The sequence below is a fragment of the Lycium ferocissimum genome, chromosome 10 (genome assembly GCF_029784015.1).
Source record: "Lycium ferocissimum isolate CSIRO_LF1 chromosome 10, AGI_CSIRO_Lferr_CH_V1, whole genome shotgun sequence".
Lineage (NCBI taxonomy): Eukaryota > Viridiplantae > Streptophyta > Magnoliopsida > Solanales > Solanaceae > Lycium > Lycium ferocissimum.
The window spans coordinates 33,771,433-33,842,875 of NC_081351.1; the positions used below are offsets into that span (position 1 = coordinate 33,771,433).

Consider the following 71,443-nt stretch of genomic DNA (forward strand, 5'->3'; position numbering starts at 1 on the left):
CTTCTGGACATTGTTGCACGCATAATAGACCTACTTGGATTGACCTTAAAACTTGAGAAAAATGGCAAGAAACGGCTAGTTGATCATCAATTAGTTCCAAGGACCTATCTTCTTTGTAAAGCTTCCATGCCTGTTTGAGTTTACATCTTATTAATCAGGACAAATTCTATTATTGTAAAGAAAAAAAATGAGTTGTGTGTGTAATACAAATTATTTAGTGCTTACATGACCGAGAAGGTTAAGGTTGTGATCTTGATGGACATATCCTCTATTTTTCTTGCCACTCACAATCTCTAACACCAAGACGCCAAAGCTAAATACATCTGATTTTATAGAGAAGTTCCCACCTACTGCATATTCTGGGGACATGTAGCCACTGCGCTAGGAAAAAAAAAAAACACCAATAAAATTGAAGAAGCAAGATGTTATATGAAAGCAATTTGTTTGATATTAGAGATTCTTACTGTGTCCCAACCACATGGCTGGTGTTTGCTCCCATCTCATTCCCTGCAACACTTCTAGCCAGGCCAAAGTCTGATATCTTTGGATTCATTTCTATATCTAGCAAAACATTGCTTGCTTTAAGGTCTCTATGGATAATCCTTAGTCGAGAATCTTGATGGAGATACAATAAGCCACGAGCAATTCCGTTTATGATGTTGAAACGCTTTGGCCAATCAAGTAATTTGCTCTTTGTTTCATCTACAAAATAAGCTTTCTAATGAATTAGTTGTTTTTTTGAACATGGTTTTGCCTAGGTCTAGATCTACATGTTATAACTAATATAACAAAGTTAAATATTAGGTGAGAAATCCAAACCAAATATGTATGAGTCCAGGCTTTTGTTAGGCATGTATTCATAGATCAACATCTTTTCTTCTCCTTGAATGCAGCAACCCAAAAGTCTCACAAGATTTCGATGCTGAAGCTTGGCAATGTAGATAACTTCGTTCTTCAATTCATCAAATCCTTGCATGGAAGTCCTTGATAGTCTCTTCACGGCTATTTCTTGTCCCTCTTCCAGCACTCCCTACAAATGGCAACAGTATATCAAGAACACATATTTTACGAACACAAGAATATTGTAGAATGAAGATCATCTCTGATACACTAATCTAAGCAAAATTAGGTAACTGTTCCAACAAATTTCAGTGTATACCTTGTAAACTGGTCCAAATCCACCCTCTCCAATCTTGTTGTTCACCGAAAAGTTATTTGTGGCTCTTGTTATTGTCGACAATTGGAACAGTGGAAGCTCAAATTCTTCTTTAAGTTTTTGTTTCTTCTTTTTCTGTCTGTACATCAACAGAATAAGGCCTAGCAGAATCATTGCCATCAATAGTGAGAAACTCACTGCGAGTATCGTTTCCTTCTTTCCATTCGAACCTGCCTTAGATACTACAGCAATTTTTTATTCTATCAGCCACGACAATTCAAGACAGGCCACTATTGTTTCATTGTATGGTCTCCGTGCATTGAAAATCTAAATTTAAAAACACATCATTGGAAAATTCTTAAACATAAGTTGTTACCTAGTTCTGAAGAATCCATCTTGATGTAGATGTCCTGCCCCCCAGGCATCTTTTTGATGTCAATCAACTCCCCAAACCAAAACAAGCAACCTTTGCCTCCATTTCTTATATCTAGGCTCGAATAAGCCTTGCAAGAGCAATTGCTCGAGCATACTTGCCTACATCTGTCGAGTGTCATGGTCTTATTGTACTGAGAGTACTTGGTAGCTGGCAACTTAATTCCGGAATATTTTAGAAATGCATGTTCCTTGTTGCAATCGAAAGGTTTCCTTCGAACACACCCTTTTGACCAATCTCCCTTTTCCCATTGTTGTGGATATTTAGCGACAAACTTTTCCAAACATCCACAAACAGGGGAATTTTCTATGTCACAGCTCCCATAGGCACCACATAAGCTATATGTATCACATGTATTAGGAGGTAAAGTAAGGTGAAGCCAACTCTTGGTCTGATCCACCCACATGAGGCCTAGCATATAACCATTGTTAGTCAGGACTAACCTTGATAATACCAAGCTGTTAATGAAATAATAACTATAGTAAACCTCCTCCTTATTGAAACCAAACTGAATTTTATAAATGCTGCTTTGGTTTGGTGGTGGTGCGCGATCCCCACTCCAACGTAAACCATTCCATGGTCCAGAGCTACCTAATACTCTTGTGCCGCGTTTTACAAGGGTCTGTGGATATCCAGTAGGATCAATGTGTAGAGTGAATTCCCCTGGAGTTGGATCACTCTCATTCTTCCATGCTGAAAGGTAAACCTCTTGGCCAGTTTGAAAATTCTTGCCAAGCTTCATATTAGGCAAGAACGTATCAGTTGGATTATTGAAGCTTTGCCAGAGGAATCTTTTTGAATTGCCATCGTTTGCATCTTTTACAACAAGATTACCAGAATCTAAAAGTAGTGCAACTGGATTTTGGACTGATCGTGAGGTGTTAGTGGACCATAGAGTTTCATTCTTGTCATTGAGAAGAGCAAGTATTCCTGGCTTGCAGACCTTCAAAACAACTGAAGATGTATTCATGAGTGGTTTTTCTCTGTTGGCAACCCATACAACTGTATGCATAGGAAGAATTTGCTTGTACCATATCCCAATATATCGCTTTGAGGAACCACTGGGACTGAAAAATCCCATTTCAAAGGTTCCACCAGATGAAACAATAGTTTTACCATCTGTGATGGAGTGATTTGTAGTGATTGCATCTGTTGTAGTAGAATAAATCTTGTGAATAGAAGAGTAGAAAGATAGTATAAAAAGTACTAGGAAGAAACTAGCTTCCATCATCAGGTTTTGGCCCTTCTTCAAGTGTGTGTGTGTGTGTGCGTGTTTATTTCTCTCTCTTTCTCTCTCTCTTATACTTTTTTCTTATACTTTTTTCTGAGACCTAACCAACTTGTAGATCATAGTGATAATAGGCACATTAATTGAGCAAACAAAACAGTGGTGCAGACGAGGCTAAGTTGTGATCATGAATTCATGATACCTATGCATGCACTGACAATACCTTCTTTTGTTCTATTGATAAAATTTGATTATTTTACTTCTCTGTTATGAATGAAATGGCCAAGAGACCATGGTGTAGGGTACGTTTGTGAAGTTAACAAATTATATGTGGGGTCCGAGTAAGAGCATGTGATGCAGGAAGTGGGTTAAGGGGAAAATAAATAAATAGTACTAGTAGGATAGGAAAAATTAAGTAGGCAATTGTGTTATATGTTCTATGTATTCCCTCATTTCTGTCCTCTCCTCTTTCTCTTTGCAATCCACGAGGGACACTGGCACACAACCATTGGCCTTCTTGAGGACCAATGACCTCAAGCATTCATCGACCTATTCTGATACTAATTGTTTTAAACTGGTCGAAAAAGTCCAATCTAAAAGACTAGCCTATTAAGCGCAGACACTTATTATGACTAGTGATGTCTCAAGCGTTGACTCCAAGTCTCACAGAAAAAACAAATAGATGTTTTCATGGAGTAATGGAGTATCTAAGACAAGTTGGCCAGGATTTTGGATAAGTGAGGAAACCCAATTGTCAGACTATTTAATGTGGCTTTAAATCATTTTCTGGTTCTCTAACTAATTAGATGTATGCACATCTTAAAGAAGGGAGGAAATTGTCAAAGTTTTTATACTATTTCAATATGATAGTAGGTCACTCAAGGACTATTGAAGTTATATCGAGGACCAAGTCCAACCCCACACGTAAATTCATGTTTTGGAAGTCATCAAACTGGTCATTACAATGATGAGCTTCACTCTTGGGAGACGGTGATTCTTTTAAGTTAATATACAATGATAACTGAGTTCATAATCAAGCTTCTGGATTCCCATGTACCCACATTTCATATTTGGCACCCAGTTAACTTTCGATTGCACATGGATCAAATGGCAAAGATATTTTTTGGGCAAAGGTCTTCAGTTTTTCCCTTATATATGTGGAAGGTCATACGTATTTTTTTCAATATATATATATACACACACTCCAATTCATATGATTATTTAAACTATATAATGTGAGTTTAAGTTTTATATACCGTCAATGTAAATCATTATTAGGTTGTCTAAAAGATTTCTACAGGTAAGCTTTCTTAAAACTTAAAAACACTTTTCACTTATAACCATGTTTAATTTGTTGTTTCCACCCATGATTTTCTTTACTGTAAGATGGTGAAAGAATCAAAAGAAAACAGTGAAATAATTGTCCATAAGATGGGCACCTTATAGCTCAATTAAACATGACCAAAATGCATAATTCATGACATTGATGGCTTATTTTCTCAAGACAGCCTCACTATTAAAAAATCATTATTTTCCCACTGAAAGTTCCCACTAAAAAATGTTCGGTGGCTATTCCCACTGAATGTCGGTGGAAAAAACCTAAATAATAGTGTTTTTCACAAGAAAAAATTAGAAAGTTTTTCAGTGTTGCAATAGGAATCTGTTTCTCATCATGTGTTTTTCAAGTGAGCTGGATTGGGATAGTCATATTTTATAACATAAATTTCTCACTAAATATCGGTGGAAAAACCTCTATTTCTTTTTGATATTGCTGGTACAGCACAACATCTTTAAACATTTTGACACTGACCACAAACTCTATTGATTCGAGAGGTCCCATCTTCACAGTAGGTGATGTGAAGAGAAGATGAAGAAAATTAATGGGATTTAACCATTTGGAATCATCTGCCCTTGGAAGAAGTCGTGTTCGCCCCAGGCATGTGCGCAAATGTCCACTGTCAATGGATGCTGAAAAGAATTTTTTAAGAATTGTCCAATTGGGCCTTTCAAATCTAACCCCATCCATAGTGATTATATTTCGGAAAAAATTGGGCAAATAGCCACTTTTAACACCGATTCTCAAGACTAATTAACATTTAGGGTGTGTTCGGTACGAAGGAAAATGTTTTTCAAAGAAAATGTTTTCCTGGAAAATGTGTTCTTGGAAAATAAGTGAATTTCTACTTATTTTCTTATGTTCGTTTGGATAGCGAAAAATAAGTAAATTTCTTACTTATTTTTAATATTCGTTGATTGGTAGAAAACATTTTCGGAAAATACTGACACCTGCCCCACAACTCCACTCCAACCCCACCCCTACCCCCACCCCCAATTTTTTTTTTTTTTGAAGTATTTAATTTTTTTCTGGATTTTCTAAACCACCACATCCCCCCCCCCCCCCCCCCGGTGTGGACCGATACCACACCAACCCCCACAACCAACAACCCCCCCACCCTCAATTTTTTTTGGAGAGGGTGGTGCAGTGTCGGGAAAGGGGGGGGGGTGGGGGCAAAAAAAAAAAAAAAAAAAACTTTTTTTTCAAAACAAAACTAATTTTTTTTGGGTGGGGGGTGGGGTGGGGCCTGAGGGGGTTAGGGTGGTGCAAAAAACCAAAAAAAAAAAATTCAAAACTTTTTTTTTCAAAACAAAATTATTATTATTTTTGGAGGGGTTGGGGTGGTGCAAAAACCCAAAAAAAAAAAAAAATTCAAAACTTTTTTTTTCAAAACAAAATTAATTTTGGTTGGGGGGGGGGGGGGGGGGGGGGGGGGGGGGGGGGGGGGGTAGTGCAAAAAAAAATCAAAACTTTTTTTTTTTTTTTTTTTTTGGGGAGAGGGGTGGGGGGGGGCAAGGGTGGTGCAAAAAACAAAAAGAAATTCAAAACTTTTTTTTCAAAACAAAATTAATTTTTTTTTGGTGGGGGGGTTTGGGGGGGGGGGGGGGGGGGGGGGGCAAAAATCAAAAAAAAAAATTCACAACAAAATTAATTTTTTTTTTTTTTGGAGGGGGTTGGCGTGGGGGAGGGGGGTGGGTGGGGTGGGTGGGGCGGGTGTGGGTGGCGTGGGGGTGGGGTGGTGCAAAAACAAAAAAAAATTCAAATTTTTTTTTTCATAGCAAAATTAATTTTTTATTTGGAGGGGATTGGGGCTAGGGGTGGGGTGGGGTGGGTGGGGTGGGGTGGCGCAGGGGTGGGGTTTGATTGCGGGTGCGGGTGGGGTGGGGTGGTGCAAAAAACAAAAAAAAAAATTCAAAACTTTTTTTTCAAAACAAAATTAATTTTTTTTGCTGGGGGTGAGGCAGGGGTGAGTGGGGTGGGGTAGGCGTGGGGGTGGGGTTGGGGAAGGGATCGTGGGAGTGATTGGGGGGTGGGTTGGGTGGTTGGTGGAATGCACTTATAGACTTGTTTTTCCTACTTTTATTAGGGAAGTCATTTTCCCTATATTTGAGGAACTTGTTTTCCTAAAGAAAATGTTTTCCAAAATTTTTAATCAAACGAACATGGAAAAATTGGAAAACATTTTTCGGAAAATGTTTTCCTCCATACCGAACACACCCTTATTCACAAATAAACTGAAAATTACTTGTAAAAAGAGGCGCATGTCACGCTATGAATAAAGTCAAACTGGGATACAGCAAAAAAATGCAAGTCTTAGATGGAAAGCACAAGTTCCGTAGCGGATGGGCTCTTCTCTATTTCTCTTCTCTCCATTTTTCCCAAGTTCTTATTTGAATGAGAGACATGTGTCATGGTAAAAAAAAAATAATCTCTGAAATTTAATTAACCAAAGCAAATTCTTAATCATGGTTACAATAATAAAAATATACTACCATATATTTGCTTCAAATGTTTTTGGAAATCCTATAACTCTAGCTACATATTTTTTCATATATATATATATATATATATATATATATATATATATATATATATTTTAATTTTGAGTAATGTATAAAGATCACGACTAAATCTAATAACTTGATTTTTTTGTGTAATGTATAAAATTTGCAAAGGTTACAGTTACATAAGCATGTAACTTTTATTTATAAAAATATAATATAGAAACCCTACAGTTTGTCAACATTACTTTTAAATTTCTTTCTTAAGAACAAAACAAATGGTAGTATTTGGACTGTTATTTTATATATTTTTTACTTTCTTTTTTGAAATAGTTTATGTTATTATAATATATTATTATAATACATTTTATTATATACCCGATTTTCCTCGAGCGTTATATTCATTCTAATCTTAACTCATTCTAGTCTTAATAATAAATATAACGCTCGAGGAAAATGGAGTATATAATAAAATGTATTAAGATCCAACATTAAGTTGTAGCAGCATAATATGAGGGTTAAACTATCTAATTTTTGTTTTATATTTTTAATATGATAATAATTCATTTTTAAAATTTAATTTTATGTCCTCTAATTATTTTGTCACTTTATCTTCTTAATGTTGCTCTCCGATCTTTGTTTAAAATGAAATCAATTTCTTGCTCGGGCTAAGGCATAAAAATTAACATTTTTATTATTTTTTTAAAACCTTTATACTCCATCATTGCCTTCTAGATTTTAATTAATTCCTCCTTTTCCTCTATTCTTATGTAGAAGTCTCTAATTTTTGCTCCACTTTAATTAAGTTATTAGCATAACTTAAATACCCTTCTACCTTTTTATTAGAGAGTTTGTCTTTTAAAATATTTAAAGTATTATCGTGATACTATTAATATAACCTATCATTGTGAACAAAATAATAATTGCAAAAATATGACATTGTAGTTGGCATATAGTATGTTTTTATAGAAATAGTCACATCGTTAAAATAAAGATAAGATAGTATAAGGAGTAGGGACAGTGCGAGTATAATGAGTGGGGCAGGGAAGAGGTGGGAAACGTGAGAGTTGGGGTGAGTTTGCATAACGCATGAAAAAGCTGTGCTATGTAATTTGTCTTTTTTTTAAAAAAAAAAACTCAAAACTCGGGTGACGGATTTTAACGTGGGACGTTAAGTCACTTTTATATAACACAGTAAATTACTGCGTTAAGGGTATTTTGGTTCCACATTTTTTTCTTGAGGTATTTTGGTTCATTCCATCTTTTTTTGGGTCATTTAGGTTCCGGACTCTATATTTGCTTCAAATATTTTTGGAAATCCTATAACTCTAGCTACATATTTTTTCATCCATATATATATATATATAATACTTTTTTCTCTTTTCCAAACTTTGTTACGAGCTTCGTTTTTTCTGAATAGGTTTTTTCTCTTTCTTTCAACAGATGGGAATATAATTGAGAAAATAATGCACATCAAATGCTCAGTGGGAGTAAATTCAGTAAGATGGCCAATTAAATCAATGTACTATATAAAAAATTATTTAAAAAATAAAGAATAAAGAATAACATTTGTAAAATAAAAGTAATTTGTACAATTTTAAAATTTCAGTGGCCATTCATTGACTTATTGACTCGTCAATTTTTAAAAAGAAAAAAGAAAAAAAAAGAAAAGAAATACCGAACAAATTAAAAGAAAAAGGAAACACAACAAATAACTGAGTAAAGATTAACTTAACATATAAAAACTAATTATTGGAAGTTCTGAAATATAAAAAAGAGGAATCATCAGAAATTTCAAAAATTGATAAGGAAATATTTTTAACTTAATTATGGTTAAAATTTTCTTTGGTTAATTAAATCTCAGCCATTATTTTTAAACCATGACACATGTCTCCCATTCAAGTAAGAATTTGGAGAAAATGAAGAGAATAGACATGGAGAGCAGCCCCATTCTTCAGTAGCAATGCACAACTTATTTATCTAATCCCTAAGATTACGTGATTTATAGCCTGTTTGGCCAAGCTTATTTTTCCTCCAAAAATACTTATTTTTTCAATAATTGCTTATTTTTTAAAAAGTGAGGTGTTTGGCCAAGCTTTTGGGAGAAAATAAGTGCTTTTGAGGAGTAGCAGAAGCAGTTTTTCAGAAGTTAAAAAAAATAGTTTTTGCCTAAAAGCACTTTTGAGAAAAATACACATAAAAGCATTTTTTAAAAGCTCGGCCAAACACTAATTGCTGCTCAAAAGTACTTTTTAAATTAATTGGTCAAACACAAACTGCTTTTAGCCAAAAGTACTTGTTAAAATAAGCTGTTTTTAGAAGATTGGCCAAACAGACTATTAACTCAAAACACTTGACACATATATCCATCGTTTAATATGCTTGGATTTAACCATTTGCTGCCACAGTGACGGTGCAAATTGGCACTTATGCCCCTATTTTGTGCTGGTCTTTAATTTTGCTCCTCATAACAAATATTTTTGTAGCGAGATAAAATTTTATATTTTCGCATCATAATATTCCACAAATTATATCCCGTTTCCTTAAAAACTTATACCCCATAGGCATAACTATGATTGGTAAGGGAAAAAATTGAAGACCAACCCATTTGAAGGGAAACCCGTGCAATTTCTTCCAAGAGATAGGACTAGACTCTGTCAATGGGTGCCGAGAGAATACCCCGAACTACCTACCAATTAGGCCTTTCAAATCCAATGCGGCCCATAATGTTTCGACGACGGAGTTTACGTTATTCTATTCCGGTTATTATATACTTATCCACATCGAATGTTTACACTATAAACTAATTCAATTTTTCATGATTAGATAATTTTTAAGTGAAAGATATGCATTAATTAATCATGGTTAAATGATAGAAGTGTATGTGCAAACATGTTATATATTTATTGGTTTGGTCACTATCACGCCTTTCAAAGGATAGTTAAAGGTATTTGGACGTAAGATACATCATCCGCTACAACACGTTTCAATGACATGATAGTATAAAAGTTTGTTTCTGTTGATGGTGTATGTTACTTAAACTCTTAATTATTCGATATGATATTGGGCAAGACATGTGTGGCAAATTTTAGCACACTACGTAGGTATTCAGACATAAAAAATATGATATTTGGAAAAAAAAATGAGAAAAAGGTACTTCAAAGTTGAAGTTGTATTTGGACGTGTATTTAACTTGAAAAAAAAAGTTTTTGTGAGTGAAAAAAGATCTCACTTGAAAAACTGGTCAAACCACTATTTCAAACTTGAAACTCATCTTCAAAAAAAAAAAAATTACGAAAATCAGTCCAATAAATAACCAAACGTTGTTTTGGAAAAAAGGAAAAATAATTAATGACCAAACAGGCCCAATATGAATACAGAATATATCAAATATACTGACTTAGGTCATAATCTAGTCAAGATTTAAGCATGACTTCTGCAGAAAAATATTTGATTGCATGATATAACAAAATATTGTGTTTTCTTAAAAGAATTCGTGTCGGAAAAAAGAATCCTTAAGAGTTAATTTGTATCTCTGAACGAGTATTATAAACATCAATCTAAACTTGTGCGTGGGGCTAAGACCAGCTGGTCGTCTATCTTTAAACTACGCCAAGTTTTAACTTATCTAAACTTGTACTTTTTGGTCACGTCGTGAACAGCAAGAAGAGACATAAGACTAGTCAAAAGTAAAACAGCACTGGCATTGCAAGACTACGAAATAGCTACATACCATACACATGCATTTGGTTGTGAAGTTTAAATATTAAAGGCAACATATAGGCGACCAAATTAAAAGGTTTAGGCATCAAAGGCATCAATGATGAAATCTAGATTCTTCCTACTTTTTCTAATGTCTTTCTACTCTTCTATACCAAAGATTTTTACTACTACAACAGATGTAATCGCTACAAATCAGTCCATCATAGATGGTGAAACTGTTGTTTCATCTGGTGGATCCTTTGAGATGGGATTTTTCAACCCCAGTGGTTCCAAAAAGGGATATATTGGGATATGGTACAAGCAAATTCGTACTCATGTGCAAACAGTTGTATGGGTTGCCAACAGAGAAAAACCACTCACAAATACATCTTCAGCTGTTTTAAAGTTCACCAAATCAGGGATGCTTGCTCTTTTCAATGACAAGAATGAGATTATATGGTCCACTAACACCTCAAGATCAGTCGAAAATCCAGTTGCACTACTCTTGGATTCTGGTAATCTTGTCGTGAAAGATGCAAATGATGGAAATCCAGATAATTTCCTCTGGCAGAGCTTCGATTTTGCAACTGATACGCAGTTGCCTGGCAAAAAATTGAGAACTGGTCATGAGGTATACCTTTCAGCATGGAAGAGCGATAACGATCCAACTCCAGCAGAATTCACTCTCCACTTTGATCCTACTGGATATCCACAGGGCCTCGTCAGAAATGGCACAAAGGTATCAATTCGAGTAGGACCATGGAATGGTTTATGGAGGTGTGGAGGACCCGCACCACAACAAATACAAAGCCGCATTTTTACATTTCAATTTGTTTTCAATAAGGAGGAGGTTTACTATAGTTTTTCTCTCATTAATAGCTCGGTGTTAACAAGGCTAGTCCTGACTAGCGGTGGTTCTATACAACGGTTAACGTGGGTGGATAAAACAAAGAGTTGGTATCCTTACATCAACATTCCTCTGGATCCTTGTGATAGATATGGCTTATGTGGTGCCTATGGGAGCTGTGTCATGGATAGTTCCCCTTTTTGTGGATGTTTGGACAATTTTGTGGCTAAACATCCAAAACAATGGGAAAAGGGAGATTGGTCAGAAGGGTGTGTTCGAAAGACACCTCTCGATTGCAACAAGGAGCATGTATTTGTAAAGTATTCTGGAGTCAAGTTGCCAGATACTAAGTCCTCTCAGTACAATAAGACTATGACACTCGAAGGATGTAGGCAAGTATGCTCGAGGAACTGCTCCTGCACAGCTTATTCGAGCCTAGATATAAGCAAAGGAGATAAAGGTTGCTTGTTTTGGTTTGGGGAGTTGATTGATATAAGAAAGATAGCTGGAACAGGACAAGACATTTATATTCGGATGGATTCTTCAGTGCTAGGTAAGTACTTATGTTAAAGAAATTTCTAACGATGTGTTTTTAAACTTAGCTTTTAACATATGGAGACCATATTATGCGAAAATAGTGGCCTATCTCGATTTGAAGTAGCTGATTAAAAAATGGCTATAATAGCTGAGACAGGTTCAAATAGAAAGAAGGCAGAGATACTCGCGGTGACTTTCTCGTTGTTGGTGGCAATGGTTATGCTAGGCCTGATTCTGTTGTTGTTCATAAGGAAAAAGAAGAAGAAACTAAACCTCCAAGAAGATTTTGAGCTTCCACAGTTTCAACTGTCGATAATAACAAGAGCCACAAATAATTTTTCAGTCAATAACAAGATTGGAGAGGGTGGATTTGGACTTGTTTACAAGGTATACAGTGCAAATTTGTAGGAACATTGACCAGTTTATGCTCAAGATTAGTGCGTTAGAAATGATTTTCATTCTGGAATATTCGCGTCGTCTTTGTAAAATCTATATCCTCCTGATATACTTTTGCCATTTCTAGGGAATGCTGGAAGAAGGACAAGAAATTGCCGTGAAGAGACTCTCAAGGACTTCCATGCAAGGACTTGATGAATTCAAGAACGAAGTTATCTATATTGCCAAGCTTCAGCACAGAAATCTTGTGAGACTTCTAGGTTGCTTCATTCAAGGGGAAGAAAAGATGTTGATCTATGAATACATGCCTAACAAAAGCCTGGATTCCTACATATTTGGTTTGAATTTCTAACCTACTACACAAGCTAAATTGAGTAATACTTTGATCTATTAGTCAAAACATGAATTTAGACCAAGGCAAACCATCTTTTGAAAATTTGCTAACAAGAAAGCTTTTTTTATAGATCAAGCCAAGAAAAAGTTACTTGATTGGCCAAAGCGCTTTGACATCATAAACGGAATTGCACATGGCTTATTGTATCTCCATCAAGATTCTCGACTAAGGATTATCCATAGAGACCTTAAAGCAAGCAATGTTTTGCTAGATATAGAAATGAATCCAACAATATCAGACTTTGGCTTGGCTAGAAGTGTCGCAGGAAATGAGATGGGAGCAAAAACAAGCCATGTGGTTGGGACACAGTAAGAACCTCTAATATCATAACAAGTACTCTCATATTACTGTCTCGCTTCTTTAATTCTCATGGTGTTGTATTTTTGGTACAGTGGCTACATGTCCCCAGAATATGCAGTAGATGGGATCTTCTCTGTAAAATCAGATGTCTTTAGCTTTGGTGTTTTGGTGTTAGAGATTGTGAGTGGCAAGAGAAATAGAGGATTTGTCCATCAAGATAACAACCTTAACCTTCTCGGTCATGTAAGCAAACGTATAACCTGTATTACACACACAACTCATTCTTTTCTTTACAATAATAAAACTTGTCATGATTCATAAGATCTAAACTCAAACAGGCATGGAAGCTTTACAAAGAAGATAGGTCCTTGGAACTAATTGATGAGCAACTAGCTGATTCTTGCGATATTTCTAAAGTTCTAAGGTCAATCCAAGTGGGTTTATTATACGTGCAACAACATCCGGATGATAGACCAGGCATGTTTTCTGTGGTTCAGATGTTGGCTAATGATAGTCTACTGCCGAAAGCAAAAGAACCGGGATTTTTCACTGAACGAAATGTAGTTTATGAAGCAAAATTAGGATCTCATACGGGAAGTTCAAAAAATGAATTGACAATCACATCGTTAGATCCTCGGTAGAGTACTGTGAACGGAATAACTATTACTGTAACATATATTTATAAAATTGTACAATAAAGGAACTTTTTCTGCAAAAGCACTAGCAGGCTAGAGTTCTCCTGGTGAAATCGAAGATATTATCCTAAACGAAACTATACCGTTACAAAATACCATGCTTTTTCAACAAATTATTAGAATAAAGGAATTTAACAGCCTTTATTAGGTCATTGAATATGATAAATCTCAAGGAACTTCATTTATCTTGGCGAGTGTCACCATCTCTTGTTTAAACCGATCATTTCAATGTTTTAGATATATTTGTGTGAGCTTAGTACGTATTCTTTTTAGGTTACTAATCCCATTTTATAATGTCAAATACCGGTAGTTATCACTACTAAAAAATCTCTATTTTCTCACTGATTTCTCATTGAAAAAATTTCCGTGGCTATTTCCCACTGAATGTCGGTGAGAGAAAACCTAAATAGTAGTGTTCTCACACAGAAAAGTTAGGAAGTTTCTCATCGTTTCAATGGGAACGTGTTTCCCACCAAGCGTTTTTCCAATGAGTTGGTTCAGTGGAAATGAGGTGGAAAAATCATGTTTTATAGCACAAATTTCCTACTAAATATTAATGGGAAAAACCTCTATTTCTAGTAGTGTGTATCTTTTACCTGGTTTGATAGTGTGGGTCTTTTTCTCTTTTTTTAATTTTTTTATTTTTTATTATTACATTGTTAGTATATAAATGTTAAACTCATTATGAATAGACTAGTGTCAAACTATGTCCTAAGGGGTCATTTGGTACGCGGGATAAGGTGGGACATCTCAAAATTAAGTTTGGGATTAATTTCATACTTTGTTTGGTAAAAGGTAAAAAAAATTATCATAAAAATTATCATGGGCTAAACTTATACCTTCAAAATTATCATGGGATAAACTATACCTTCTTCAAAACGGAATATAAAATGAAACTCAAACTTAATTCTGGAATATCCCACCTTATTCAATGAATCTTGAGATCATTTTATCTCACCTTCCAGATGGAATAAATTAGTCTCAGAATTATAATCCTGAGATAATTTAGTCCGCATACTAAACAACCCCTAAGGTTGTAGGATAGTAATATACACATTTTTTAGTTTCCTTAAATGCCCTGACTGCAAATTACCAATATATCAAGTTTTTTGATCTTTTCACTCATCCAACTCTTTCCTCACCACCCTGCTAACGTCTTTCTCTATCGGGATGAGAAAAGATCCAATTTTACTTCACTTCAAATAGTTTGTCATTTCAACCCGTTTTTTAACTATCCCATTTTCTTAACTTCACTTTCAAATTTATCTTATGTGCTTAAAATGTTACCTTCCAGCCATTAGAGTTTTTTAAAACCAAAGTCGAAGGTGCGAGTCTTTTCCTAGACAATCCAAATAAGAGCATAGAAAAGAACATGAGTCTGATTAAAAACTCAATTTTGAGTTCTAATTAGTCATTTGCTTTTCTGTTTTTCAATGTATTTACTCTTTGAGTGTAGCATTGTGAAAATTTTAATGGTTGAAATCTGTGGAAGGTTAAAAAAAAAAAAAAAAAACTACCAATAAAAAGTCTTTGGTTAGGTTGAATATAAGAGTGCGCCAAAGAAAAATAAAGGTTAAAATGTGAATGAACGAAAAGAGGGGAGGACGGGAGGAAGGAGAATTGGATATTGATTTTGGTACAATGAAAAAAATTCCCCTTGCATTAATTTATTGTATGTTTACTGTTTGAGTAAAAAATCGTACTTTGCCCAAATAGTTAAGAAGTTGATTAAGGTTAACCGCAGTTGGTAGCAATTTGATAAAATGATTGAATTAACACAAGTAAATAAATAAATAAATAAATAAATAAATAAATAAATAAATAAATAAATAAATAAAGAGAAAAAGTAAACTTATGCCAATTGTGATGAATAACACTAATGGATTTCTCCTTTGCCAAGAATGAACAAGAGCTTGATGATCAAAGAATCAGAGTAATAATAATAATAAGTAGAAAGTAATCAAGAACAATCTATTTTTTCAATCAGTATTCGATGCCTAGATATACAAGTGAAAGTCCTATTTATAGGTATTTGCTCCAATCTGATGTCTTTCCCGTTGTGTGCATGTAACGGCCATCATTAATTGCTGAATTAGTGATGATCATTTAATTCCTTGATTCTTGCTGTCAGAATCCGTTTTCGCCGTTACTGCATTGACTCCATTTAATGCGTAATTAAGAGGATATTGTATGTTGTTGATGTTCTTTTTGTTGACCATGTCATCGGTATCAATTACCTATTCGTCAATGCCGTCAGAGGCGAATCTAGGATTTCATGAGGACGGGTTCACCATTGCTTTAAGATAAGATATAAAATTTTATAGTGACATCGACTTCTCGTTGTAGATTATCCCATTTTGTTTTTTTTTAATTGTTTTTTTTTGCTTTTTGGGACTTGGTATAATTAGAAATAAAGGAAAGAAAAGTCATTTGATGCAATATAAAATAAAAACACGTTTTTTACTTGGTTAATAATATAAAAAGGAAGGTCAAAAGGCAGCTTTAGAAAATAATAGCAAAAACATGCAGGAGCTGGGGATTAAACCCGTGACCTTGAGGATGTAAACATAGCCTCAAACCAGTGCTCCACTCAGCCTATTTTGACCATGTATTCCTTTAGTTAATATTAGATATATTTTCAGAATTATACACATAATATATCGAGTTTAGTCGAGTGATCATGTGTTCACGTGACCCAAAATTTATCCATAAATTCGCTCTTGAATGTCGTGCTTGGCGTTATCATCTGATCTTGCTACGCCATTATATTTAACTGACACGTGTCAACTATATGTTAGTCCACATGTTAGGTGTGATTTTCACCCATACATTTACTATAGGGGCATTTAAGGAAATTAAAAAATGGATGCATTGATATCCTACCACCTTCATGTTGTAGGTCAGCAAAACTCTCTCTCTCTGTGTGTATATATATATATATATGCGAAACACCGAAAGACCCTCCTAAACTTGACACATTTTATTCAGATTCCTCCTAAACTGTCGGTAGTCTTAATTACCCTTGAACTTGACAATTTCAAAATGCATGCAAAAGCATCGTGAGCACGGAGAATTTAGCCTCGTCATAACTGTATTGACTATATAGTTATTCTCAATGAATGTGCATATTTTCATTATGTCTTGATGAACGTGCATATTTTCATTTTATGTCTAGAAGATGCTTCCAATTGTGAACAGGGACCAACTTTATTTTCTTCTTCCCGCGGTTTGCTTGACCGATGTATTTTTCTCTTCGGTCTATTACCTTTCGATTAAAAATATATTTAGAGAACTCTAATACTCACTCTTCTTATAGATGCATGAATAAAACGTACTTTAAATGTTTATTCATACAAAAATGGTTGAAAAAAGATAAATTTGTATATGTATCCTTTTTTTCCCTTTGTGCAGAGGTGTGCATGCGGTTATTCAAGTCGATTTTAGCATACAATATCACTATACTGACTTATATATAGTAAGTAAATATAACCGGGATGAGATCACAAACTCGACAAGATTTAAGCATGATTTTTGCAGAAAGATATATACTTGCATGATACAACAAAAAATGTGTTTTTCTTAAAAGAAAAAATGGCGTTGAAAAGAGAATCCTTGTTTCGTAATTGTCGCGGATTAAAAACTATAGTACAAGGGCAAAACTATCACTCTACCAATTTAACCCTAACTTAGCTATATTTCTAACCGACTGTTAATAAAGTTTATGGGGGTATCAAAAACCTTCATCAATCTAAACTTGTGCGTGGGGCTAAAAAAGTAGCGACACTTATACTCTCTGTGCACTATTTACTTGTCTATTATATTAAAAATAGATGTTTAATTTCATTTATTCAGTTTGAAGAATCAAGACATAATTTATCACTTAGTTCTTGTTTTACCTTTATTATTAACTATAATCATTTCCCGATGCATTTTCCAAAACATTGAATTTATTATATTCAAAGGACGATATAGTAAGTTTATCATTTTATTAATTACTTTCTCCGTCTCAAATTATTTGTCGTGGTTACTAAAAATAGTTGTCTCAAAATATTTGTCGTTTTAGAAGTTAAAGACACAATTAATTATTTTTATCCATTTTACCCTTAATAGAATTTTGTCATTAATGAAGATAATACATAAATAGAGTAAACATTCAATCGAGAGAGATTATAACATAGACATAAATAAGGGTAAAGTTAATCAAATAACCCTCATAATTAATATTATTTCTTAAGGGTCGTACTGTACAACAAAAAAATGACAGGTGATTTGAGACAGAAAAAATACTTTAAGGAGTGTGTCAAATCAAATATGGACAAGTAAAAATTGACGGATGGATAAACTCCGCAATTACCATTGATTAGTCCAAGCAATTAACTAAACACGTTTTTGGACCACGATAGCTCTTTTTGTAGTCACTCAATGACTAGTTTCATAATGGAAAGAAATAAAACACGCTATACATACACACGCTCTTGAAGAAGAAAGTGTACGCATGGGTCAAAACTTCGTGACCAACAGCTTGTTTGGATGGTTGTATAGAGTGGTGTCAAATGGATAGGTGGAGCTGAATTTGGGCGGATCAAAATGGGCTGAATCGCTGAGTTAATACATGGGTGGGTTATTGACACGGCCAAAAGTTTTTTGGGCTGAAATGGGTTGACTTGAAAAACGGGTCATAACCCAACCCATCAAAATCTTACTAAGTTTTATTTTTCTCGTTTTTTCTTTTGTAATTTTTTAGCACCTAATAAAACTACTTTCTTTCTTTATTATAGCTATGGTATAACATATCAAATGAAAAAAAAATTGAAAAATATTTTGACAAGATTTCTTATGGATCAATTTGGGTTGCATATGGGCTGAAATGTGTTGGGCTTAGTTAATAATTAAGCGGGTCAATGATCAGCCCAAACTCGAGCGGGTTGGGCGGGTCATGTTTTCATGGGCTGATTTTTGACACCCCTAGTTGTACATATTGTATTATCTTTAAATACAATGTTTGTTTTGATCGTTACTTAAATTTTAGGGAAATCTACATGGTGTGGTGGCGGATCCAAGATTTTCATTCAGGGTGTTCGAAAAAAAATAAGCTAAATATACACTGTAATTTTTTGCCGAGGGTGTTCAAAAGTTAATATATGCACATAAACACAGAAAATTTACCCTATATATACACTGTAATTTTTTGCCGAGGGTGTTCACCCCAAGTAGATCCGCTCCTGTGGCAAACACTAGTAGGTAATTATATTTAGTAGCTACATTTTACTTTAATTACATCTCATAGCTAAATTTTGTATGTCAATTACACAATGTAACTATTCACCTCTTATTTCATTGTATCAATGTTTTTCCCTCAACCACCCCCCGCCCCTCTCAACACCCACCCACCCCCCTCTCTCTCTCTCTCTCTCTTTTTCTCCTCCCTCAATTCTGATTTGATGAGACACCAAATATGCTCCGATGATGTGGACCGTCGTTCCCATTCAAAACAAATATTTGTCCATAGCTTCTTCAAGAAAGCAGTAACGCAAATGGCGATTAAACTATCTATTTTGATCGTTGCTTATCTTTGCTTTGTTATCGTATTATTACCCACTACCGATTATCTGCATCCAAGGTAAATGTCTTTTGCTCCGCCGTTATCACCGCCGGTGCATCCCTGATCAGATCTGGTTGCTAGCAACAACAGCATGCCTCCCGTTGCCGCCGTAGCTCCGTCATGACCACTGCCTGCGCATCCTCTAGATCTGGTTGGTGTTGTTGTTGTTGTGGTTCGCCGGAGCTTACTTCTCCGGCGATGGCTGTTGTTGTTGCTGATGGTTGTGGTTCTCTCTATCTCCGTTGTTGTTATTGTTGGCTGATGTTGTTGTTATTGTGAAATTTTCGACAGATCTAGCCGGAAATCGCCAGCACATCTGGCCGGAGCTAGCGGTTGGTATTGTTTTATTCACTAATACGGCGATTGTATTCACTTTTTTGAGCTTTTTTTCGTTAAATGGTTAGAATGTGTTCATTTTTTTAGAGTGTATTTGTTAATTTTTGGTGTATCTATGTTTTTATGTATTCAGTTTTTACTTGTTGTATTCATCAATACAAATGGAGCCCGTTTATGAATACAGATAGTTATTTCATGAATACAGTGAAAAAGTAGCTACAAATGAATACAGTTGAGTTGAATATATTTGATTTGAATACAATTTTATTACCAAAAAAAACAACTTAGTTGAATACATCTGACTTGAATACAGCGAAATCTAAACTTGAATACAGTGAAATCTGATTCAATCGAATTTTGAATACAATTCACTGTAGCGCGTATTTACTGTAGCTACGAAATGTAATTAGCTAAAGTGTAGCTATGCCAAATTTTTAACCCTCAAAATGTAGTCATTTTGTAAGTTTCCCTAAATTTTATTGTATCCTATCATTAAATACATGGTTATACAACGACGAAAAATCCTATTTTATGTAACAACTGATTTGCGTTGGTCACGCCGTTGCTTTCTTTTTTCTTACATTCTACCTTTATTTATTACTTAATAATCCTATTTTATCATTTATCCTACTTTTTTTCTAATAACTCTACCTCGTACTCTACTTTTCTTTATAAGACTCTACTCCCTCCGTCCCAATTGATGTGACACTTTTCGCTTTTCGAGAGGATTTGACTAAACTTTGACGCTAAATTAGATTAGATTAACTTAATATTTTAAGATTAAAATTTATATATTTGAAAACTACATGAAAAGTACTCTAATTTGCAACTTTTCTCATATCAATTTGGTGGAAAGATACATGTTAAAATATTGGTCAAAATTCACGCAGTTTGAATGAATCTCGGAAAACGAAAAGTGTCACATAAATTGGGACAGGGAGTAAGTTTATTCAGATTGCTGATGTGTTATGCAACGGAAAAAGATGAGACAATTTATCTAAACATTATATTTACAAAAATAATACAATACAAAAAATAATACAGTACAATATAATACGACACATTATGAAATGGTAGGTAACAACCCTCCAAACAAACTGCAAAATTCAGGTCTCGGTGGCTGGTCCTAGCCTTCTGATACTTTCTAATTCAGGCAAGGAATGTCATACTCTAATTAATATCATATCATAATTATGAAATTTCCTTGTTGGTTCACCAAAATGGTCACGTTGTGAACACGAAGAAGCGACATAAGACTAGTCAAAAGTAAAACAGCACTAGCATAGTGCCATGGCCCAAAGGCAGTGAGAAATACGATTTTCAGCAAAGTAGTATCCAATTGCAAGACTGCGAAATAGCTTAGTCTACAGTAAATGCAATTGGTTGTGAAGTCTAAATATCAAAGGCAATATAAGGCGGCCAAATTAAAGGCTTAGGCATCTAACACATTGATGGAAGCTAGTTTCTTCCTACATTTTCTACTGTCTTTCTACTATTGTATACCCAGGATTTCTACAACAACTGACTTGATCACTACAAATCAATTCATCACAGATGGTGAAACTATTGTTAGGATTTTTCAGCCCCAGCGGTTCCTCAAAATGATATATTGGGATATGGTACAAGCAAATTCTTCCTCATGTGCAAACAGGTGTATGGGTTGCCAACAGAGGAAAATCACTCATGAATACATCTTCTGCTGTTTTGAAGGTTACCAAATCAGGGAAACTTGATCTTTTTAGTGACAAGAATGAAATTATAGGGTCCACTAACACTTCACGATCAGTCCAAAGTCCAGTTGCACTACTTTTAGATTCAAGTAATCATGTTGTGAAAGATGCAAATGATGGAAATCCAGAAAATTTCCTTTGGCAGAGCTTCAATTTTCCAACTGATACGTTCTTGCCTAATCAGAAGCTTGGCGGAAATTTTAAAACTGGTCATGAGGTATATCTTTCAGCTTGGAAGAACGATAACGATCCAACTCCAGGGGAATTTACTTTCCACATTGATCCTACTGGATATCCACAGGCCCTCATCAGACGTGGCACAAGGGTATCATCACGAGCAGGACCATGGAATGATTTACAGTGGAATGGAGCCCCCGCACCACTACAAATACAAAGCAGCATATATACATTTCAATTTGTTTTCAATAAGGAGGAGGTTTACTATAGATATTCTCTGATTAACAATAGTTATATACAACGTTGTACATGGGAGGATCCTCTGGATACTTGTGATACATATAACTTATGTGGTGCCTATGGGAGCTGTTGTTATCAAACCTATGTTCAAAATCAGAAAACAGAAACCAACAACTGGAAACGGAAAAAACCAAACCGGAAAACGCAAAACCAAACCGTAGACTGAAAAATAATGCGAAAAGTAAGAAAATATCCGAGACCACAATTCTTCACCGTGTGTCCTTAAGAAATTTAATCCCCTCATTGTACCTGAGGTTATGGATTACTTCCTCCCAAGGATAAAACGGATATACCTGTCGCAGGAGTGGCGGTACCTCAAACGCCTACGACTTCGACGAACTCAAATTTGGCAACGAAACACACTAAGACTCGATAGTTTTATTTCTGGAAAAAGAATGCAGAATTTGCAATACAGGGAATTTAGTCGAAAAATGAGGCATTGTCTCAGTTTATATAGCCGCGAAACATAGTTTGGTGGCTGTTCGGAAAGGCCTTGCCTTTTTCGAAAAAATACGAACGTTGGGAATGTTGGAATTTATTCAGCGAATTTAATTAATTACCAATTAATATTTTCCCGCGGAAATAAAAAATAATTTCAGAAAATGAAGATTTGAAGTTTAAATAAATTTGGTCCAAAAAGATTATCAATCAATTAGAATCCAAAGCTGAGCCGAGCAAGGATGACGGCGCGAGGGGGGTCCCTCTTCTCAACCCTTTAAGAGCTAGAAGAAGTGCTTTCTAATATAAGCACATAACTTTCCCTTTCTACCACCAATGTGGTACAAAGCTCCTTTTCAAAGGAACTTTGCTCTAAACTTCATTTTCCTTCCATTGTCTTTTTCCCTCCATTTCTCATTCACACCAACTTAGCTAGCTTCAATCATTAACTAGCTTTAACAGCTGTGTCATAGATAGTTCCCCTTTTTGTGGATGTTTGGAAAAGTTTGTACCTAAATATCCACAGCAATGGGAAAAGGGAGATTGGTCAGAAGGGTGTGTTCGGAGGAAACCATATCATTGCAACAAGGAACATGTATTTCTTAAATATTCTAGAATCAAGTTGTCAGATATTAAGCACTCTCAGTACGATAAAACCACGACACTTGAAGGGTGTAGGCAATTAGTATGCTCAAGGAACTGCTCTTGCACAGCTTATTCGAGCCTAGATATAAGCAATGGAGATAAAGGTTGCTTGTTTTGGTTTGGGGAGTTGATTGATATCAGAAAGAGCTCTGGAAGAGGACAAGACATCTATATCAGGATGGATTCTTCAGAGCTAGGTAAGAACTTAAGTTAAAGAAATTTTTAATGATGTGTTTTTAAACTTAGTTTTTGAACATAAGGAGGCCTTATGCAAAAATAGTGGCCTATCTCGATTTGAAGTGGTTGATTGAAAAATGGTTTTATTATCTGAGGCAGGTTCAAATAAAAAGAAGGCAAAGATACTCGCGGTGAGTTTCTCATTGTTGATGGCAATGACTCTACTAGGCCTGATTCTGTTGTTGTACATAAGGAAGAAAAAGAAACTAAAACTCTAAGAAGATTTTGAGCTTCCACTGATCCAATTGTCAACAATAACAAGTACCGCAAATAACTTTTCGGTTAACAACAAGATTGGAGATGGTGGATTTGGACCTGTTTACAAGGTATACACTGCAAATTTGTAGGAATATAAACCAGTTTATGCTCAAGATTAGTGTGTTAGAAATGATTTTCATTCTGCAATATTCACGTCTTTGTAAAGTTTATTTTCTTCGAATATACTTTTGCCATTTCTAGGGAATGCTGGAAGAGGGACAAGAAATTGCCGTGAAGAGTCTGTCAAGGACTTCCATGCAAGGACTTGATGAATTCAAGAATGATGTTATCTATATTGCCAAGCTTCAGCATAGAAATCTTGTGAGACTTCTAGGTTGCTTCATTCAAGGGGAAGAAAAGATGTTATATCTATGAATACATGCCTACCAAAAGCCTGGATTCCTACTCATAAGTGGGTATTTTACCAACTTATTTCTTCTTTAATCTTAGATTGTTTCTATGTTTTGATTGAGAAAATAGTGCATTTAATGTCATTTACTTCCATTTTATATGTTTATATGATTTAGAAGAGCGTCGGAAGAAACCAAGTGAAAATAAAGTCAAAAAGAGGCCAAACTGGACTGTCCAGTGCAAAAAGGAGACAGTTTTGCAAATCTGAAAACTTGGGGCTTATTTTGTTATTTTTGGACTTGGAAAAAGTTGGGAACTACAAAAGCAAGACATGGGGCAAACATTTATCATCTTTGGCCATATTTGCAAGCTTGGAGAGCTAGGGTTTTTGCATCCACACGTGGGGATTGAAGATTTGAAGATCTTGATAAGAAATTTCTTAATCCTTTACTCATTTCTTTAATTCCTTGCTTTGTATTGACTATTTAAGTGTGTAGTTTTTCATTTCAATGCTTGAAACCTGTTTATGAAAATATACATTATTAAAGTTTGGATTGAAGCTCTTGTTATGCTTATGTATTGAATGATTTTTATTTCTAATGAAGTGAGTTAATGTGATTTTAAATAATCTTGTTCTTTCATATTTCTTAAGGGATTAGGTAACCCTAGGACCCGCCCATCTACTTCGATTTGAGCTCGAGAGAGGAAGATTGAGGTTGGAAAAGATTAGTTAACAAGAATTTGGGGCTTTAAAACCCATCTAATAACTTGAGCTAGATAGGAAAGTTACTTGAGATTATATTGATTGTGCTTAATATCACACTCTAAGGCTTGAGAAAGCTTAGAGTGAAATTCATTGATTTGGTCGAGAGACTTTTGATGAGATTTTAGAGATCATTGTCTAATTAGCGTAAACTCACTCATAGTTGTAAAATCGTGAAATACATTGGATCGTTACTTGAGCGTAATTTCCCTTGTATCCATACTTGTGGCCACTGATCATTTTACCCGTTTTCTAGTTAGTTTTATCTTTGTTAGTTGTTAAAACAAAAATCAAATATTGAAAAAGTATTTTGCTTAGCGTAGTTGGTAATAATTCCTTACTTGTTTAAATCGCCTAGTATATTGCTCCCTGTAGGATCGACCCCGACTCATAGTTAAATTATATTGCATACGACTGTGTATGCTTTCTCTTTGTGGAGTGGATTTGGACGTTATCACCTACATATTTGGTTTGAATTTCTAACCTACTACACAAGCTAAAATGAGTAATACTTTGATCTATTAGTCAAAACATGAATTTAGATCAAGGCAAACCATGTTTTGAAAAATTGCTAACAAGAAAGCTTTTTTTTAAGATCAAACAAAGAAAAAGTTACTAGATTGGCCAAAGTGCTTTGACATCATAAACGGAATTGCTTGCGGCTTATTGTATCTCCATCAAGATTCTAGACTAAGGATTATCCATAGAGACCTTAAAGCAAGCAATGTTTTGCAAGATGTGTCGCAAGAAATGAGATGGGAGCAAAAACACGCCATGTGGTTGGGACACAGTAAGAACCTCTAATATCATACCAAGTACTCTCATATGACATCTGCTACTTTAATTCTCATGGTATTGTTGTTTTTTGGTATAGTGGCTACATGTCCCCTGAATATGCAGTACATGGGATTTTCTCAAGAAATCAGATATGTCTAGCTTTGGTGTATTAGTGTTAGAGATTGCGAGTTGCAAGAGAAGAGGGGATTTGTCCATCAAGATCACAACCTTAACCTTCTCGGTCATGTTAGCACTGTATAACCTATATTACATACACAACTCATTCTTTTCTTTAGAATTTGTCATGATTCATAAGATTTAAACTCATGACTGGCATGGAAGCTTTACAAAGAAGATAGGTCCTTGGAACTAACTAATGAGCAACTAGCTGAATCTTGCCATATTTCTCAAGTTTTGAGGTCAACCGAAGTGGGTCTATTATCTCTGCAACAATGCCAGACGATAGGCCAAACATGTCGTTTGTGGTTCAGATGTTGACTAGTGAGAGTCTATTGCCAGAAGCTAAAGAACCAGGCTTTTTCGCAGAAAGAATGGTACTTGATGCAGAAAGCTCAAGATTGCAGACAGGAAGTTCAAACAATGAAGTAACAATCACATCGTTAGATCCTCGTAGAGTACTGTGAACGAGATAACCGTTAAACATGTAGCTAGAAAATGGTACAAAATTGTTACCTTAATTTAAACAGCTATTTACCTAAACATGATTTGCTTCTGCATTTGTTAATGAGATATATATATAACTGAATTTTGATAAGTATCTTAGAAAGAAATGTAACTAGCTTCGGGTAAGCAAAATGTCCAAATTAGCCCCAAGAATTATGTAAAATTGTTTAACTACATATGCCTTCCGAAAGAGGTAATCCTATTGCTCATACGGGACTTCATTTTCCAATAGAACGGACAGAATCCTCGTTAGCATTCACCATTATCCATGTTAGCGGACACAGAGGAAAAGAAAGACCACATTTCTTTCGTCCCTGACCATCAAATTGAACTGGAAAAACCGAACCAAAAAAAAAAATATTGTACCAAACCATTGGTTCAGTTTACTAATGTAAAAAAATGAAAACCGAAAACCCAACGGAATTGACCAACGATCAGCCATATTCAGCCATGAAAATACTCATCTTCAACCCAAACATACTTGCGTGAAACAAAAATGACATTGGAGCAGAATAACAAGTAAAGGGAAAATTGCATTACCTGTTCATAATAGCAAAAAGAATCGTCGAATATCTGCACGGCAGACTCCTTCAACTTGTCGTTGAGATCAAAGGTGCACATTTGGGCTTCCCATTCATTTTTTTGTGCGGATTTTCCTTCAAACACACTGGTGTTAATTTTTGGCCCTCAAATTGGTGGTCTTAAATTTTTGGCCTTCGTCTAATAATCCGAGGTTCTGGGTTCGAACCCCAGCTCAGTAAAAAAAAAAAAAAAAAAAAAAAACTTCATAAGGCAAAGGTTTGGATTCGCAACAAAACTCTGCCTGAGGTAAAGTTTTGGATTCAAAATTCTTCCTAAGGCCTAACTTTGGCCCGAATAGGCTAACTTTGCTACGAAATTCTGCCTTGCAAATTATTTTTTTTTATTGAGCCTGGGTTCGAACCCCAAACCTCATTGTATCAGGCAAAGGACAGAAATTAAAGACCACTAATTTGAGGGACAAAAATTAAAAATCAATGCCTTTGAAGAGTAATCGTGCAAATGACCCTCACCCGTTTAAGGGAAAAGGACATACAATGGCCAACAGGCCAAAGTAATCCCGCATTTGGGCCTAATACCGTGAGCTGGCCGACCGGCCTAGCAGCCCAAACGCCTTTGAAAAAAAAAAAAGACTTTCTGTGGTGACTTTGTCGCCACTAAAAGTCCGCTGCAAAAAAAAAAAAGGACTATTTGTGGCGACTTTAGTCGCCACTAAATATTAAGTGGCAATTCAAAAAGTCTCCACTGAAGGTTAAAATTCATATTGAGCCTTCAACAAATGTTTCAAAACATGTATAATATGTGTATACTTATACAGTGATTGAACTTTCAAAAAATATTCCAAAACATTTATAATATGTGTATATTTATACGTTGATTGAGCCTTCAAGAAATATCTCAAAACACTTTTGTGGCGACTTTAAAAGTCGCCACTAAAGACTCACTGCAAACTTCCATTTATTTTTCTATCTTCTACCAGGGATTAAAAGAGAAGAACTAAATAAATAAACTAAAGTAACCATCATCGTAAACTTAACAAACTAAAATATATCAACTACAAACTATAAAATTAGTAAGTATACATTAATTATACATTTGTTAAACATAAATTATATGCTAATTATATATTTATTATACATAAATTATACGTTAATTATACATTTATTATACATATATTATACAATAATGATATAGTTTCTATACGTATAATACATTTTCTATACATATACAGTAGTGATACATATTCTATACAACAATGATACGGTTTCTATACGTATATGTATGATATAGTTTTTTTATGTATGACACACTTTTTATGAGCCTGTTTGGATGGGCTTAAAATAAGCAGCTTATAAGCTGGAAATAGCTTATAAGCCAAAAAAAATAAGTTGGGGTAGGCTAACTTATTTTTTTTAGCTTATAAGCTGCTTTAGATAAGTTAAGCCAAACGGGCCCAATTATTTTTTTGGGCTTATTTTATGCACAAAATGACTTTAAGCTAGCCAGCCAAACACTCAAAAAAGCTGAAAACAGCTTATAAGCAACTTATAAGCCAATCCAAACGGGCTCTATACAAGAATGATATAGTTTATATACATATGCTGGAATTATATATACACTTTCTATACAAGAATGCTGGAATCATATATACACTTTCTATATAAGAATGATACAGTTTATGTACAATTTATATACAAGAATGATACAGTTTATATACACTTTCTATACAAGAATTATACAGTTTATATATTGTATATGTATGATACATTGTCTAGACATATGATACACTTTCTATACAAGAATAATACAGTTTATACATAAATTATACAATAATGATACATTTTCTATACTTATGTATGGAATGTGTATAATATGTGAATCATTAGTGTATAATCAATGTATAACTAATTTATAATATATGTATGATTAGAGAGTATACGTTGATGATGCATTTATTAGACACAAATTACACAACAATGATACAAACCTATGATACATTTTTTGTAGATATACATTTTCGATACATACGTGAATCATTAGTGTATAATCAATGTATATTGTACATACTAATGCATAATATATGTATGATTAGTGAGTATACGTTGATGATACATATTATGTATGGAATATGTATAATATGTGAATCATTAGAGTATAATGAATGTGTAATGTACATACTAATGCATAATATATGTATGATTAGTGAGTATACGTTGATGATACATTTATTATACACAAATTACACAACAATTATAAAAACCTATGATACATTTTCTAGACATATACGGTAGGGATACATATTCTATTCAACAATGATATATTTTTCATATGTATGATACATTTTCTATACATAGTTGATCTTTAGTGGCTTTTATCAAAAAAAAAAAAAAAGATCTTTAGTGGCGACTAAAGCCGCCACAAATAGTCCTTTTTTTTTAGTGCAGACTTTTAGTGGCGACCATGGTCGCCACAAAAGGTCACAGTGGCTACACTTTGGGTTTGGAGAAATATGGGCCATCCGGTGGGAATAGTTTGGGCCGGATGGTCCTTTATGTCCTTTTCCCCCCGTTTAATGCCACAAGCCCACAGTGACAGTGCACGGCAATCCATCCCGGTCCATATGAGGTAAGCTCATTTTGGGCCATTAAACTAGTCAATCGGGTCATTCGCACAAATGTCCCCCTATTTCGGGGTAGTCTTTAATTTTTCCCTCAAATCTGTGGTCTTTAATTTTGTCCTTCATCATTTTTTGCGCGGAGTAAGTTTACTTATATCTCGCGTGGCATAATTTTATATTTTCACATCATAATATCTCACAAGTTATGCCGGACTGGACAAAACTTTCGAAACTCTACATAAAAATGACCAAAAACACATCAAACTCTACAAAAATAGACACGTTATTCAACTCGAAAAGGATAAAGAACATATGTCCCAAAAAGCATAACTCCAATTTCTGAACATTACAACAAATTCTGAAAATCCTACACAGCTTATTATAAGCGAAACAAAAGTTCAATTTCCGAAAATAAATGTTACAGAACTTATGGCGAGCGAAGCATGTCTGAAGATTTTCAGTAAATGAGCAACAGGATCAAAAATTAAAACCACATATAAGTGACAAAAATTAAAGATCAGTGCGTTTGAAGGAAACCCATGCAAAAACTTCTAGTCAATCGGTATGAATAAATAAGAAGGTGAGACTTGAGAGTGAAAATGTAAACTTTTTGAATAAAGTAAAACTTTTTTCCCTCGAAATAAAAGAAGTGTACAAATTTCGTTTTTGTATAGAACAAATAGATTTTTCGGTTCTAAGTTTTATTGTCATCCGTTATAAAAGAAAAGATCACGTAAAGGCAGCAAGTGGAGGGTGTATGGAACATGTCGGGTGTATGGAACATGACTAAGTACTTAAAAATAGACTGAATACATTGAAAATCTTTTAAATTTGATAGTAAATTACATTTAAATACTTGAATTATGATATGTTACAATTAAGCACATAAACATCTGATGAAGTCTTCCTATTAGATATTTTCAACTTAAATTTTGATATTTTTGTGTGTAGTCTGAAGTGTCTTTTATGTAGATAAGTTAACGATATAAAATATGTCACTTACTCTAATTATACATATCAACCTCAATTTGGAATAGGTTTGAGGATTTCTAGATTACTAAGACTAATGTTTATATTTAAAGGAGATGACATATTTTAAATGATTAATTTATCAACGTAACTGGTGCTTGAGAACATGCATGTGCGAAAGTTTTTTTCAAAATTTGAGTCAAAATTGTCTAATAAAAACACTTTATCATATGCTCAGGTGCTCGATCAAAATAAGTCGTAGTTCGAGTATCTAAATAAAATTTACTAGCAAAACCAATGAGTTGTCAAATGTAGTCAACTTTAAGAATATATTTTTTCTAATAGTTTAATATTTTAAATAAGATGATCATATCATAATTATTTATTTCCTTATAGATACAAAAAACGCATGCTTTTTCAACAAATTGTTAAAATAGAATAACAGCCTTTTTTTTCAGGTCATTGGATAGGACAAATCTCAAGGAGTTTCTTATCTTAGTGAGTGTCACCATCTTTTGATAAACAATCCATTTCAATATTTGGTACCACATGTTATTGTGAGCTTAATATATATTTTAGTCAAAAGTGGTGATTAGAGTCGTCGTTAGGCTGTTGTCATGTCAAAGGAAAGACCTTAATCACGGATATCTTTGCTAATTATTATCGTCATCAAGTACTGTTGACAGATTGTGCTTTCAGTCTGAATTCGTTTTTATTTTTTTTAATTTATATAATTAAAGGGGGGGAATTTTGGTTGTTTGTTTGAGGCTTTTTCTGTGTAGCTCGTTCTTACTAAGGATATTCTCTTCTGACTTTACAGAAGCTTAGGCGCTTAAGCTTTTAATTTAAAATAAAAAAGTTAATGCAATGCTACTTTGTGCCATTTAAAATGTGGAATTCTTTATATTTATTTATTGGCTTTCTTGGCTTCATATTATTAGCTTATAATCTATTACCTTATCATTTACCTACCAATTTAAAAGGAGCTTTCTCTCTTAATTTCTTCTTCTCTCAAAATCTTGGTGAGGTGATTCTGCTCTGACAATTTTGTTTTTCTAAAAAATTAGCTCTGCCTTAGCTAAGATGAAAAATATTTACTAATTAAAAGAAAGGATACTATTTGATTTCTTCTGATTCTCTCTTTTCCTCTTCTTTTCAAGGGGAGGAAAAAGGACAGCTGGTTATGTTAGATAAGAACCCATTTGGATATTCCCCTTTAACTTTAATTTGGCTGTAATGAGATAATTTCATAATTTTAATATGTTTATCTGGTCAAGTAATTATGTGTAATTGAAGGAGACCAATTACCGTACTCTCGAATTACATGTATAAAGCGACTGCAACGTTTATATAAGCTTGTGGCTAAAAGAAACACCTAATTCCGTTTAGATTTTATGTCAAAGTAGTTTTAACAAACTACGACCTTAGTTTACCAAACAAAAGTGTTAAGAGTAACAAAAGTCATGATCTAAAAGATTAAATATCAAAGTCAAAAGTATAGCAACTGTCATCAACTTCTTTTCGTGTTTGTCAGTCGAAGGATACATATTATTACTTCTCAAAACTTCCTTTCATGTTCTGAAAAAATTCGAAGTGACGTTATTATTGTGAAACCGAAAACCTATGGCTATTTGATCTTATCTACTACACAATTGCAGATAATTGAAGCACAATTAGAGAACTTGAAAATCACCCACACCTTTAGAGAACAACAAGCATTTGTATATAGAACTTCTCTTAGAATAATAACTAGTTTCCATATATAATATCTCTCTATTTCAAGTTTTCAACCACGCACAAAAAAGAGAGAAAACCTATGTGATCCATATCCCACGATGAGCTAATTCTATTGATAAAAATTATTAAGCAACGTATCTAGATCTACAGCATGTTACGTACGTTGTACCTAATTAGCAATGTCGAGTATATTATATTGTGGCTACTTTTGTTATAGGTCTTCTGATGATCTAGTATTTGGTATTAAGATATCGCATGAATGTGAACTTTTCCTTTCCCCAAATCTTCGATGATGAATACAGTAACATGCAATTTCTTTTACTGACAAGAGAATTTTTTTTAAAACCAATAAGAAAATTGTTTTTTTTAACTAATAACAAACCATATCAACCTTTTCTTACTATAAATAAATGGAAAACGTTCTAAACACTTTCTATAAGAAACAAAATGCTAAAACAACAATCAAGATTTTTCTAACCTTAATTATCCCAATGGCAACGTTAAACTATTTTAGATTTAGGCTCATTCCACTAATTATGAAATTGATATGGCGAGATTTACTTTCCACCATGGACGATGATACAATTAATCCCATTTTAGACGACGTGAAGATTGTATTAGATTTATTAATAATGCACAGTATCTTGCACGTACGCTAAAAACCAGCAAGTTATGGCCAAAGAGACCAGAACATATTATAAAATACGTGACTGATAATATCCTCTGAGCATTCAGAAATAATGTGATTAAATTAATATATATTTTTCTGATGGCTAATAGAAAATCTGTATGTATAACTATGCAGAACCATTTAGAAGGAACAACAAATTCAAGAAAGAAATCACTGAATTAATGGGGAAAAAAACTGTAGAAGTATCATTAATATTAGTGCATTCAAACTCAAAATTCTAGATCTTGAACCTAGCTCGACCTCAACAGTTAGTTCATGAGGTAAGTATTGATCAGATCAAAAAAGGAGATCAACTCCACATCCACAACCGATATAGAACAATTTAACATTACCCCACGCCCAAACCTGCCAACTTGAGTGTGGAGAACGCATAATATGCATGGGTACCCAATATCGGGTAAGTCAATAATTGGAACCTGACTCTATTACCATGTAAAAAAAATTAACTTTAGGCATAATTGATCAACCCAGAAAGCTAGCTAGCGATCATGGAATGAGTATTAAGTATATTCATATTTGGAGATTATTTATATTCCACATCTACAACTGATAGGGGACACTTAACACCATACCTAGCTCCGATCAATAGACTTCAACGTAAAGATAGTACTCCCATTAACATTTGTCCATGCGATCACTAACTATTATTAGTCCTCAATAACAAAATCAGAGATATTCAGAAGATATATATACCGTAACAAACAAATTTATTAGGGTTCGCCAACTTACATAAATCATCTGGTCGGCCCTCTCCCTTCACAACAAAAATTTACAATATGTGCAACCTGGTGCACAAAGCATCTCGCGTTAGCAGGGTCCGAGGAATGGCCGCACAAAAATACTATTGTACAATATAATATCAAATAAAATGTACAAAAATACTATTGTGCCAAGGGATATCTCAGCTCATCAAGTGCACCCTCTTGGATTATAACACCTTGTTGAAGATCGACAATAGGAGGAGGAGGAAGTACAAAAGGATTCATCGCTTCCCAGTCCAAGTTTCCTCCAGAAGTAGACGCAGATTTATCAATAAACATATCCTCATACAAAAATTCAAGACCATCTAATTTTCGTGGATTATTAATCATACACTCAAGCTCAGCTGGAAAACTGCTTTGTGCTGGAAGAAGTGTGGTTAAATCTGCCCCATCCATGTTGTATTGAGTATTTAGGACATCTATTGGAGTGGAAGAGATCAAATTGATTGGAATATTCGGATATATCGGATGCATCGATGAATTATCGATTGGGTATTGGGAATTTGGCACATTTGTCAATTGGTCATCTTGTGAAAATTTACCGCCAAGCTTGATTAATAGCTTTCTGATGGATGTATGGTCATTAAAGAATCTTGGTTCATTGTTTGAGAATTGTATTGGTTGCTGCATAATGGGAAGCTCAGGCCAACAAGGGTTTTGATTATTGTTATTGGAAACAGGCATGGAGTTGATATCTTTTCCTTTTCTTGAACCTTGCTTTTGGCGTTGTTTTCCAAATAGCTTCTTCTTCAGCTTAGTGTTCCAGTAGTTCTTTATATCATTATCAGTTCTTCCAGGGAGCTGTGCTGCAATTATTGACCACCTGATATATATTCTCATAAAATTCAGTAACAAAGCTACGTACATGTAAGAAAGGGGCACAAAACCGTTCAATATAATTGAGTTTCGTTCATATATAGGTAGAAAATTATACTATGCAAATAGAGTAAAATCAAATATGTTCGTAAATAGGTTAAAAAATAAATTGCCTCTACTTGACATACCGGAAACTGTTAGTCATGTAATGTCAAAAATGGTTAAACTGCTTAAGGTCACAAGTTCAAAGCTATTAGTCTAGTATGACATCCTGGTATTTTCTAAATTTTCTTGTTATAAGAAATATTCCTGGCTCCAATACTACTTAGATTCCAGTACTCCTATTAATTAACAACCAGCTAATCTTGCTAGTAGAAGGGAGTGTTGATTAATGATAGAACCAACAACAATAAGGAGAGAGTGAGAACAAAAGAAAATGATTTGAAGAAATTAATTACTAAGGGCTTTTAATTACCTGCTTCCAATACTTATGTAGAGGCTGCAAATGATCCTATCTTCTTCTTCTGAGAATCCTCCATGCTTGATGTTTGGCCGCAAGTAATTTAACCATCTAAGCCTACAACTCTTTCCACATCTCTTAAGGCCTAAAATTTTCGAAAGCAACTGTGAATACACTAATAATCATGGGATACTTAAAGATGTATACACAGCAATAAACTTGTCTTCGTATGACCTACATGTCACAGGTTCGAGCCGTGGAAGCAAGGGCGGAGCTAGACCTTCAGGTGTGGGTTCGGCCGGACTCACTAGCTTTTATCCGAATCATATATTTGTATTAAATTTTTTCTTAAATATGTACAAATTATTAATTAAGAACCCAGTAACTTTAAGAAATTAGAACCTCGAACCCACAACTTCGAATCTTGACTCCGCCTCTACGTGGAAGCGTACCACTAATGCTTGCATTAGGATAAATTATCTACATCACACCCCTTGGGTGCATGCGGTCCTTCCCTTGACCCTGCTAACGGGGGATCGGATGCTTTGTGCACCGAGCTCAAGATATGCACTAAATTAATTCACATCAAGAAACTAGAGAAGGGAATCAAGAATAGAAGAGATTAATTTGGGATTTGTCATACCAATTTTTTGAGGCAATGCAATCCAGTTTCCACCAGTCCCATTCTGATCAATATATGACTTCAACTTAGCATCTTCTTCAGGTGACCATGGCCCTCTCTTGACATTGTTTTTGTCACAGCAAGGAGCTCTCCCCATTTCTTGATTTTCAGCTTTCACTAACAAGCTAAGTTGGTCTTAATTAAGCTAATTATATTCCTCTTCTTCTTCTTCTTCTATCCCTTTGTTGAGTGTAGTTTACTTTGGTGTGTGTAGAGAGAGAGAGAAGAAAGGGGAATAATAATAGCGATTATTAATTATTACAAATGAGAGAGGATAAACATGTTTTAAGGGGCAGTCAGGAAAGTAGGAGGATGGCTAGAAGATGAATGTCTCAAGAGAAAACAAGGGTTTTTTTCTTCTTGTCTTGCTCTTAGCCGAATCATCATTAAATATACACTAGACTATTTTTTATTGATTTTTGGAGGTTTATGTCTTGTACCTAAAAAAAAAAGGTGGAAGTGTATGTCCAATGAATTATAAATCTTATTACGTACCGGCCATTTGAAAATCATTGACACATATTGTTACAAGTCTCCGCGAATGCAAATAATAGGCGAGCTAGAGTATACCTTTGCCAACCTTCATAACTTATCAAGGCAAAATACAAGTCATTAATTTCTTTTATTTTTATTAAATTTACCTTAATTATCAAGTTATTCAGCATGAATTATTTATTTATATGTGTTAAAGTGTGTGTTCATCTTATCTAAACGTGAGAGAGCACACTTTCATTTTGTTAATTATATATTTCAACACGTCCCTCTCGGCTACGTGTGGGCTTGATTATATGAAAATCTTATATTTGGTTTAATTTTTATACGTGGTTCAGTATTTCTTGACTTTCCCATTTTGGTCTGTATCACCTCCAGTAGTGTTTAATTATCTATAGAAGGAGTCACACAACAAATACAAATTCTGTATAAAGAATTTACTCTACACCTAATTTGACGTTTTCCTTTTTCATTTTGTTTCTTAAATTTCATCAAGCAGAAAAGAATCTCGAAGTAATTAGGACGCAATCATTGAGTAATCATGAAATTACAACTTCACTAGCTAGGGCTATAAGCACGAAGTAAAATTGAAATCCGATTATGAAACACTAAAAGCCATCCAAAAGTTCGAGAAGCAAAGTACGTCAAGGCACTGAAAGATGGTAAAATATATAGTACATGAACACAAGGAAATTTTTCCGTTTGGTAGGTGACCAAATGACCACCAAAATTAGAAATGTGATCACAATTGATTGCACATTGAGTAATAGACCAGCAAAAGTATCGGCTGCTTCCAATGGCGAAGCCATCTTTGTTCAAGGAGTGTCAATTGACACTTCTTAATTCGTTGGAAAATTAAACTCTATAAATAGATATATTATGTGTGAAATTCCTTCTTTGTATGTTTACTTCTTAATATTTTAACTCAACTTAGTAAAAATTCTGAATCCATCAGTGACTATTTCAGCAAAGAATCAGTGCACGCGGCTTACTTGAACGGTTTCCAATTTTGATTAAAACTCTCAAATTTAGCAGTTAAAGTTTAGAGTATCTATTGACAAAGAGAGAGAGGGACAAGTAATAAAACGTCCTAAGGTGCCAAATTTGGCCAAAATTGTTAGACTTTGTATCCTATAATAACCCCTAAAATGGAGGTCTTACTCTATGTTTACATGCGTGTAAAGGCTAGAGGAAAAGTCTCTCCACATTGTGGCAGAGCAATAATTAATAAGGATTAATAAGCAAATGTACTCTTAACAAGAGGTTTTGACCTCCAAAGGATAATTCAATGATCAAGAGACCGCAATTCAAATTATAATTACAAATTAATGTCAGATTATCCGATTGAATAGCAATTCTACTCCATAATATTATGTAAAACAATCACAAGAAGCTTTGAATTTTAGCATGTAATTAGCAAAACAATCAATTATTAAGATCATTGTCATGTCCCTAATTGGACTGATTCGAGAATCTTCCATGGAACAATATGTATTGAAGAAAAACAGGAGAGGGATAAAATGAGGTCCCACCAAAGATGGATACATTTGCAAAGGTGCAGAGAACTTGGCCGTTGGAAATTAGTCCTCACTGTCACTATCATTGGACTTACATACTTGACCTTATTACTCCTGTCATTTATTATTTTCCCTAACAATATCTCTCTTTTTTCCTTAGGTTAGTGTTGCTTTGCACGTGTTACACTACCTTAGGTCAATTTGACTATCTTAATTATGCCCTGTGAAGGCTAATGCTCGACAGATCTTTTGCTCTAATTCCGTTGCTGGCGGCTACACTTTTCTCAATTTTACTTGCTTCACAGATCATTGAAACGACTCTAAAATGCACCGCAATATATGGGTGGCAAAATTGAGGCAAACTAAGGTAAGCTGCATAATTCATGAATTTGGACTAGAGTAATTTTGATAATAATTGCTTTGGGGGTATGGTAGTTAACTTATCAAAAATCAGTAGTTCAATTAGATTGATGGCGATGCCCAATCTTAATCCCTGAATTTGGACTAGAGTATTTTGATAATAATTGATTTGGGGTATGGTAAGTTAACTCATCAAATATCGGTGGTTCAATTAGATTGATGGCGATGCCCAATGTTGACCCATGAAAATTCTTAAATTTTAATCCATGAAATAGTAGTTTTGATATGTACTGCACTTGTGGTCTTGATATCTAACAAATTTTGAATTTGAATCATCATTTTTATTTATGTTATATGCCTCTTATATTAGTGGAGTCATAGGAATATAAGTTTGGAATCGCAAAAATGATGGATTAAGCTGGGCGGATTGGGTTATAACTCGGTATCCATCTTGACTCAATTCATCTTTGCCCAATGTAAACTACGGGAGGATTGAGCAGTGACCCATTTGTTGATTCAGTTAATTTTTGTTCACCCAAATTCAGTCCAACCCATCTGTTTGCCACCTCTAACAATATCATCGAATTACTTTAATTTGAGCTTAAATGGAAGTGACAGTACCAGTGAGGATTCATATAATTAACCTAAATTATTTGGAATTGAGACATCTACTAAGGATTTTGGACGCAATTTGTGCATAGGGACAAGTTCGATGAGAAGAGTATAGAAAGAGTACAGTAAATACTTATTCTCATCAGGTGAATTTCTCCAAACTAATAGATGCATGTCATGTGTCAAAGACATACCCCCTTTTCACTTAATCATGCTTAATTAATACATGTTATTACCTCGTTATCACTTAATCGTGATAAATGGGTGTAATTCGGTGTAAACACCCCGGTAAGTTTTATCAATAATCTATTTTCGTCAAGTCTCACGTAGAAACACATTGATTATGATATACAATACTAATTACAATTAAATTTGGACTATGGACTAGAGAGCCGAACAGTTTAAGTGAGGAGATATATATATATATATATAATGGAAGTGAGATCATCAAAAATATACATTAAAAAGAAGAAGATATAGATGAATCAAGTCGAAGTCAGTTGCAACATACACAAACGTTTTCAACACACTAATATATAGAAGGACAAGAATTACATAAAATAAGGCAGAGATTATAGATGAGACAAGAAGACCATCGGGCTGACTTTTCAATCACAAGTAATTATCAAGTCCTGCTAGTACCCACTTGGACTGTGTATTTGTCTATGATCTGACTTATACTTGAACTTGGGTACAGCTCAAGACAACGAACTTGGGTACAGCTCAAGACAACTCTCCCTCCAGGAAATTTATCATTTGCTATACGTTTTCTATACTGTAATTTATGTGACTACTACTCTTCCCTCATTTCTATTTATATGACGTAGTTTAACCAAATATGGAGTATAAGAAAGGAAATAAGTCTATTGAAATTTGTGGTCCTCATTATCATAACTTTATTTTATGTTGCAATAATACTTTGGAAACTTCTTGTAATATTTGTGCGGTTGTACGTAAAAGCTTGTCTTCAGGATTTTAAAAAAAAAAAATTAATATGAAATTCCAAAAAGTATACCATAAAGGTTAAAGCAAGATTAATAAGAAATATCAGGCGCCAAACTGTGAAGGAAATGATGCAACTGGGGAATTAATTTTACATTATTATACAACTTATGTATTGTGCGACAATAAAACGAAGAAGATAAAAGAAAGAAATGGCCTAGTGAGTGATCAGCTTATGGGAATTAAGTTGCCCCGATTATTAAAAACAAGTTGAATGACCTACTCATGATCAAAATCTTAGGTAGGATTAGATGAATATCGTCAATATGTCATTATTTTTTAACAATTTAGCAGCAGTAGCAGAATTAATGATTAATGCAAACTGCAAACAGAAAAATTAAAAGATGTGATTGGAATCCGATGTTGATGGAGATACATACATTACTGAACTGTTCCATCTCGACATATAATAAAAATTAGACTTGTCCAGTAATATGTATATGCGCAAGCCCATATACCTGTCTATTCTAACGAAACGGTATTACGTGGCTCACACAATTGATATTAGTTGTGTGGGGTTTCGATAATTTTAGGCGCGAACCCACCTTATACTTTTGCCCACAAATTTTGGGTCAACAAATCGCGACAAAAAAAAGTTCTACACAAATGAAGCATAAAATGAAATTTCTCTGTTTTAACCGGGTAAGTTCTTTAATGTATTTTTTCCTAAACATGGACTAATTATAATTAGAAAAAAAAAAATGAGTTACTATAAATTTTGTGTAGTTTATAAATAAGAAAGCATATTTTATTTTGAAGAAATAAATTTATCTATGCTTTTTTTCTCACCAAATTTTAATTACTTTGGAAGTCATACTCCAAATATCTGTGGTTCTTTTGCAGATGAAAGAATTAAAGAACGTGTAATAAACACTTAAAATGATAATAAATGCCAAAAAGAGAAAAAGCTTATAGCAAGAATGTTGTTTGTATGGGCCCAAACCTATCATATGTTAATTGATAATTTGATACCATTAGAGAATTTTTGGCCCAGTGTCAGCTTCACGTGTAATTTGGATCTTTAAACTGTCAAAATGCAAGGCGAAGTTAACCCATTTGTTTTTTTTTTTTTTTTTTTTTTTTGCGCATATTGACCTTCTTTTGGGTGGTCTTTAATTTTTATTCCCAAATCGTTACAATTTAATTGGCCTTCGCCTAAAAAATACCATCAAAAACACCGGTTTGCGTATCGAACCCTCGCTCAATCAAAAAAAAATTCGTGGCAAAGCTTTTGCAAAAGTCTTTTATGCGCATACTTCAAGTATTGCACAAGATAACTAAAAGCCGCATTTTATAAGGCTCTTCTTTTTCTCGCTTCTCCGACGACTTTTAGTTATTTTCACAAGAAAAAAGTTTCTGCCTTCTCCGTCATAGGTTCTATAACTTCGTCGAATAGGCGCCTTGCGAAATTATTATTATTTTTTACTCTGATGTGTTTTGGAACGAGTCCGAAACCAAAATGACCCAAAAAAAAATCTTTTGAACCAAAATACCCCAACAAAAAAAAAGTTTACATAACTACATTTAGCTTACAGGGCATCGCGCTAAAGCACTTAACCGTGATGGAGCGTTTAGTGCTTTAAGCGATTTTTATCGCGCTAAACAATATTTTCTCTCACCTATAGCGCAGGAAAATGCTGCGCTATATCACCAACATAAAATCCCATCAGGTTCCACCACTGGCAAAAAAAAAATTCAAAAACGCCATTGGAGGCGATTTCAAGGTGGTCCCCACATCAAAATACGTCGTTTTCTATTAATTTTCGTCCTGCTAAAGTTTAGACGCTTCAGATATTAAAGTCCGGGGCGAGCCAGATTCTAAGCTTGAATTTTGGAAAAAGCAGACAACTCGATTAACACAACTCTACAAAAAATCTTCGATTAAGATTTTCTACTATGAACTCTTGTTATTAATTTGTTATATACATTATATTGTATGCATGTTTAACAGTTAATCGTCGTTAATTTTTTTTAAAAAAAATCAATTTTTTTTTTGTTTGATCGGACTGGGCAGTGGCTTTTGCCACTGTTCCGGTTTTTTTTTTTTTTAATTCATTATTTGTTAAATGTTCATGAACTGTTAATTTGTTAAATGTTTATGAATTGTTAAATTGGTTATATGTTTATGAGTTGTTAATTTGTAAATTGTTAATTGTTAATGAATTATTATTTTATTAATTGATTATGAATTAATTAGTTGTTAAATATTGGTTATGAATTGAAATAATTTGATTGGTAATGAATTATTATTTTGTTAATACTTTGTTTGGATGATTATGTATTGTTTCATAATGTATCGTATTGTGTTGTACTATATAGAACCAAAATCAATCGTTACATAAAAATAGACCTTTCGTCGTTACATAACGATGGATTTAACGATACGATACAATAAAATTAAAGTAATAATCAAAGCAAACATTATATTTAAACTAACAACACAACATAATACAATAGGTAACAACCATCCAAACAAGTTGTAAATGATTATGAATTGTTAATCTATATTATTTAAAAGCATGAATATATATGTTAAATAAAAAAAGATTATCTAAAAAAAGAATAGTTAAAGTTCTTATTTTCATAAATACATAAGTTAACGATAAAAATGTAAAGTTTGTAGGAAAATATGTGGTCGACGAATATACTCTTTTAGTCTAATTTTATCGTAGTTGTGTTGAGCATATTTGGTCAACTAAAATATATCACATATTCAAAATAGAGTTCTAAACAAATATTACTGCTGAATTTCGATTCCTAAACTAATTAACTTAAAAGTCTTTATCATCACATAATTCAAAACTAATTAACTTAAAAGTCTTTGCCATCACATATGTCCTTACTATCACATATTAAATTTACTACACATTTAATATGACGAAAGTTATGTTAAAAATAATTTTTTTTATTCCAATATTTGGTTGGAGAATGAAAATAATTTTTGGAAAAGACTATCTAATAAAGATTTATACATTCAAAATAAATATTGTATTCAAGATAATAAGTAGATATTTTTGCTCAAGTTGCTTATCAATAGAATATAAATAATATTATAAAAATCGACAAGAAATATTCGTGCAACGCACGTACATAGAGACTACATACCCCCAAAATATAGTAATCTCCTATTATGTTAATTATGCCATTGTTATTTTATTTATTTGTGAAATTGTTTTTCCCATGTTAATTATTCACAAGATATAATACTACATAATTCACATATACAAATTATTAATTAGTTAATAGAATTTATCTTTTATTTCAAGAATAATGACTAATTTAGTTTGTACAGACCGGACTCTTTCATGGATCCGAATGTTCCCCCTGGGCCCAATGATCACCGGGGCCCGATGATCACTCGGGGCCGATGAGTCACCTTGGGCCCGCCGTTCACCCGGGGGCTCGCTGATAGATCGGTATTGTCTTTGCAAGGCAATCATAAATCGAAAGGTAAGGCGGGTCGGTACTATAGGGATATCGACTGGAGCTCCGTCCCCGTAGGCCGCAGCGTGACACTTTTACTCGAGCGCCCCCCACACCCTCGCGTCTTAGAGATATTGTTTCGGGGCGACATACATCGTCGCGTGTCCGTTAGCCTGGACACAACATGATTGGGCGCTCATTACGGCCATGGTTGAAGCGATGGAGGCCGGAGACACGTACCTTCCATCTTCGCAACCGGCGAGGTCATGATTCACCCCCCGTGATGTGGAGAGGTCCTCTTGATTGCGGGTAGATGGAGAGCCGTTATAGACTCGGTCTCGAGCCTCCTCCTAGTAGTACATGGGTGTGGGTGGACTAGGCTCACCCACTTCGTGCCCGATGCCGAGGGCCGATATCGAACGGAATCGGGTTCGAGCACTCGCACCTAATTTGGAGGGTGCTCCGGATACTTGTGGACGCTTGACCCACAGGACGATGTTGATCGTCGTGCCCGTTTCTCGTCCCCCTGCTTATTATATTCGAGAGGCTATGGCTGCTCCGAACTCATCGGTGCCTTTGTGGCCTTTACGTTATTTGGTTTTTAACTTGGAGATACGGACCGGTGCACGGGGAGACAACTGATTGGAGGCAGCTTTCGTTTTGGCGTATCTTCTGAGATGCCTATCCGAGCGTCCCCATCGTCTTTGTCGAGAGATGTATGTGGATTTTTTTGCTCTTCTCCATATAATATTTTAAGTGTGCGTTCCTTTAATGTAAATAAACCTCTTGAAACGATGATTAAAAAAATCGTATTTTCTAATATCGCTTACAGATATGGGCATGGGAGAGGACACTGACTTTTCGGCCCATACCTGAGCATCACCTCGAGATTGACACGCTACGCGGCGGTGGACGGCGGGTTTTGATCGTGATGTGGATACGCACCATAGTATTCTTCCATTCGGGACCCGATCGATCACATGATTTACGCGGTAAAACTATTTAACTTTACATTATTAATTTAATGAAACGTCTTTTCTACTTAGTGATCTTCGATTTGTATTTATATGTTACGCCTATTTATACGGACGTCGTACGCCGCTATATTAGAGGTTTGCCCCGCCTTTTTGTAGGCGGGGGTCGTGGGTTTGGAGGTCGCGTGTCCATTGATACACCCGGACATCGTAGAGGACCACACGCCAAGCCGTGTCTTACGACGGGGACATACGCGCGAAAGTATACCCCCCGACGTCCGCGCGAGCTCCGACACTACCACGGGACGATCGAGCCGCCGTCGATGATGATTTTCGGAAGCCATGGTTGTCCGGCCTCACCGTCGGGAGAACAGTCGGGCACTTTAGCGATGGCTCGGTATTTGACTCCATCGAGGATTACACGCGGCACCGGTATCATCGTATCACACACGGCTGATCGAGCGCAACCCCGGCGTCGTCCGTAGTGACGTAGGATACCAACACTTTCGCTGCGCACGAGGCATTGGTAAGTTTATCGTACTTAGATTTATTTAATCGCATTAATTGTTACGTTTTAAATTTTTTTTTTTTTTTTTTTTTACCGTTGAACACAAATGCATAGCGGTGTCGTACATCGATTACACATGTGTCGGGTTGGAGCATACGCATTATCAAGCTCATACGGAGATGGTACGGATATCCGAGGATGGTATCCGTGACCGGCGAGAGATTAGGCGCATGGAGGAGCCTGACTCCGCAGGGCCGAATATTAGCCGGGAGACCCAGGGTGCTCGCGGAGGAGGAGACCGTGTCGCCGCAGGACCTACGTCGCTGTGAGGACGCCGTGTCGCCGCGAGGCCCCGCGCGCGGAGGACGCCATACCCTCAGTATTTATAGGCGGATAACGCCGATCCCATTCCGTGAGGACGTTCCCGGTCTAGTCCATCCGCAGTAGTTCAGGCCAAAGCCTATGGCTCACACGGGAACTCGCACTTACGTTTACGGCGGTCCTACTTGCCGAGATACCCGGGTCTTCATCACAACCAAGCCGTAACGCATACATGGAGGAGCGTGATAACGTCGATTGGGCGGCGTTACACGCTTTATTAGCTAATGAGCCGGCCCGTGAGGAATTTAGGGGTGGCAGGATTCTTGACTTCGATGAGTTTTTGATCCCGTTAGTATTTAAAATACTTATTTGTTCATTTAAATTACTTATTTTAACTATATATGTTACTTATTATTTAGTAGTAATATTTTATATTTTAGGATTTCGGCGCTCACGGGTCCACTGTGAGCCACCCACTCGTGCGTTTTCTCATGGGCCCGAAGCGAGCCGTCTTCCCCGCGTGACCCGAGCCACAGGTAAGCTTTTTATTAAAATTAGTTTTATTCAATATAAGGTCAATATTTAATATACATATTTGATTATTTAAAGTACTTATTTTAAATATGTATGTTACTTATTATTTCGTTTTTTTCATATTTTAGGATTCGGCGCAGTGGTCCACTGAGATGCGACCCATTCGGAGTATTCTCATTAGCTCGCCGAGCGAGGTGTCTTCGTACGAGACTACCGAGGCGCAGTGTAAGATTTTTTACTTAAAATTAATTTTATTCAATATAAGGTAAATATTTATTTAATTTTTATAACCTTTATTTGACTCAACGCGCATCTCCTCCAGGACTATCCTCATATTCACCACTGCCGTCTCGTGAGCCACTCAGCGCCGATCGAACCACGGGCCCGATTATTCAACAAACGTTAATGTATTCAATATAAATAAGAAATGGTACTAATTATTATATCTTTTCGTGTTCATCCTTCCGGCGCACGCGGCGGCGTGTGCGACTCCCTACGAAGAAGAGTTCGAGTTTCCGCACCTGTGTCGCGCACGAGGTTCTGCCGTCGCGCGGGACCCGGATCCCGAAGAAGCACGTTCTAGCCGGCGCGCGCGGGGCGGGAGAGGAGATGATGTGACTCGAGCGCCCTAAGTTGAAAGAGAAAAAATGGCGATGGAGACGATAGCGAGGGCGGGGGGATGGTATGAGCCTTAGGCCTAAGGATGTCTCCAGGCGTCACACAAGTGGGGACCCATCCACGATAGTGTATCTATGTTAGTATTGTACAGTTTATCGTAAATATTATATATTTTTTGCATATTTATAAATATTATCTTAGTTTTTATTATTGTTTATAGTTTCACATCCTAAATTGATAATATAAAAAAACGTGACACATTCGAAATAAAGTTAAGCATTAATTTAAAAATAACACGAAACCCTAATGACTATAAGTCTTCAAACAAAAAAGGATTTCGAAAAGACTTTTCAACCACTAAAATGACAATCCAAACTTTTGCGTATCCTTGATGTATTGAGCTTACCTTATTAATTGTACAAATATAAATGAGGTTATCATATAAAATATCGAAGTTCCGGAGTCTCAAAGGATGATTATATATACGGCTAAACTACGTAAAAAAGAGTGAAAATGTAATAGAGGTTGTTTTGGAAAACGGTGGACTCCTATAGCGCAGCATTTTCCTGCGCTATAGGTGAGAGAAAATATTGTTTAGCGCAGTATTAAAGGTAATTATGTACCCTTTTTTTTTTGTTGGGGTATTTTGGTTCAAAAGATTATTTTTGGGGTCATTTTGGTTGCGGACTCTTTTGGAACCCAGAACCTCGAGATATTTTTGGCTACCTTTTTAAGCAAAGGACAAAAATTAAAGACCAGTCCGTATGATGGACAATCGCGCAAACTGCCCAAGTTAACCACACCTAAGGGCCCCAATTCAATAGGCGACAACCACTGGCATAAAGCCCAACTTTATCTTGGTCCTCTTTGGACTTCTATGTAAGTTTGGTGTCATGCCGGGTCTCTCATCCCCTCCCCCTATATTTATAAATTGTTTTGGTATGTGATATAAGGATAATAATTCCAGAATAAAAATTTAGAATTAACTTTTTTCCATGTTTGATTTGAGGTATTAGCTAATCTCGGAATTATTTTATCCCATAGAATATCACTACTTATCTCATCTCGCATACCAAACGACCCCTTTGATGGTTAAAAGAACACAGAAAGAAAAAAAAAATATATATATATATATAGATATATCGACTTTACTTATCTATTCAACTATTATAGATGATGGCTTTGAGTTATCAAAAACATATAGTCTGACATAAATTCATGTCTTTTTAAGCATTATTAATTTAGTTTAAGTTACATAAAGTTAAAGAGGTGCACCAATATACTTACTGAATTCTTGGGAGCTATTGTATCCTTCTATCTATCAAAATTGAATTATAGAAATTTTTTCTTGAGCTGCGAACTCACAAAAATTTATTAAAAAGTCAAATTTATAAACTTTATACGAATTTTCAAGTAGATGAGATAGGTAGAACACAACTTGAACTCATAACTTTCACTCGATAGGGTGGTAGACACGGGATGAACTAGCTATTACAAGCAAAGCATTCTCCCAGACTTTTTTATTATCAAGGACAATACATAAACCCTTCAAAGTAGTTATTTATTTTCAATTAGACATTTAAATTTTGTTGGGACCTTATTACCCAAGCTCATTTAACCTCAACAATCCAATTCCTCTTATCCTCGATAGTGCCTCTTTGAATCCCTACTAGCCTCGTGTTTAATTGCTGGCTTACTATTTCTGAACTTATCTTATACTCAATCCTGCACATATATACATTTCAAAAATTAATTTTTAACCTTTGAATGAAGCGGAAGTTATATATTTTATAAATTAATGAAATTGCTTACCGTTTATCCTTGTAAGTAACACTTCCTACAGGAGCAACACCAAGTGCAGTTCCTGTACAGAACACTTCTTCAGCTGTAATCAATTCCTCAACTTCAATCGAACGTTCTTCAACCTGGAGGAAATTGAATAAATCACTTTAAATTCTTTATAATTATTATCCTCTTTTCTCGGATCAAGTTGATTTTATTAATCAATATTAAATTTCTAATAATTAACCTGGTAGCCAAGATCATGTGCAATGTCAATGACACTTTTCTTCGTAATTCCTTCAAGAATCGTCCCACTAGCTTTTGGAGTTAAAATAACTTTTCCCTGCGAAGGTTGTTGAAAATCATTAGGGACAAATAAAAGCTTTTCATATCCTATAAAATCAAAATTAGACTGACAATCAACATAAAAATAGTCAAATTATGATGAATTTTGTGGACTCTGAATTTGTCGGTATGTCTTCATCAAAGCTCGTTTTTAATATAAATACATAGTACTAAATTTATGAAGTTAATCCTTTCTAGTTTGAGATTAAGAGACATAATTGATTGACTAGAAAAATAAATAGTTTTACCTATTAGAGCATGTAAAATTATTACCTTGATTAGAAAAATATTAGAGGAGGAGGCCTCCTCAATATATTTGTTATTTACTGAATCAAGGTACAATACATCAGTGAATCCTTTCCTTTTTGCATTCCTCATGGCTTTCATCACCTACAATAGACCCAAAGAAAAAATGCTTTAAGTATGCTCGTGAATATACCTAAGTTTTCACAATTGCTATATTTGTGAAGAAAAACACAATTGGTATGTTTTTATTAAAAAACTGAATCACTATTAATTACCGGGGCATAGTTAGTAATGCTTTTGACTCCACCAGCTCCACCACAGACAGCACGATGAACTTCTTCCTCAACATATAAAGAGAGTGCCTCAGTTGCACCCTATATTCAAATTGTCACAAATTTAATTTTTGATACCTATAGGAACTAATATAATGAACCTGGCTCACTGATGTTTCTGCTGCTCAGAAATAAAAGTAAAGTTTTAGAAAATAAAAAGCAAACGATTTTTCACTTGGAGAGAAAGAAATGACTCAAAAGTGTAAAAATCATGACCAATGTCCCAGTGGGATTGAGCCACTCAGTTCAATAAAAGTAAAGTACTAGGACTTGAAAATCTACTGAAATGCCTAGCTTGTGTCCTATTTATGCTAATAACCATACAAGCTCAATTAGCTATATACACAAAATATATTTAGGTCTCAACACTTATTCAGTCTTCATACAAGTTCATTTTGTTAATAATCAAAATACTCTAGAATCAACAAAAAGTTTCTAAAAGCACTTGCTGGTATAATTTTTTGTTTTGGCAAAAAGAACTGATTTTAAAAAGTAGTATCAACAAAAAAGAAAAGAAAATTCGATTGACTGAGTGAACCTTCAAGTAGTTTCCAACAGGGCAAGCATAAACAAGGAATGTGTATTCAGGTGCTGGAGCCACTCCAAGTACTGCTCCACTTCCCATAAGCAAAGGCCTAATATAAAGTGTCCCTTTGTCAGCCGGAGGAATCTGCTCTTGTTAATTTATTCACAAAGAAAGTAACATTATTTTTTATGATGAAACATTTTGATAATATAAAATTCAGATGATCTAATTAATTAGAATAAGAATGATTACCCAACGTTTATTAGCCAAAGCAGTTTGCTTAACGGCATCCACAAATTGATCTACAGCAGGACAAGGCATACACATTCTTTCAGCACCAATTTGCATTCGGATTGCTCCATCTTGTGGACGAAATACGAAAATGCCTCCATCTTCTCTTCTATAGGCTTTTGAGCCTTCAATTAAACCCTGTTTGCATTTGTAATTACAATACAAAAATTATATGAATGTTTTTTTATATTAACGCGAAAGGTTACAAAAACCTCTAGCATGTGAAAAATAACTCAATCAATTTGCTGGGCTGCGAAAAATATCCTACATCGGTAATTAAAAAAAATCTTTATTCTAAGTAAAATGATACTTTTAAGGGAAATGTACATAAACTATCCATAAGAACCAAACTCATTACCCTTGCTTACCCATTTTCTTTTCTACCCTTCAAACTAATTACTCTTGTCTACCCATTGTAGTTTTTGTGGGTAATTACCTCAAGTAGATTGGGATACCCAAGAAGCCGAGTTGAATTCCTAGGTTTCTTCCCTTCTATGCTTTTCTGTAGTTCTGTACTTTTAAATTATGTAACCTTATCCTCAAAAATCCTAGTTCCAAGATAAAACTTTGCTGACCTTTTCAGGCTCTCTTTTAAATAGTTAAAATTTCAAAATATAGTGTTTTAATTCCAGACTGATGTTGAGATGTTAACAAGTAAACTCCTAAATAACCCACTCCAACCAGTATAACAAATAACTCACATAAGGCCACAAATTAAAGCATAATTAAATGCCTGACACTTTTTTTCTCTGTTTTTATTTTTCTTTCTTTTCTATTTAATTTTTTTTTTAAAAAAAGATAACTGATATAATAAATTTCTAGTGTAACTGATATAATACACTTTTTGTCTTTCTTTGACTCTAAATCAGCTATCACCATAACCTATACATAATACCTTGTTTTCTCTTCTTCTTAAAGATACTCCTTAATCCTCTATGATACCACATGGTATATATCACATACTGACATGGTATAATAAAAGATAGGTTCATTTCTTCAAGATAGGTATTTTGAAATTTTATTTTTTATATCATTTTTAGCAAATTTTATTTGTAAATTTTTTTGACAAAAAGTTTTTTTTCTTTTAACTTATATTTAGCTTTATTAGCTCTTATAAAACAAAGTTTATTTTTTAATCAAAACCACCAAGAAAAAAAAAGTAGAGTCATATTTTAGATATATGTTTTTTTCATTTGCAAAAGAGTTTCTTTTTCAAAAATATGTTTTCTAGTAATTTAGGTGTTAATAAATAAGCTACTGACTTTTGTATTTTTTAATCATTTCTTATTGTATTATTTCTTATTGTAGTCTAATTATTTAATTTATTTATATTTTTAGTAGTCTAAAAATAGTTAGCTAATATTTTATATTTATTTTTAAAAAGAAAGGAGAGAAGACAAAAAGAAGAAGATAAACAAACCAAAAAAGGAAAAGAAAACAAAACTAGAAAAAAGGGAGCCAAGTAAGAGAAAAGGAAATTAAGTGGAAAAAAAGGACAAAAGGAGAAAAGAAAACAAAGCAAAACAAAAAAGGAGGTGGAAAAGGACAAAAGCCAGCAGACTCAATTCAATTCAAGGGAATCCGGCCTCACAATTCATGAGTGTAATTGGGTAATTTTTTTATTCGGATGGATAGCAAGTGTAATTAAATCCCATCTGGGCAAAAATTGGTAATTAAATCGCCCAGATGGTATTTTGTGTAGTTTTCACTATTTTTAATGATATGAGGTCTTTTGAAGAAAATCATAATACCTTGATCCAAAATGGACAATATCACACTATGGTAAAAACATCGTCAAGTTATTTTAGTCCAATACAATTGACTATACCGTACTCAAGATGCATATGAAATAAATTAATTAAGACAAATGTAACTTGGGGGAGATCTTATTCTAATAGAAAGAAAGATAAACAATAACCTTATGCGTATTATATGATATAAAATATTTTAATTTTACCTTTTGTTATATGTATTTAATATTACACATATCCTTAGCGTCTTCCAAATCATCTTGTATTTGCCGTTGACAGGTGGTCCTAGTAGTATTCTAACCTAAAGTATTGTGAAAGATAATTCTAAATCATAGCAAAAGAAGAGGTTAATATGGACTTTTTTGAAGTATTTTGACACGTGGAATACACTTTGTCCACGTTGTAATTAGTTAAAGTACAAGATAAATATAAGATGATTTGCTAAAGGCAAGGAATGAATGACCAGAAGTATAAATATAGAGAATAATTAAAATTAAGATATTTCGTATAGTAGAGGACCAAATTTGGATATTTCCCTTTATTTTATACTGCATTTGCATTGTGTCTAAATTATATATTTAAGAGAACCTATTATTTATGGTTGGCTTTGAAGTTTCTTACGAGCCATTTGGACATGATTTCATCTCAATCTCATGAGATGAAATCATGTTTGGACATGCAATTTGAATTTCTTAAGTTGCAATTTTTTTTATAAACATAAAAACCCCACAAGTTGTGAAAACCATCAAAATTTTCACAATTCTTCTACAATCTTACCAAATGAGTAAATCATAGTTCATAATAAAATTAATATGCTACTAAAAGGCCTTTCTAAAAAATACAACATCAATTGATCAAACTTTAGTTCAATAAAAAGGAAAATTTGACATGAATAGTAATGTAACTACTCTTTAATATAATCCTCCCATATGGTACGAACAATATATCTACCAACTTATGGTTGGTAAACATGATTGGTAAATATATCTACCAACTTAGGGGTCTTTTTTTACAAAATATAAACGTATGGGTCAAATTTTACATTTATATTTTTTGAAATCATGATTTCAAATCCTAAATCATCCCTTTTTGGATGATTTGGGATTTTATCTCATGAGATGAAATCAGAGATGAAATCGCATGTCTAAACAATGAGATGAAATCAGAGATGAAATCGCATGTCCAAACGCTGATTTCATCTCATGAGATGAAATCACATGTCCAAATGCCTACTTAAGGGAAATAACCAAACAATGAATCAGTGTTTTAAAAGGCGAGGGCGTAAGGCGGGGCGTTTTACGTCCCCCGAGGCGTAAGTCCCGAGAGCACGGGCGTAAGCCCCATGGGGTTTTAATTTTTATTTTTTATAAAATGATATAATTATAATAAATACTTTTAAATAGGTGAAATAGCGTTAAAAATTGAAGAAAACTATAAATAAGTGATATATATATATATATATATACACTCCACCCCCAAAAAAAAACTAATTGTTCATATATATATATATATATATATATATATGCTCCACCACCACAAAAAAAACTAATTAGAACAATCTATTATACGCTACTTACAAGTACAAGTGACTGCTTGTTACTTTTTTGTGATAGTAGAAGACAAGATAAATAATTGTAATTTACTTAAATGAAATTTGTTAAAAAAAAGGTCTTGACTTTTAAATTTAATGTTTCAGTTCCTTTTTAAAACATTTAAGTAAATTACATGTTGACTTTTGAGAATTTGGGCATTATACTAAGGACTTATTTAACAAATTTCATTTTAGTTTGAAGAAGTTTTCTGGGCTTACACCCCAACGCGCCCCAATAAAAAAAACTCGCCCCAAACTCTCGGGCGCACGCCTTTTGGGACTTTCGCCCCGACCCATCGCCCGGGGCATTTTTGGTACACCCCGGCCCAGGGCTCGCCCCGGAGCTCGCCCCGAAAACGCCTTTTAAAACACTGCAATGAATAAAGAAAAACTGTATATCTGTTGGAAGCTAGAGCTCCACCATGTTGGATAGTTTTTTCTTATTCACCTAACTAATTATCCTCTTGTTAATTTACAATAACTATAGTTTTCTGCAATGTTTATTTCTGAAGCATATTCACGTGAATTTACCCTAATCTTTGGGTGAATGCAAAACCTAGATAAACACTCAACATATGAACAATAATTTTAGGAAACAGAAAAATAATTGATTTATTAATTAATTGCTTTTTATTAACAATGTTTTTAGAAACATTTGTTGTTTGCTAAGCGCCAAAGCCAATAGACCTTTATTAACTTCATTCTACAACTTGTAGGGTCTGTTTGGAAAGCCACCTGGTAATTGAAATTGGTGTAATTACTAGGGCAGTAATTACGTAGCCTAGTAATTTCACAATAGTGTAATTACAACGACATGTTTATTTGTCATAATGTAATTACAGTGTAATTACAAGCGTGTTGTTTAGTTGCAGAAGTGTAATTACAGAGTTTGTTTAATTTAAAAATAAAATTTAATTATCAAAAATTTAAAATTAATATTAAAAAATATGTGGCTTTATAAATGCTATTAAATTACTTATTTAATAACACGTTGTTTCTTGAAAATATAATTAATAATCATATATTTGTAACTAATGTTGTAAAAAGTAGTTGATTGTTTCAAATTAATAATATTTTAATTTTAATTAATTATAAAACTTAAAAGCAGACTTTTTTTTGTGAGAAGATCATGGATAGGATGTTTGACAATTTTTTTTTTTTATAAATATAATGTCATAACATTATTCAAATGTTTAACCCAAAAATCTATCAACTGTAAGTGAAAAATAAACAACATGCCATATGAAATAACAAGTCAATAGTACTAAAATAAATAAATTAAAATCGAAAATATAACCTAAATTCAAAATCTAAAAGAAAAAGTTTAACATAATACTCTTATGTCAAATTCCAACAATACATAAGTAAGTTCCAACGTGACTTAAGTAAATATAATTAAAAAGAAAGGAAAAATACAGTCTATAACCTCATTCATAATGAAATTCTACTTTAATAACGTCACTCATTATATGCCAAGTTTGTTAATGACTCATTCTTTCTAATATTAAGAGAAGTAGTTTCGAAAATTAGAATAATAACACGGTTATGTTAAATTAATAAAATAAATAAAAATAAAAATACAAGCAATTACATGGAACCACAAGAAGTAAATGTTAGGATTGAGAAGAAAGGAAATGAAGGATAAATAATATGAAAGAAAAATATATTCTAAAAAATAAAAAAAATAAAAAAGTAAAAAAAAATAATTAAAATAATAGAAATAAAAAATAAATTAAAAAAGAAAAGAAATTAAAATAAAACAAAAAAGAAAGAAACTAAAAAGTAACTCTCGAAATACAAGGTGTAATTACACCCAATTCTCAGCCCTCCTCCACCCCCCCACCCCTTGAGAATTGGAGAGTGTAATCACACCCCCTCAATTACACCCAATTCTCATCTAACTATGTAATTACTTGGTCAAACAAATAGATCAAACTGTGTAATTACACCCAATTCCAATTATCTGGGTGGCTTTCCAAACAGGGCCGTACTGATCGTGATTGTGTACTTATTTGAAACTGAGACATATACATTATTGTCGTCCTTTAATTTGATAGTACATATGCTGTTTCAAATTCTTCTTTAGAAATGATAAATTGAAGATTAAGCATAATCTTCGATTGATGTGTCTAAATAAGGTTAATCAGTAATAGTTTTTGGAGTTTTCTCTGTACCTTAATGAAACTGCTTGAAAACATATGAAGATTAGAAGTAATCATAATTGAAAAGGAAATTAAGGTACCTGTCCATAGTTCAAAATTCCAGCGGAGGGGCTCAATTCAATGTTTCCAAAGGGAATTAATTGTCCTTGTTCAAAATCTCCATCTAAAGAGCTTTTTGCTATGAACATATAATCTGTTTTGGTCACCTTGAACCCCAAATTATCCCAATCAATCTCTCCAGACTCATATCCCCTGATATCATAAATATGACAGCATAGATCAACAAAAAAGTGACCATCAAGCACCCAAAATTTAAAGCTGAAATCGAGTTGAAAAAAGTTACTGCGACAATGTATATCACATGTATATATTGTGTATGTCACTCAGAAACAGGGGCGGAGCCATAGTGATAGTTACGGGTTCAGTAGAATTCAACAAACAGGGGCGGAGCCATAGTGATTGTTACGGGTTCAGTAGAATTCAGTAACTTTGGCTTAAACTCTATATTCATTAAAATTCAAGTCAATATGAAAAAATCATTTATTCAGGATCCAGTAAACAGAAAATAAATTAAATCAAGAACTCATAAATTAAAAATCTTGACCCCGCTTCTGTAAAATAATATATATGAATATGCACAGTACACATTGAATATACAAGGAAGATATACGGGAAAATGTACTCTTTTGTTTCAGAATGCAACTCACCCATTAGTAGAAGCTATTGAAGTTGCAGGTGGTGGAGAGAGAGAAGATTGAGAAGAAGAGACAATATTGGGAGAAGCCATTAATTGTAGAGTAGAAGGCAAAAAGAGAAGAACAGAAAAGATAGAAGAAGTATGATGTTGTGGAAGGAAATTCATTTGCTCATGCACATTATATAAGCTGCTTCTGATATACGCCCTCCATTTCATAATAAGTGACTTTTTGGGCTTTTCATTTTATTTCAAAATAAGTAGTGTTTTAAGATTTCAAAAAAAAATTGATCTTCCTCTTTCAAAATGACTCGTATTTATATAATCAAGAATCATTAAGGTTTTTTTTTTCTAGGCATTTAATTAGGGGTAAGTTAGTAAAAATATTCATAATTTTTTAGGAGTGAGCCCTTTCTTAAGAGTTATGCCTAAGCCTAAAAAGTCACTTATTATGGAATGGAGGGAGTACTATACAGAATTAATTAATACAAGCGTGTTCAAACCTTTTTGTTTTTAATTTGTATATAGGTAGTTACCTAGTACTCCCTCCGTTCACTTTTACTTGTCCACTTTTGACTTTTCATGCTGTTTAAGAAATAATAAATACAGTATGTATTTTACCATGATGCCCATATTAATTGGTATATAATGGTATTGGTTTTGGAAAATGATTTAGAATGGGTAATTGATGTTAAGGGTAAAACAGGAAAAAAGAATTTGTCTTATCTTGATATGTGAAAAATGACAAGTAAAAATGAAAATCTATTTTAGGAATAGTGGACAATAAAAGTGGACGGAGGGAGTACTTGTTAACCACCTCTACCTATATAAGCAGGGGCGTGTGTAGCATTCAAGGTAGGGTTCAATTGAACCCCTAACTTTCAACGCGGAGCATAAATTTATGTGTAAAAATTTATTAAAATTGCAATAAATAGTAGACACGAACCCATAACAGATTCAATCAAGAATCCAGCAAGATTAAACCCATAAAATTTAAATCTTAGATCCGCCTCTATATGTAAGTACTGTTCTAGATTTGTCGTTGCTCTTACAAGTGAGATCTTGCAATTAATACGATAATTCACAATGAAGCTCATACATATTTACCTCAACTATTATATGACATGAACAAGTTAATGGGATTAATTTGGTTTAAGCACCGAGTGTGGGTATATTCTTTTCTAGTTATATATATAGTTCCTACTAAAATAACATATGTACCCTAGGACCTAGCTTATATATATTTAATAAAAAAGGTGTAGCTATTTTATCTTTGATTAAACCAATAGTTTTGTGTTTGATTCTTTTCCTGCCTTTTCTTTTTAAAATTCCACTATAATATTATATTCTGGGAGAAGAACAGACTTCGCCCTTTAATATCTTTAGTCAACTTGATTCTTCTGCTTACTGTTAAAAAAATCAAAGGGCATATAGGTAGTTTAGAATATGTACTCTAATTATTGAGATTGATTAGTGAAAAATAATCTTTTTGTCATTTTTATGTTAGTCACCTCATGACTAGTTAAAATAATGAGTCTTCTTTTTAGTTATATATATAACTATTTTGTTTATGACTAGTTAAAATAATAAGTCATTTTTTATGTTAGTCTCCTCATGACTAGTTAAAATAATAAGTCTTCTTTTCTTTTATTACTACTATATAGAAGCATGGGTTTCCCCATGCTTCGTCGTCAGTCCTCTTTTAAAAAAAAAATTACTACTATATAGAAACGTTAGTTTCTATATAGTTCTCGTCGTCAGTCACTAAATTTTTTTATTTTTTATTTTTAAAAAGGAGGGCCTTAATCTTCTTTAATAATAGTAGAAAAATTGTAAAAAAAAAAATGAAGGTGGGACCCAATCTTCTATAATAGTAGGAATAAAAAAAAAAACACAAATTTAAGGTGGGCCCATTCTTCCATAATAGTAGAGATTAAAAAAAAAAAAAGTATTAAGGTGGGGATGTGAAGAAGTAGGAGACAATTTCTAGGAAAAAAATTAAGGTGGGGTCCAAATTAAAAAATAGTAGTTCTTCATAGAAAATTGAATTTCTACTTTGTTTCGTTTTAAACATATAAAATTAATTTAATAATTTGAACTAATGTAAATTTGATTTAAATTTAAAATTATCCAAATCAAAATTTGATTAAAACAAATAATAAGTATTGTTTATGTCCAATCTACATACATATTAACAATAGAATATTTTACACCTTTAAATTAATCGAATTAAAATTTAAGTTATCAATTGATGCTTAAATATTGCTATTATTTTGTCTCAAAGAAGGGAAAATAGTTTCCTTTTAAACAAGTCTTCTCTTTTAAAATGTGTTAATAATTTTTTGCAAACTTTGTATTCGTAGCAAACATTAATATAATAAAGTTTTGAATACGGAGCACAAACCACAGTGTTATATTAATCATGTTTTGAACATACAACTTATTAGTAATATAAGTAAAAAGACTGAACAAATTTTGAAATAAAGGAAAAATATACAGGTCAAAAAATTAATTTGATGTGTAACTATATAACATAAACTTTAGTAGAATTTAAATTAAAATTTAAAGAAAATACATTTATGATATGAGACTACACAATAATATTTTCACTGAATTGATAGAAATGATAAAAATACTTATTAACAATATATCATTGTAATTATGAAAGAAGAACAGAAGCAAATATTGTATCATGCTAATAACTTTTCTGCTATTTGTCGAGATAAATTACACATTTGAATTATGCGCTGAACTTTCTAATTTTTATTTGTGAACGGTAAATAAGAAATAATTGATCTTCAGGAGATTAATGTATAATGACTCATGGTTGTTTTATAAAATACAATTCAATCTAAGAAGCAAATATATATCTTTGCAAACCTAATAAATTTATAGCATTAAGCGATAGTAAAAAACAGATAGAATGTTAGATTCTTAGTGCTTTACAACTTAAGAAATGAATGTTCTCATAATTAAAAAATAATAAGTTGTGTTACTTTATTAAATAATAGAAACTCACGTTTTTATATTAAAAAAAATAATAATAAGGTGGGGCTCACTCTTCTGTAATAGTAGAGAAATTTAAAAAAAAAAAAAATCAAGTTGGGGCTCACTTTTCTGTAATAGTACAAATTAAAAAAATTAAGATGGGGCCTACTCTTCCATAATAATAGAGATAAAAAAAATTAAGGTGGATCCACGTGAAGAATTAGGAGACAATTGTAAAAAAAAAATAAAGGTGCGGTTCATGTGAAGAAGAAAAAAAGTAGGACATTTAAATAACGATAATAAGTTCAGAAAATGGTAAACGTACGCTTATAGAAATTCAGGAAAAAAAAAAAGAAATAACGATTTAAATTGAATACAAAAACCGCTAAATAAGTCATAAAACCAAAAGATTAAAGGTATAAGTTTAGACATTACGTCTCACACGAATAATGGGGAATAACATCGAGAAGACGAAAAATAAACGGTCAAGAAATGTATTTGGCCACGTGTCACTTTTAAACTCCTTTTACTTTGTACTATTTTATCATGCTCACATAATTCCACTTAATAGATAAATAACATTTGTGTATATGTATTAATGTTCATCTATATATATGCATCGACAATGCAAATTTAGGTATGTTTATTAGCAATATAAAATATATATACTATCACTACCTAATACATAAATCTTTACAATTGCACACAACTACATACACATAGATACACTATGAGCCCGTTTGGATAAGCTTATAAGTTGCTTATAAGCCGTTTTTACCTTTTTTGAGTATTTGGCTGGCCAGCTTAAATTTATTTTGTGGTTAAAATAAGCTCAAAAATATAATTGGGTCAGTTTGACTTAGCTTATCTAAAGCAACTTATAAACTGAAAACAGCTTATAAGCCAAACAAAATAAGTTGGACTACTCCAACTTATTTTTTTTTATTATAAGCTGCTTAAAATAAGCCCATCCAAACAGGCTCTATATCATCTAAAGTGTGGGGCTCATGCACAACACGGGCATATGCCATCTAGTTTTTAGTTATATTTATAAGTAGTTTATTTTCTTAATGCGGGCCACTAATTGGTTATTTTGCTCTTCAGTATATATCAACAATGCAAATCACCTCATGAAATAAAAAAAAAAAGTTATTGTAATTGATGAGCTTACAAAAATGATTGTCTTGATGCTTACAGAACGTGCAAATTCTAGGACCTTAACTAGAGTCGTTATGTTAGTGCTATAATATTTTAAGGGGAAAAGGACAAATTTTGCTTCTTAACTATCGAAAATAGGATAAATAATACTCAACCGTGTAATTTGGTCCCCAAAGAACCCTCGTCATTACTCAAGTAATTCACTTATACCCCTCAAAACTAACATTTCACGTGTAATTTAAAAAGGTTAAAGGGCCAATTTTCCCTGAAGCTATGGAACAATGAAGGGGAATTGACATAAATATACAACCCTTAAATAATATTGGCATGTTTGTAAGCAAATATTTTATTTAGCAATGAAACCTAAAAGAAATGGCATTGAGTAGCCATTTGTATATCTGCCGGCTTAAAAATAGGGAGGGAATATTTCCCCCCCCTAATGTCACGCTATTCACTCCCCCAAAAATAGGAATGAATATCTTTTAATATATTTGATTAAAATCTCTTATCAATTATTAAAAGTAAAAAAAAAAAAAAAAACTATACTTAAAGGTTATACAGTTCATACGTTGATATTTTTATCCTTTTTTATACATAATGAATATACATTGTTTAATAGTATAATAATTAGAATGTATACGTGGTACTTTATATTATATAAAAAAATGTATACATGGTACTTCACAATATATAACAGAATGTATACATGGTACGACATAATATATATATCAGAATGTATACATGTTAAGTATACATGGTACTCTTCTTCTCTATCGAATTCCCAGAATTTATACATGGTAATGTATATTAGAATGTATACATGGTACTTCACAACATATATCACAATGTATACATGGTACTCTTCTTCTCTATCAAATTCCTAGAACGTATAGACGGTATTTCACAATATATACCAGAATGTATACATGGTACTCTTCTTCTCTATCGAATGCCCAGAATGTATGGTAATGTGTATTAGAATGTATACATGATACTTCACAACATATATCGAATGTATGCATGGCACTCTTCTTCTCTATCAAATTCCCAGAATGTATACATGGTACGTTAAAATATATATCAGAATGTGTACTTGGTACTTTAGTTTAAAATATATTACATCAGAATGTATACATGGGACTTCACGATATATATCTAAATGTATACATAGTATTTCATAATATATATCAGAATGTATACATGGTACTTCACAATATATACCAGAATGTATACATAGTACTTCACAATATATATCAGAATATATACATGGTACTTTATAATATGACAAATTAAAATTCTCTAACTCAGCAAAACGTCCAAAAGCAATATCAATTTTTTTAGGTAATTTTGGAGATTATACGTATTAAGGGGGGAAAATAAATATCTATATAGATTTTCTAATATACTACTCAAAATAGATGGAGAGATTAGCGTGTAATGTGGCTTATTTAAGGATAAAAGCATTAAAGGATGAGAAAGTAAATCCTATTTTTTTGGTGAACGTATTGGCTGGATAATGCCAAACATTTTAAGGGAAATGCATATTTGGTTATGAGATGCCAATTTAAAAAAATGTAGGCTTTTTTATGCCAATTAGTGGCCCAGGTTGTCGTGCCATGCCAAATTCCCAAAAAGAAACAGTTTAATCCGAACTTGATCCCACTAGTTAAAATGGCGAATTTTACCTTTTGCCCCTTTTTATTCAAAAATCACTATTTTTCCACTGAAATTTTTTCAGTGATTATTTTCCACTGAATGTCGGTGAAAAAAACCTAAATAGTAGAGTTTTCACAAAGAAATATTAGGAAATTTCCTAGCGTTTTAATGGGAACCTGTTTCTCTCCATGAGTTTGAGAATGTAGTGGGAAAATCATGTTTTATAACACAAACTTTCCACTGAATGTCGGTGAGAAAAAAATTCTTTTTCTAGTAGTGATTATACATGGAGATCCATTAATTTTATAGGGTATAATTGTGCTACTTGAATAACTGCGAGAACTTTTTGGTTAACAAATCAAGCAAAAGGTATAATTATCTTATTTCTAATGGTTAAGAAGTAAAATTGATCCTTTCCCCTATTCTAAGAGTCTCAAATGCTATCGATGTGATTTTGATAGTACTATTAATTCTAATTAGATAGTCATCCACGTTAGAATCATATACTTTAATGATATTTAAACTTCAAATACCATGATTCCAGCACATCGATCATGATTATCGAATTAACTTTCAATCACGATGAGAATCCGAATAACATTAATTCTGAGAGATAATACCTAAATATTCTTTAAACTTGTCCATTGTCCATTACAAACCTTCAATTTTGGGGTGCTTTTATAGTTTAACCCCTCAAAACTTTTAATTGACGTTATCGACCTCTTTACGTATCTTAATTTTACGGCATTCTTTCACTTCCTATTCTTATTTGAAGTGAAATTAATACATCAAGGTTGTGATATGACAAAGAAACTGTGTTCTTTGCCTCGTCCCCTCTTAAGGGCATTAATTCCATTTTAAGAAAAATATAAAAATCAGCCGTAATATTGAAGTGTGTGAATAACTTTTCCGAATAAGTTTAGGGGCAATTTATGTATTTTTCTTCGTATTATGTTGAAAGTTTACCACGTGATTTCTTAACTATGCGCGTTTAATCTGGTTCTTCTTTTTATTTCCACTGTCAAGTATTCTAGAGAAAGAACAAAGCGTTGCCTTTATATATCTTAGTCAACTTGATTCTCCTATTTACTATTTTGGAAAATGAAAGAGCATCTAAGTTATAATTGAATATATATATATACTCCAATGAGATTGTTTAGAGTAAACATTACTTCTTTTGTCTATTTTATACATGTTTGCACTTCATGCTGGTTTATATAATAAGTTTTCTTTACTGAATCCAGCCACTCTTTGCTCAATTCTGTGTGTATGTTCACATTGCAAATTAGCTCACGAAATAAGGACAAAAAAGTGGATGGATTAAGAAATAAACGTGGCCTGAGTTCTTAAAAACGTTTAAATTTCATAACGCTATTTGAGTAGCTTAACTTTGATCTTATCAAAGTCATTAGAAAAAAAAAATTCATTAGAAAAAAATTAAGTATCAGATGCCATAATGTGAACTAATCCTATCTGATTAGGTATACTTTCACCAGGGGCTGCGTATTTTTTCTTCCTAACCAATTAATAGCAGAAGCATATTGCCGATCTTTTTAAAATAATAAAAATAAGGAAGTTGAGAAAAGAGGTAATTCTGAAGGAATATTACAATTAATTGTTTTTTATTTTTTAGAGTTTTATTTTTGTATTTTCATGAGTTCGTTCACGATATAAATGATCTCCGTGCAAGTAATTTGTGGGATTGCATCCAATTTCGTGGTCTCTTCGTTGGGTCTAGGAAGAAATTGCACAGTTTTCCCTTTAAATGGGCCTAGTTTTTTATTTAGGAATAATTACTTGACATAGCTATCTCCAAGAGGTAATTATTGATAATAACTGCTTTTCAATTTATTTATATTTAGTAGCTACAGTGATTTTGAAAATTACCTTTCATAGCTATACCAAAATATATTAGGTTTATAGCTTGTATTTTTCTCTCATTCCTCTCTTCTCCCTTACCTCTCTCTCTGTTCCTCTCTCCAGCCAAATACCTTTCCCTCTCTCTGGTGCCTCTCTCCTTTTTCCCTCTCTCTTCTCCCTCGGCCGTCGCCGTCTTTCCGTCTCCTCCGTCTCTGCGGCCAAATACCAGATCTCCGGCCAAGTTAGCTTTCTCACGTATTGTTGCTTCAATGGTGACCACATCTCCCCCTCCACCTTTCTTCCTCCACAACGACACCACCAGATCTGAGAAACGCCACTGCCTTCTCCACTTCCATTACGCTTCTCAGATCAACGGATACCGGAATTCATAGCTTCTTCTCCTTGTTGTGTCTTTGAAATTTTGTTGAAATACAGTTAATTACAGTCGTTGGCTGATTGTTTTTTAGGGGGGCAAACTAGATGTATTTGATTGTATGTGTTGGTTGAATGATCTATGTACATATGTTTGTATACAATTTTTTGAGTAAATACAGTGGATCTAAAATTTTGCATCTGAATTTTTTTTGAAATACATTCAAATACAATCGCTGGCTTATTGTATTTTGAGCGCAAACTAGATGTATTTGACTGTATGTGCTGTTTGAATATCTATATATATGTTTGTATACAATTTTCGAGTACATACAGTGTATTTAAAATTTTGCATCTGAAATTTTGTTGAAATACATTCGAATACATTCAACTACACCCACAAAAAAAGGATACATCAACATATAAACACATTAAATACACAGCCCCCTGTCATGTATTTAAATGCACTTAAATGCATCATTTTAAATACACATGTATTCAGAGAAATTAAGGTTGCATATATTCAAATATATGTGACATCAGATAAGGTTGGATACAACTGTACAGTGTATTCAAATACTCTGAAATACAGTAAAATACAGCGAAAATGCCTAAATGTAGCTACGAATTGTAAATAGCAAAAAGGTAGCTACGGATTGAAAACAAGTATTAAAAGGTAGTTATTTATGTAAGTTGCCCTTTTATTTACATCCTTCAAATGGGTTAGTATTTAATTTTTGTCCTATTAAATTGAACTTATGCCTAGCAGGACATAACTGGTGAAATATTATGATGCAAAAATATAAACTTATGCCTCAGAGAAAAATTGTTTGCCTCGAGGGACAAAATTAAAAACCAACACAAGAAATCACAAAAGTGCAAATGATCCTGTGTCTATTTACTTGGAAGACCACAATTTGGGCTTGTGAATGTGAGTTCAGGTCCACGAGTTACAACTCCGTGCTAATATCTTGGGTTCCCTTTCATTTTCTGCAAATACAATTTGGGCTTGCAAATGTGAGTTGAGACTAGGAGTTACAAATTTGGAAAATTTACATGCCATAACTACTTCTAAGAGCTATTTATGGATTATAGTTGTCTTTTGCAATAATTACATTTCGTAGCTACTATACATGAGGCGCTATAGCTGGAGTGGTCATTGGGCACGTGCTTTGCCCTTGCGCGCCCAGGTTCGAATCCCGCTTGCCATATTCTTTTTTCTGAGAAATTACAATTTCGACAGTATTTCCGTGTATTTTCGTGTTTTAAAATACAGCGAAATACATGTATCATAAAAACAGAGTGGAGTAAATCATTTAAATACACGAGGGAGTTGTCTATTTCATTGTATTTATATACTGACAATCCTTTTATTTTGGTTGTATTTCATTGTATTTATATACTGATAATCCTTTTATTTTGGCTGTATTTCGAATAGCAACCTAACATTTCGCTGAATTAGACTATATTTTAATGTATTTGGTCAGGTGTATGTCACATGTATTTGGTGTATTCAGTTGTATTTTCGGATAGCAACCTTATAACTGTATTTAAAAACACGAAAATACAGCGAAAATTGCAAAGGTACCTACGGTTTGTAAATTGCAAACATGTAGCTATATATTGTTAGGAGCTTACAAAAGGTAACTGTTTATGTAAGTTGCCTTACAAATTTTGTGTTCTCTTAATGTAACTAAATAAATTTAGGCCAAAGGAGCAAATATATCCCCGACTTTATGATTTAGAGCAGATATACTCCTCGTTAAAAAATTAGTGCATATATACCTCTGTTGTTAGACAAATGGCGCAAATATACCCCTGCTGTTTCACAAATGGTGCAAATATACCCTTTTCACTGCCAGACTTTTTAGAAAAAAACCATTTAGCTTATCTATTGAGAAAGAAAATGTCATGTGACTTTTAAAAAATAAGTCTACCCATTTTTTTTTAGTTGACTTATTTTTTAAAGCCACGAGGTAATTTTTTTCTGGTGGGTTGTCTAGTTCGTTTAAAAACAATAGCTCCTCCCATTTTTAAATGAATCAAACCCGTCCCATCATAAAAAAAAATTACCATTTGGCTTTAAAAAAATAATGCTACTAAAAAAATAGTTAGACTTATTTTTGAAGGTCACGTGACATTTTTTTAATTAAAAAATAAAATAGATGATATTTTAAAAAAATCTGTCAGCGAGAAGAGTATATTTGCATCATTTGTGTAACGGTAGGGGTATATATTCATCACTTTTTTAAGGAGAGATATATCTGCTCTAAATTTCAAAGTTGAGTGGCTTTTTTCCATAAATTTATGACATCAATCTTATCACCGATTGACATTCTGTTTCTATTTGAATGACATTTAATATTTAAGATCAACAGAGATATGATTGAGTTTTGGAAAATAAGAACAGCTCATATAATATTAGACTGGGACAAACTTATATGGAGTAATAATTTTGACATGAATTGTAATGATTTATATAATCGATTTTAGTGGTAGTTATTATTATTATTATTATTTTTTTTTTGTAACAATTGCTCATAAAATTTCATATATCATCAATGATTATTAGTACATTTTTTTGTGGATAATCATATACAGCTTGTTCATGCAAAAAAAAAAAAATAATAATAAAAAAATTAAGATCATTCAATCTCCACGATCCAGTCTCTTTCATCCTTGATAACACCTTTTTGAATCCCTACTAATCTAGAATAAAATTTCTTGCACGTCTGGTCTGAGCTTATTTTATACTCAATCCTGCAGCAGAAAATTAAATACTCAACAAAATCAGTTATTGAGAAGGACCGGAAAAGTAGTAGTCAGGTAACATTAAACAGCACTAAATATATTTTTATATTTGACTAAAATATTCCAGAAATATATCTTCGGCATTGACTAATTAAACATCATTCTTTTGGTATATTAAAGGGTCAAGGGTCAAAAATACACCTTAGGTATCACTTCTTTTTTTAAAAAAATGATAGTTGAGTGTATTTTGCAAACTAATTGGTGATAGTTTAGATAGGAAAAATGAAGAACTGATAGTTGAGGTGTTTTTTGCAAACTAATTAGTGATAGTTTAGGTAGGAAACTCTCACAATTGATAGTTCAGATACAAAACTCAAAAAAAAGTGATGCTTGAGGTGTATTTTTTATCATTATCTATGTATTAAAATGCATGTTGGTTTCTTAATGAAGAAATAATTTTACCTTTGGCCTTTGTAAGTGATACTTCCAACAGGAGCAACACCAACTGCAGTTCCCGTGCAAAATACTTCATCAGCACTAATTAGTTCATCAGCTTCAATTAAACGTTCTTCAACCTGATGTCAGATTAAAAAATTCCTAAGTTAAAATGCTTAATCAAATCAAACTTTATTTTATTGTCACCCCAAAAAGTTTAGTTTTTTACCGTATATCCAAGATCAAGGGCAATGTCCATGATACTTTTTCTCGTTATTCCTTCAAGAATTGTTCCTCTGGCTACTGGAGTTGAGAGTACATTTCCCTTGACAAGGAAAATATTACAAGAAGAGACTTCTTCAATATACTTCTTATTTACTGCATCAAGATATAGTACATCTGAATATCCTTTCGCCTTCGCATTCTTCATCGCTTTTAAAACCTACATTAATAATCCAGTCAATTTGAGTGCTTTTCGGTGTCGCAATTTAAAAATCATATACTATAATTAGTAAGTACTCATATATTTAATTACCGGAGCATAGTTAGTAATGCTTTTGACTCCGCCAGCTCCACCACGTGAGGCACGATGAACGTTTTCTTCTACATACAAGTTCAATGGCGCTGTTCCTTGCTGCAATCGCAATACATTTGGTTTAACAACTCTCTTACATAGTGAAAGTACATATAATAGTATATGCAATACTCTGAGAGCCTTTAAAAAGAAGAGTTTAACTTATATACACGACGGCATAAAAAGAATTTTTCAACTGTCAAGTCATTTTTTGTCTGTTGTAACGGTTTGTAACGGTTAATCTGCTTTATTTTCAAGATTACAAGTCCACCTTTTGTGTGAGTTACCTAAAGATATATTTAGGTTGACTTTATAGTGTATATGTTTCTTGTACAGAATCAATTGAACGCCAACTGTATTTACTTATTTTAAATGGACTACTCACCTTGAAATAATTTCCCACAGGGCAAGCATAGACAAGAAAAGTGCACTCAGGTGCTGGAGCCAAACCCAAAATGGGTCCACTGCCTATTAACAGAGGCCTAATATAAAGTGACCCTTTTCCGGGAGGAGGAATCTGCACATTTAATTTCAATTCCTCAATTAAAAACTATCATATGAGATAATGGTACGTACTTGTTAGGAACTAAGACGGTCAGTTAAAAAATTAAAGAGATATAATTACCCAACGCTTATTAGCGAGAGCCGTTTGCTTAACAGCATCGACAAATTGATCAGTTGAAGGAGCTGGCATGCACATTCTCTCTGCACCAATTTGCATTCTAATTGCGTTCTGCTGAGGGCGAAATAAAACTACTCGTCCATCCTCTCTTCTAAAGGCTTTTGTACCTTCAAATAACCCCTGTTTGAATAAAATTTTGTTAAATATTATTCGAATGATTTTGGGTATGTAATAGATTTTGGTTAACAAAAAAATTTACCTGTCCGTAGTTCAAGACACCAGCAGAGGGGCTTAATTGGATATTTCCGTAACGATTAAGCTGGCCTTGTTTAAATATTCCGTCTTCAGAGCTTTTTGAAATGTACATATAATCAGTTTGCATCAAATGGAATCCAAGATTGTCCCAGTCAATATCAGCAAACTCCTCATCGCTACTGAGATCAGATCAAACTATACAAATGAATTTCGTACTAGAATTCAAAAGTTTGATGACTTTCTTTGAGTTTACTGACTGATTATTTTTTCTAAAGTGAGAAGTTTTTATAAGTCATTCAAAGATATTGAGTTGTTGACGTGATTAAGTAGTGAACTCTAATTTACCTGTAGTTTGCTGGCTGTACAGCAGCCTGAGCCGTATAATACCTTGCTGCTACCTGCAAATGAAAGAAAAAAAACTCTGATTAACGCATATTAAAAAGATGAAAACACAAGAAAATTGTTCCCCAGTCGAAGAAAATAGCTTAAATGGGGACCAAATTACCAAAAGTTTGGGAAAGATAAGATAACGGAAAAATAAAAAGGTTATAAGAAAAAAAAAAAATCCTTTCAAGAAAATAAGTGATTTTTCTGCCAATTACCAAACATCAAAAAAAGATTTCCTTGAAATTATTTACGACTTTCTCCAATGATGTTTTTCTCCTGTGTTGGATACTGATTAGAGGTGATCAATAGAGAGTAGAAGTAACTGAGTTCAATTGAACACAATACTTTTGATACAGAGCATAAGAACATATGTGAAAATCACTAAAAAAGATTCATTTATTAGACTATATTAGCCCCTGATTTCAGAAATGCGATGGGTTCAGTGATAAGAATCTAAATATTGACCCCATTAAATGTAAATTTTAATCTGCCTGTAATAGTGAGATGAAATTTCTTCTGAAAAATGTTTTCAGGATTCATAGAATACACAACCACATAGATGAATACAGTACGTAAGATGCGTGACAAACCTTTGAAGATAAAGCTGAAGATTGAAATAATTTGCGAAAGGATGCAACCCCTCGAATCATCTTTGCAGAAAGAAATTAAAACCTTAGTGTTAGACCTCTTCCCGCAGAGTTTCAAGATACAGTTAAAGCAGAGGGAAAAAACGTAAAGCAACAAGAATGAGTACGTGTAGGAAATTATATGGCTAAGCAAGTTTTGCGTAAGTTGTTGTGATTTTGACAATGAGAAACGTGTGATTATATAGAGGAGATAAGAGAAGAAAAGACCAAAAAATAAGATGCGTGGTGTACTGGCGTTATTTCATACTAACATTGAAATCAAACCAAGAAATAAAAATAAAAATAATAGAGAGAGAGATAGGAATGCCAGGGGCGGATCTAGTCATTCCCCAGGATGTTTACCCGAACACCCGGGTAAAAAATTACAATATATATTTAGGATAAATTTTTTGTGTTTATATACATATATTAACTTTTGAATACCCCAATCTGAAAATTTGCTCCAGTGGTTCGATTATTTTTTCGACACCCTTTTGAAAAAATGAGTGAAAATTTTTATCCTCCAATTGATGGGACGAGAAATAATCTAGATGTCCCAATCCTACCCCCCTCCAAATCCCTATTCCACTTTAGTGGGAACCTTAAAAATTGACGGAGGGAAGGAAAACAAAAGCGTATTAATTAATTATGATTAAATGATAGAAATAATTATATATAATATAAATATACTGCATGATGTGTGTTAAATGATTTGCCGTAAACACTGAATGTGATAATACGAAGTGTGAAAAAGTTTATTTTTAAAAAAATTTGGGGAAGTTGCCAAGGGTGTGCCGATTTAAATTTTTATAAATAAAAGGAATATCTTGTCATGACTCTCTCTAAGTTACGATTTTTTCTGTTACTAGATGAAGAACACCCGTGCTGCCCACGGGCCCAACTATTTCAATTTCAATATGATTCATTTATGTTTCGATTGCTAATAAAAAAAGAAAAAAATTAAAATTAAACTCAATTTTATTTTTGCTTTTTTCAATTTAATTTTTATGTTGCGTGCACTCAATAGGAATGTAAATATACTTCTATCCTATTCAATAAAACTAACATTGGAACCATCTCTACTTCGACGTAGACCAATTTTCTTAATTTTCAATTTGTGATTATATTATTCTGTTCTTTTTTACTTTAAACTCGAAATCTTAAACCGTAAAAGCAAGTAATATATCAATTTTCTTTTGTGTTTTTTTCCCCTGGATGTTCCCCGCTTGTTTAATATCTTTTTTTTTTCTAATAGAATATATATTATGATAAGTTTTAAACTCCAAATAGAGCTTAATGATTAATTGAATGAAAATTTGGCTAAAATGAATAAGATACTGAATGAACTCAAAATACTTTTATTCCAAGAAATACTTTCTTTGTCTCAAATTGAATTTCACTTTTTGATATGTAGAAATAATTTTAACTTCAAGCTTCTGATTTATCCTTAATAAGATGATTTATAGTCACACAAGTATGTATGATACCTTTTAAACCACAAGTGTCAAGTGTTCTTTTCCTTAAACTTTATGCCTAACAAATATATAATTCTTTCACATTAAATAGGACGGACATAGTACCAACAATGTTGTAATTCTATAATCTAATTTGTCCTATAAAATAAATAAAATAAAAGTTAAATTCACAATTCAAAACTCAACATAATACAAATAACTAAGAAGTTATAAACTTACCAGATATGTTTAGAAAACTAAATTAACTTTGCTAATGAAATAAAAAGATTCAACTCAGAGTAAATTTATAAAGTTTCTACAACATTAAACTCTAAAGTGATGCATTATCCCTAAAATATAAGATGCATTCTACTACTTTAAATGTAATATTATATTCTTATATTTTTCATAATATTTCAAATACTTTTAACATTTCTCAGAAAATAATTTTTTATTTTCTTAGATTAAAATTTGAAGGTGATGCTAAGAAGAGTTAAAAAATTGATCTATTTTATAGATAATTAATCCTTTTTGGACTAAGTAATGATTCTCGGTAATGACCCGTTGGTGAGAAAGAATAAGGAATTGTTACTTAGTTTAGCTTCTTCTAAGAGGTAATTATTGATAATAACTAGCTTTTAATTTATTTATATTTCGTAGGTACAATGATTTTGTAAATTACCATTCGTAGCTATATCAAAATACATCAAGTTGGAGTGGTTTAATCCAGGTTCGAACCTAGCCAACAACATTACTTTTCTTATGTATTTTTCCTAGCTTCTTCTCCTTATATTTTGAGCGTATTTAACTGTATTTCGTCATATGTATCATCAAGTTGGAGTGGATGAGAGGTTATTGGGTGTGGCTCTACCCCTTCCCACTCAGGTTCGAACCCAGCCAACAACATTACTTTTCTTACATATTTTTTCTAGCTTCTACTCTTTGTATTTGAGTGTATTTTCGTCATCTGTATCTCATATGTATTTAACCTGAGTGTCTTGTATCTGAATGTATTTGAGCCAAATATATATGAGATGAGTGTATTTGGCCAAGTCAAATACATATGAGGTGAGCCAAATACATATGAGATGAGTGTATTTGGCCAAGTCAAATATATTAGCTACGAAT

At 33.3% G+C, this 71,443-nt stretch overlaps 7 protein-coding genes and 1 long non-coding RNA gene across 13 annotated transcripts in view; 4 read left to right on the forward strand and 4 right to left on the reverse strand.

Annotated features, from left to right (window-relative positions):
* Window positions 1-3,297, reverse strand: part of LOC132033512 (G-type lectin S-receptor-like serine/threonine-protein kinase At4g27290) — a 3,632-nt gene extending 335 nt beyond the window's left edge. Inside the window, exons 1-6 of one of the 4 annotated variants that reach the window (XR_009408749.1) lie at window positions 1,533-3,297; window positions 1,160-1,398; window positions 820-1,030; window positions 465-714; window positions 226-381; window positions 1-130 (exon numbers count right to left, since the gene is read on the reverse strand). The exon at window positions 1-130 is cut by the window's left edge and continues 11 nt beyond it. Coding sequence is in view for 3 of the 4 variants with exons in the window: in XM_059423505.1 (XP_059279488.1) it covers window positions 1-130; window positions 226-376; window positions 465-714; window positions 820-1,030; window positions 1,160-1,398; window positions 1,533-2,820 (2,269 nt within the window). In the remaining variant the exon portion in view is untranslated. Of the gene's footprint in view, window positions 131-225; window positions 382-464; window positions 715-819; window positions 1,031-1,159; window positions 1,399-1,532 lie in introns of those variants that run through there. The other 3 variants (XM_059423505.1, XM_059423506.1, XM_059423507.1) reach the window with 3 other exon arrangements.
* Window positions 3,298-10,341: 7,044 nt separating this feature from the next.
* Window positions 10,342-11,904, forward strand: LOC132033523 (G-type lectin S-receptor-like serine/threonine-protein kinase At4g27290). The gene has a single exon (XM_059423520.1). It carries the CDS (start codon window positions 10,475-10,477, stop codon window positions 11,771-11,773), a length of 1,299 nt encoding a protein of 432 aa, XP_059279503.1. The 5' UTR covers window positions 10,342-10,474; the 3' UTR covers window positions 11,774-11,904.
* On the forward strand, window positions 11,754-13,629 carry LOC132033524 (G-type lectin S-receptor-like serine/threonine-protein kinase At4g27290). Its single transcript, XM_059423521.1, has 5 exons — window positions 11,754-12,127; window positions 12,264-12,474; window positions 12,601-12,838; window positions 12,923-13,073; window positions 13,169-13,629. Exons 1-5 carry the CDS (start codon window positions 11,876-11,878, stop codon window positions 13,469-13,471), a joined length of 1,155 nt encoding a protein of 384 aa, XP_059279504.1. The 5' UTR covers window positions 11,754-11,875; the 3' UTR covers window positions 13,472-13,629.
* A 7,148-nt stretch (window positions 13,630-20,777) lies between these two features.
* LOC132034827 (G-type lectin S-receptor-like serine/threonine-protein kinase At4g27290) lies at window positions 20,778-21,836 on the forward strand. Its single transcript, XM_059425177.1, has one exon. The coding sequence runs from the start codon at window positions 21,147-21,149 to the stop codon at window positions 21,834-21,836; it is 690 nt and encodes a 229-aa protein (XP_059281160.1). The 5' UTR covers window positions 20,778-21,146.
* A 738-nt stretch (window positions 21,837-22,574) lies between these two features.
* On the forward strand, window positions 22,575-26,564 carry LOC132033525 (uncharacterized). 2 transcript variants are annotated; one of them, XR_009408755.1, is made up of 5 exons: window positions 22,575-23,316; window positions 23,450-23,660; window positions 23,776-25,152; window positions 25,237-25,394; window positions 25,482-26,564. It is a non-coding gene; the product is annotated as an uncharacterized LOC132033525 (long non-coding RNA). The 2 variants fall into 2 exon arrangements; XR_009408754.1 differs by having other exon boundaries at window positions 23,450-25,152.
* Window positions 26,565-33,050: 6,486 nt separating this feature from the next.
* LOC132033526 (transcription factor RAX3-like) lies at window positions 33,051-35,467 on the reverse strand. The gene is made up of 3 exons (XM_059423522.1): window positions 35,058-35,467; window positions 34,430-34,559; window positions 33,051-33,961 (listed from the first exon to the last, which is right to left on the reverse strand). Exons 1-3 carry the CDS (start codon window positions 35,191-35,193, stop codon window positions 33,259-33,261), a joined length of 969 nt encoding a protein of 322 aa, XP_059279505.1. The 5' UTR covers window positions 35,194-35,467; the 3' UTR covers window positions 33,051-33,258.
* Window positions 35,468-46,827: 11,360 nt separating this feature from the next.
* LOC132035352 (branched-chain-amino-acid aminotransferase 2, chloroplastic-like) lies at window positions 46,828-55,342 on the reverse strand. Its single transcript, XM_059425611.1, has 9 exons — window positions 55,191-55,342; window positions 54,564-54,735; window positions 48,941-49,117; window positions 48,701-48,832; window positions 48,106-48,204; window positions 47,858-47,974; window positions 47,487-47,582; window positions 47,270-47,382; window positions 46,828-47,182 (listed from the first exon to the last, which is right to left on the reverse strand). The coding sequence occupies exons 1-9, from the start codon at window positions 55,268-55,270 to the stop codon at window positions 47,068-47,070; spliced, it is 1,101 nt and encodes a 366-aa protein (XP_059281594.1). The 5' UTR covers window positions 55,271-55,342; the 3' UTR covers window positions 46,828-47,067.
* Window positions 55,343-65,725: 10,383 nt separating this feature from the next.
* On the reverse strand, window positions 65,726-69,113 carry LOC132033527 (branched-chain-amino-acid aminotransferase 2, chloroplastic-like). 2 transcript variants are annotated; one of them, XM_059423524.1, is made up of 9 exons: window positions 68,826-69,113; window positions 68,194-68,246; window positions 67,853-68,027; window positions 67,597-67,773; window positions 67,357-67,488; window positions 66,933-67,031; window positions 66,627-66,839; window positions 66,425-66,537; window positions 65,726-65,971 (listed from the first exon to the last, which is right to left on the reverse strand). In XM_059423524.1, the coding sequence occupies exons 1-9, from the start codon at window positions 68,883-68,885 to the stop codon at window positions 65,857-65,859; spliced, it is 1,137 nt and encodes a 378-aa protein (XP_059279507.1). In that variant the 5' UTR covers window positions 68,886-69,113; the 3' UTR covers window positions 65,726-65,856. The 2 variants fall into 2 exon arrangements, with proteins under 2 accessions (XP_059279507.1, XP_059279506.1); XM_059423523.1 differs by having other exon boundaries at window positions 68,194-68,242; window positions 68,822-69,109.
* Between the last annotated feature and the right edge of the window lie 2,330 nt (window positions 69,114-71,443).

Coding starts and splice junctions, on each gene's coding strand:
- LOC132033523 (XM_059423520.1), top strand. CDS start 10,475: ATGATGAAATCTAGATTCTTCCTACTTTTTCTAATGTCTTTCTACTCT.
- LOC132033524 (XM_059423521.1), top strand. CDS start 11,876: ATGGCTATAATAGCTGAGACAGGTTCAAATAGAAAGAAGGCAGAGATA. Junction 12,475..12,600: donor CCTGGATTCCTACATATTTG/GTTTGAATTTCT, acceptor CTTTTTTTATAG/ATCAAGCCAAGAAAAAGTTA. Junction 12,839..12,922: donor AGCCATGTGGTTGGGACACA/GTAAGAACCTCT, acceptor TTTTTGGTACAG/TGGCTACATGTCCCCAGAAT.
- LOC132034827 (XM_059425177.1), top strand. CDS start 21,147: ATGAATACATCTTCTGCTGTTTTGAAGGTTACCAAATCAGGGAAACTT.
- LOC132033526 (XM_059423522.1), bottom strand. CDS start 35,193: ATGGGGAGAGCTCCTTGCTGTGACAAAAACAATGTCAAGAGAGGGCCA. Junction 34,560..35,057: donor TGCATTGCCTCAAAAAATTG/GTATGACAAATC, acceptor CGAAAATTTTAG/GCCTTAAGAGATGTGGAAAG. Junction 33,962..34,429: donor TACATAAGTATTGGAAGCAG/GTAATTAAAAGC, acceptor AATATATATCAG/GTGGTCAATAATTGCAGCAC.
- LOC132035352 (XM_059425611.1), bottom strand. CDS start 55,270: ATGGCTTCTCCCAATATTGTCTCTTCTTCTCAATCTTCTCTCTCTCCA. Junction 49,118..54,563: donor GAATTTTGAACTATGGACAG/GTACCTTAATTT, acceptor AAATGCAAACAG/GGTTTAATTGAAGGCTCAAA. Junction 47,975..48,105: donor GCATTACTAACTATGCCCCG/GTAATTAATAGT, acceptor GGTCTATTGTAG/GTGATGAAAGCCATGAGGAA.
- LOC132033527 (XM_059423524.1), bottom strand. CDS start 68,885: ATGATTCGAGGGGTTGCATCCTTTCGCAAATTATTTCAATCTTCAGCT. Junction 66,840..66,932: donor GCATTACTAACTATGCTCCG/GTAATTAAATAT, acceptor TTATTAATGTAG/GTTTTAAAAGCGATGAAGAA. Junction 66,538..66,626: donor CCCTTGATCTTGGATATACG/GTAAAAAACTAA, acceptor ATCTGACATCAG/GTTGAAGAACGTTTAATTGA.